The sequence below is a fragment of the Cryptomeria japonica genome, chromosome 5 (genome assembly GCF_030272615.1).
Source record: "Cryptomeria japonica chromosome 5, Sugi_1.0, whole genome shotgun sequence".
NCBI lineage: Eukaryota > Viridiplantae > Streptophyta > Pinopsida > Cupressales > Cupressaceae > Cryptomeria > Cryptomeria japonica.
Window position 1 is genome coordinate 618,866,388 of NC_081409.1, and position 72,089 is coordinate 618,938,476.

A 72,089-nucleotide genomic window follows, 5' to 3' on the forward strand; every position below is an offset into this window, starting at 1 on the left:
GATGGAGGAGTTACTGATGATTCTGATGAGGAACCGACAGACAATGGATGGACTTTTGTTGCTATAATAGAAGATCAACCTGCACCTACTATTCAACTGGTAGAGCAGGCCCTAGTAGCTAAAAGCGAAGATAAGGATGAATGGATCATTGATTCAGGATGTTCACATCAAATGACTGGTGATAAGAGTAAATTCTTAACCTTTCAGAAATACAATGGAGGTCTAGTGAGATTTGGAGATGGTAAAGCTTGTTTGATCAAAGGAAAAGGCACTATATCTTTTGATGGTAAGCACAATACTGATAATGTTTACTATGTAGAAGGTTTGAAGCACAATCTTTTGAGTGTTGGTCAACTAGTTGAAAAAGGATTTCAGTTACAACTCAAGAATGGTAAATGCAAAATCTTAAATAGAATTGGTTTGGAAATTGCAATCGGTAATCAGACTAGAGGTAATATCTTTCATTTGAATAACAATGAGAAAACATGTTTGATTGCACATATTGATAAAAGTTGGTTATGGCATAAGAGACTTTGTCATGTAAACTTTGATTGCATTGTGAAAATCAATACAACTAAGGTGGTAAGAGATTTACCTAAGATTGTTAAACCTCACAATCCGGTATGTAAGGAATGTCAATTTGGAAAGAAAGTTAGAGAATCTTTTAAGAGTATACTAGATAAATCCAATAATGCTCTTGATTTAATTCATACTGATTTATGTGGTCCAGCAAGAACTAGAAATATACAAGGCGATAGATATTTTATGTTAATTATTGATGACTATTCTAGAGTGTGTTGGGTTACTTTTCTCAGGGAGAAATCTGAAGCATTTGGGAAATTCAAATTATTCAAGGTAATGGTAGAGAATGAAACCGGTAAGAAAATAAAATGTTTGAGATCAGATCAAGGAGGTGAATTCATATCTAAGGAATTTAATACATTCTGTGAAGTGAAAGGGATAAGAAAACAGTTATCAACACCTCAGACACCCCAACAGAATGGAGTTGTAGAAAGAAAAAATAGAACTATTTTGGATGCAACTAGAAGCATGATATTAGAAGAAAATCTACCTCATATGTATTGGAGAGAAGTAGTGAATACAATAGTTTATACATTCAATAGAGTTCACATCAAAGGTGAAACTGGTAAGACCCCTCATGAACTATGGTTTGGTAATACTCCTACTCTTAAATATTTCAGAATATTTGGAAGTAAATTCTATATTAGAAGAGATGAGTATATTGGAAAATTTGATCCTAGAAGTGATGAAGGAATATTTCTTGGTTATTCATCTAAGAGAAAGGCATATAGATGTTTTAACAAAAGATTGCAGAAAATTGTTGAAAGTGCAAATGTGAAGATTGATGAACAGTTTAGAGGTAATTCAAGGTCAATGGACTTTGAACCGACAATAAAGATAATAAAAAATGAACCTACTATGAGTACACCAGTACAAAATGTTGATCCAGTTACACCAGTATCATCTGAGGATTCAACAGTCATTGAATAACAGCAAGTAAAAACACCCAGGTATGTAGGATTGAATCACTCCGAAAGTCAGATAATTGGAAATAAATATCAAGGAGTTATGACTAGAGGAAGATTGGCAAATGAAGAGGTATGTCTTATTTCTCAAATTGAACCTACATCTATTAATGAGGCATGTGAAGATAAATATTGGATTAAAGCTATGGAAGATGAATTAGAACAAATTGAACAGAATAACACTTGGTCATTAGTTCCCCGACCTAAAGAAAAAAATATAATTGGAACTAAATGGGTTTTCAAAAATAAACTTAATGAAGATGGCAAGGTAATCAGAAACAAAGCAAGATTAGTGTGTAAGGGATATTCACAGAAAGAAGGAATTGATTACAATGAAACCTTTGCACCGGTAGCTAGAATTGAGGTAGTTAGACTATTATTGGCTTTTACAACTCACAAGAACTATAAAGTATATCAAATGGATGTTAAATGTGCATTTTTTAATGGAGATCTTGAAGAAGAAGTTTATATTGAACAACTTGATGGATTTTCTTTGACAGATGACAAATATATGGTTTGCAGGTTAAGGAAAGATTTATATGGACTAAAGCAAGCTCCTAGAGCTTGGTATGCTAGATTGGACAAATATCTTTTGAAGCTTGGATACACTAAAGGTAATGCTAACAACAATCTATATTACAAAGTGACTAATGATGACATCTTGGTTATTGAAGTTTTTGTTGATGATATAATCTTTGGAGGAGAAGATGGATTGTGTAAAGACTTGTCTAATAAAATGCAACAAGAATTTGAAATGTCTATGATGGGAGAGATAAAATTCTTTTTAGGATTGCAGATTTCATAGACTGATAAAGGTATATTCTTATGTCAATGTAAGTACTTGAAAGAATTACTAAAGAAATTTGGCATGGAGAACTCTAAACCAGTAAACACACCTATGACAACAACTGATAAATTATCTTTGAAGGATGAATCAACACCTGTTAATCCAACTAGATACAAGTCTATGATAGGAGGTTTAGTGTATTTGACACAAACAAGACCTGATATTATGAATGCAGTATGTATCGTTTCAAGATTTCAAAGTAATCTTAAAGAAAATCATGAATCAGTAGTGAAAAGGATTTTCCGATACCTACAAGGCACTACAAATCTTGGCTTATGGTATCCTAGAGATGAAAATTTTGATTTATGTGCATACATAGATGCTAATTGGGCAGGAGATGCAGATGACATAAAAAGCACCATCGGCGGAGAATTTTTTCTTGGTAGAAGATTAATTTCATGGTTGAGCAAGAAATAGAGTTGTACATCACTATCAACAACAAAATCAGAATATGTTGCAGCAACAACTAATTGTACATAGATATTATGGTTCAAGCAAATGTTGAAGGACATAAAGGTAAAATGCAAGGAACCTATAACTATTTACTGTGATAATATGGCAAAAATTGATATATCTAAGAATCTAGTATTTCACTCTAATACTAAGCATGTTTCTATCAAATTCAATTTTCTAAAAGAGAATGTTGAAGAAAAAGAAGTGAAATTGGTTTATGTGAATACTAAAGAGTAGATTGCAGATATTTTCACTAAGCCTTTGCCTAAGGAGACTTTTGAATATCTCAGAGAGAAGCTTGGAGTTCTACCCTCACTAGTACAAACTTAGACAGTTAATGTTTGTCATCAACCAACATAATTAACAGATAAATTTTATTCCATCTTTGATGAGGAGAGCTACTTCTCAGGGGGAGTAGTTGGATAAATTGGTCAATTGGTATTTTGTAATAAGTTCTATGAACTATTTCTATTTGGTTTTGTATTGCTTTGGAATTTGATGTCAAAGGGGGAGAGATATTATGGAAAAAGAAATTATCTTTTGGGAGAGATTATTCCTAGGGGAGAGACATTATGTATTTTGATTCTTGGTTAATGATCTCTTTGGGAGATTGATTGATTTTTGGTTTTTGGCATTTCTATTTTGGCACTTTGATGGTTTTTCCATCTTGTGTTGCCATCAATGCCAAAAGGGGAGATTGTTGCTATTTTGGATGTGTTGCATTGGTTTTATCATTGATGTCAACACTTGTTAACACTTGTCAACACTTATCAGCACTTGGAGATTCCTGATTATGTTCATCGACATGTTCAGTGATTTATGCACAGTCATCGGTATCTGGTTCACCGACACTTGGAATGACTTGTAGATTACTTGGTTATGTCAAATACATTATTTGATCACTTTGTTTTGGCATTTTGGTTATTTATTTATTCAGGTTTGCATATTTGCTGTTACCGGCAAATAGGTCCAGGTTATGTACAGACAAGCATATCTATTCTAGATCAGCATGACACATTATGAAGATGATTTATTATTATTGTAAATGCATTGAGCTGACATGATGCATCGTATAATGATTTATTTGTAAATGATTTTATTGTAATATCTATAGTGAGCCGACCTATTCAATTGGTCTTAGGTTATGGTATAAATGTAAGATCTCATTTGTGAGATTGATATGCGATTGGAAAAGGGATTGTAATAAGGTATATGCAAAAATAAGCAAAGCTATACATGTAGACATCATTTGAAGATTGAAGGAAGGTATTTGAAGAATGCATATCAGAGCTAAACCGCTACTGAATCCAGCATATGAAGATGCTATTTTTTGTAGTACATTATCATTGGATTTAACCATCCAATTGTAGTCAGTGTGACTCCCATTTTTGTGATTGAGCAGTGAGCTCTAGGCAGCTAGCATTTCTGCATATGCAGACTCTATATTGTACACACAAACTATCTGCAGTAGTATCATTTGATTGTTGGTAAGGCTTCCCACTGTGGTTTTTCCCCTTATAGGGTTTCCACATATAAACATTTGTGTTATGTGTTGTGGATGTTATTGTCTTTATGTCTCATTCATTAATCTTTACTGGTACTGCAATTAACTGTTAAAACTGTCAATCGACATAAAGTTTGGTTTATCAACATTAAGCATTAGGTTTTGGTTAAGTTAATTTTGGTTTGAATTTATTGGACAACTGATTCACCCCCCCCTCATATCAGTTGTCTCCAGGACCTAACAATTTGGGCTGATATGCTATCATTTACACATTTCATCGTGAACCGATTGGTCTTTGGCTGACTTGATCAAGTTATTATTGCTTACGGATAGTATAAAGGGAAGTTTGGAGATTCATTTTAGAGGGCAGAGATCAGAGGAAGAAGAGATTGAGCAAAGATGTAGTTATCGGAGAGAATCTAGTCCGGGGGGACTGAAGTCTAGATGGACTAAGGTCTGGATTAGTGCAAAAAAAGTGTAGACTATTACCGGAGGCTTATTCATTGAGTAGAAGATTTGGGATCTTAGATTTGTGTTGTAAGGATTGTTTTCTAATCCTAGGCTATGGTCTCGCATGTGTAGCCGTTGAAGGCATATGTAATTCTTTAAATGGTTTAAATGATTGATTTATCTGGCTATCGGTTAGGTTGCTCTTTATCTATTTACCAGTTAGATTTGGTGTTGTGTTACCGGTTTCCAGTATCTTGCATGGTGTTTTTGTGTTATAGGCTGCAAAGTGGGGATGTCCTTCATTGGATCTCCCTACCTTGACTATGTTGAGTGATATCAAAGCTGGTTTATGAACCTGTTAATCAAAGAAGACCTATTTATGTACTAGTTGGTTGGAAATGAATTTGAGGCAACTTATAGACTTGTTCATATCACCAAATGTGATGCAGTACAAGGCTTGCAAGTAGACAATCAAACCTAGAGCTTGAGTTTGAGGTAGTTAGTGGTTGGAGACTTGAATAGATTGCCGAACTAAGGTAGGCTACAGGGCAGAGCGGTAGATCACCAAGGAGAGGCAACCAAAACCTGTAGTCAGACTACCAAACCTGTAAGGAAGTTGCAAGTACCTACTGATAGATTGTCAAATCAGATCAAGTGATGGGACTCACTTTTCAATTAACCCTGAGAGTCTGATGTAGGAGGACTGAAGTAGTTCAAACCAACATTTGGATTTGTTTCCAGTGAGACATTGACTGTATTGGCTCGGTATTGGTTGTTCTTACCGGTTGGTTTGCATAACTTGCGGATCATTGAGTGATGTTGTTTGGACCATGTCCGATGTTTTCAGAGGACTGCGTGTAGTTTTATGCATTTTGGGATGTTCTTGGTGATTTGGGAAGACATGTTATCATTTACATGTTTCATCATGAAACGGTTGGTCTTTGGCTAAATGATCGAGGCATTATTGCTTAAGGATGGTATAAAGGAAAGTTTGGAGATTCATTTTGGAGGACAAAGATTAGAGGAAGAAGAGATTGAGCGAAGATGTAGTTTTTAGAGAGATTCTGGTCCAAGGGGATTGAAATTTGGATGGACTAAGGTCCGCATCATTGCAAAATAGTATAGATTGTTATCAGAGGCTTATTCATCGAGCAAAAGATCTGTGGATCTTAGATTTGTGTTGTAAGGATTGTTTTGTAATCCTAAGTTGCGGTCCAACATGTGTAGCCACTAAAGGCATATGTAATTCTTTAAATGGTTTTAATGATTTATTTATCTGGCTACTAGTTATATCATGTGTTTCTTCTACTAGTTAGGTTGCTCTTTATCTATTTACCAGTTAGATCTGGTGTTGTGTTACTAGTTGCCGATATCTTGCATGGTGTTTTGTGTTATAGGCTACAAGGCGGGGATTTAGTCCTTCATTGGATCTCCCTACCTTGATTGCATCAAGTGGTATCAAAGCTGGTTTGTGAACTTGTTAATCAAAGAAGACCTAGTTATGTACTGGTTGGTTGGAAAGGAAGTTGAGGCAACTTGTAGACTTGTTCAGATCACTGAATGTGAGGCAGTACAAGTTTTGTAAGAAGACCATCAAACCTAGAGCTTGAGCTTCAGGTAGTTAGTGGTTGGAGACTTGAACAGATTGCCAAACTGAGGTAGGCTATAGGTTGGACTAGTAGATCACTAAGGAGAGGCAACTAGAACCTATAGTCAGATGGTCGAACCCCTGAGGCATTTGCAAGTATCTGCTGACAAATCGTCGAACTAGATCAAGTGATGGGACTCACTTTTCAATTAACCTCGAGAGTCTGATGTAGGAGCATCAGAGTAGTTCAAACCAACATTTGGATTTGTTCCTTGTGAGACTTCGGTGGTATTGGTCCGGTATTGGTATGTTCTTACTAGTTGGTTTCCATAACTTGTGGATTGTTGGGCGATGTTGTTTTGGGATGTGTCAGATGTTTTCGGAGGACCGCATGTAGTTTTTCATGATTTGGGCTAAAATTTTATCATTTACACATTTCATCTTGAACCAATTGGTCTTTGGACAACTTGATCGAGTTATTATCACTTGCAGATGGTATAAAGGGAAGTTTGGAGATTCATTTTGGAGGACAATGATCGGAGGAAGAAGAGATTGAGAAAAGATGTAGTTTTTGGAGATATTTTGGTCTCAAAGGAATGAAGCCTGGATGAAATAAGGTCCAGATCAGTGCAAAACACTGCAGACTATTACTAGAGGCTTATTTGTCGAGCAGAAGATCTGTAGATCTTAGATTTGTGTTGTAAGGATTGTTTTGTAATCCTAGGCTACAGTCGAGCATGTGTAGCCGCTGAAAGCATATGTAATTCTCTAAATGGTTTTAATGATTGATTATCTAGCTACCAGTTATATCATGTGTTGCTTCTACCAGTTAGGTTTCTCTTTATTTATTTATTGATTTTCGGTATCTTGCATGGTGTTTTGTGTTATGGGCTGCAAGGTGGGGATGTCCTTCATTGGATCTCCCTATCTTAATTATGTCACAAGTACTAACTAGTACCAACTTAGTTAAACAAACTTCTCTATCTATCTTAAAAATGTCAACTTCTTAATTTTATCAATTACCTTAGTGGTGATAGTTCTATTAGACAATTCAAATAACCAGAAGACAACTGAGAGGGGCAGTGAATCAGTTGTCACTAGATTACTGGAACCTTAAGTAATCAAAACTTTAATACTGGAACCCAAAATATTAATACTAGAATGCATAAACCAATTATCGAGATAGCACATAAACCAATTAAGCATAAACAACAATCAGAGAATAAATACCATCCACATGACACCAAGATTTGTATGCGGAAAACCCAGTAAAGGGAATAACCATGGTGGGAAGCCTATCCACAATCAGATAATACTTTTGCAGTAAGTATGTGATTACAATTGAGGGGCCTCCACTTGTAGGAAGACCAATAGCCTAGAGCACATTTCTCATCACAAAATAATTCTCACTAACTACATAGAAATCTAGACTACAATTCAGAGGAAAGAATGAACTACAATGATAGCATCTCCTATGCTTGAGTATAGTTTCGACTAAGCTCAATATCGGAGGACTAAATCCTCTTACATAAAACCAACTTGATCACCAATGATCGACCAAATATTCTTTTCAAATGATTATTATATTATTTGCTCCTATTACATTCCATATCCCATTCCCATATCATTCCCACATATGATCTATGATTATATCTTACATCATATATAAAGAAACCATCAACCATAAATAATAAGGTCGGCCACTAGACAATAAAACAATTACATAATTACTAAAACATGTCATCTTGAGACCAAACAAATAATATCCAACCCATAAGACATCCTGGAAACACATCGAGAGGCTCAATCCACCCGTTACATTAAGTTGGTCCATAACCTAGATAATATCAGGACCCAATATAGGTCCACACATGCTAAAGAAATGATCCCAATCAACCAAATATCAAAAATGATCACCATCATCTTCTTTAATCTCTACTACAAGCTGCACCAACACCACTTATGCATATCATCAAATATCTTTATTAAAGCTCTACTAGCGAAACCCTCGACGGAACAATAAACCAAGCTTGCCAGCATACAGGATAGCATCCGATCACCAAGTCAAAACCAACTGATTGAACATGAATTTGAGTAGCATAAATAAGCCAATTCCATAACCCAAACATACTAGATCATACCAGATCATAATGATCCAATCCAACCAAAAATGAAACATCCTACTGGGACCAGAAGGATACCGGTAAAGTATCCAAAACAACTAGTGTTAACATCAATGACAAAACATCAATGCAACACATAATCAATTCCTCCAAATGGCCAACAATCTCCTCCTTTGGCATTAATGGCAACACTAGGTGTGAAAATAATCCAAGTGTCAATGAATGCCAAACAAGTCTCCTCCAATGGAAGACAACCAACAATATCCCACACAAAGATATAGCAATGGAGTTCTAAAACAAAGACCAAACTCCCCCTATGAATGATATCTTCGTAAAGATTTGTTTTTCACATATATCTCTCTCCCTTTGACATCAATGCCCAAAATCTGACAAAAATATCAAAGAAAAAACAAAAACCACTGAATCACAAGGCATACCAGATTGATGCAAAATAGCATCCCCACATCAATCCAAAAAGAATAATATCTCTGCTAATGCATACTGGACTGATGCAAAATAACATCAATTAATTCTCTAGTGGAGGGAAAGAAACCCCTAACCTGTCTCTGAGGTACTCAAATGATTCTTTAGGCAAAGGTTTAGTGAAAATATCTACAATCTTCTCTTTAGTGTTCACATAAACCAATCTAACCTCATTTCCTTACACCTTCTCCTTTAAAAAGTTATACTTGATAGATATGTGCTTTGTCTTAGAGTGAAATACCAGTGTTGGCTTTGCATGAAGATTGCATTGATGAAGTATAGTGTTGTCATTGATGTCAATAGTAACTGGTAATGAAGATGTATTACAACCAATAGTAAAGCAGTGAAGGCAACCAGTAGTATTATTGAAGCAGAGAGAACAACCAGTAACCCTAACCATCTGATAAGCAGAAACCTAATTGATGGAGCTTGTAGAATTGGTTGTGATGATCTATGACTGAATGATGATTAGAGATGAAGATGCTAGGCATGCATGTTGCACATGATGAGTTTCAAAGTGGATTTTGTATGTACAGATAACTGTTTATCTTGGGAATGATCAAATGCATAGAATGAAGTGACAAACACATGATGAGTTACATGATCCAATGTGTGGTGATCCAGAAGTGGTTGAATTTGTCTAGAACAAAGTGTAGTTGATTTCTATGTAATCTAACAGTCAAGATTGAACTGATATGTTTGTAATCTCTATGAGAATTGTAGGTTTTGTGTTGTGTTACCGACCTATTGTATTTTTTTTTAGGTCAATGAGTTGTTTGTAAGTGTGTTGGCAATTTGGTTAAGTGTGGAAGTGATTGTTGCCGAACCAGAAGGTGTGTCTGCAAAATGTTGTGAAGGTAGATAGGAGCAAAAAAGGATCTGAATAAAAAAACCAGTGCTATTACCAGATCAACAAAGAACCTGTTGTTCTCTAACCATTACAATAGTTAAATCCCTTAACTGGGTAAGCTTTGATAGGCTTCTTATTGAAATCCTCTAACTAGGTGATCCATTAGCTTGGATTTGAAATCCTCCACTAAGGTTACCTCTAATAGGGTATTACCTTTAATAGGGTATTGTAGTGAATCCTTTAACCGGGTGGTCCTTAACCGGATCTGTTCTTAATAGGACATTATTGCATAATCTTCTAACAAGACTTGGCTCCTAACAGGGTGAACTTAAGAAGAGTTCAGAATACTTGTGGGTACTCATTCCCACCATGGTTTTTCCCATTTGGGTTTCCACGTGAAAAATCATTGTGTCAAGTGGTGATTGATTTTGTGGATGTGTTTTTGATATGGTTGATATGAATGACTGGTAAATCCACTTAGATATGTGTAAATGATTGGAAATGATTTGAAATGAGCTATTACTAATATTATTGAAGTGGTTTAATATTTTGGTTAAATGGTATTTGAGTTTTAGATCTTCTACATTCTATCATTGATATTTTGGTCAATCGGTAAAGTTTGACAATGCAGTTGTAGTTTTTTATACAGTGACTAAACTAGTTAGTTTAGTGATTGGATTCTGAGTTGAAAGTACCAAATCCTTATAGTTTCATCATATTATCAATTGGTATCAGAGCATTTTAGGTCCTCTTGTGTTTAAGCCTAATAGCTTGAGGAAAAGATCCAGGAGAACATGATGAAGAAATAAGGTACGAAGTTTATTAGGGAAAACTACAGAATTTGGAGTGATAGGATGAAGATCTGTATCAAGAGCTTAGGAAGTCAATATTGGGAACATGTTGTTACTAAGTATAACTTGCCTAGTGGGATTCTAACATATGATCAAAAGAAGGAGCAACAAGAGAAAAATCAAGCATTAGAGGCTATCATCAGTTCCTTGTTTGATTCAGAATATGTTGATGTTCATGGATTGGAGACTACATATGAAGTTTGGAAGAAATTGGAAGATATCTATAGTGGTGATGAGCATGTTAATATTGCCAAAGAAGAGAGTCTTAGAGGAAAATTTGATGATATGTGGATGGCTGAAGGAGAAAACATTCAATAATATGGTCAGAGGATCAAGGAGATAGTCAAAGAAATCAAAAGTGCTAGAGGTATAGTGGAGGATACCAATGTGGTTAGCAAGGTGTTGAGAACCCTTCTACTAGTCTACGCTATCCGAGTTGCAACCATTCAAGAACTCAAATCTATTGATAAAACAATGTTAACTCTTGACTCTATCATTGGCAAATTGACTACATTTGAATTAAATGGTTTTGATGGAAGTGTTAAGAGATCAAAATCTGCATTTAAAGCCTCAGTCTAAACCCCACTAGTAAGGAAAAATAGAGAAGTGAGTTACAGTAATGAGTCAAGATCTAGTAGAGAGGTAGATGATGAAGATAAACTGATTGAGCTTGAAGCATTGTTGGCCAAGCAGTTACCTAGAGGTACCGGTAAGTATAGAGGTAAACTACCATTGAAATGTTTTTCATGTAACCGGATTGGACATATTGCTGCTAACTGTCCAAATGGAGATAATGAGGAAAAATGTGAGAAGTATAGGAAGTATAAAGGAAAAGGTAAAAGAAATTGTCTCATTGTAGTGGATGAAGGAATTGAAGATGAATAATCTGAGGAAGATGCAAATGAGGACATTGTCTTTGTTGCTATTAAAGAAGAGATATCATATCAGAAGGCATTGGTCTCTCACATGGATAGTTTAGATGATTGGCATATAGACAGTGGTTGTTCACACCACATGACTGGTGACTAGAGTAAGTTTCTTACTTTGAGAGAATTTGATGGTGTTGTGAGATTTGTGAATGACTCTCCCTGCATGGTGAAAGGGAAAGGATCCATCTCCCTAAATGATAAGAGTAGTGTAGATAATATCTACTAGGTTGAAGGACTGAAACACAATCTTTTGAGTGTTGCTCAACTCAATGACAAAGGTTACCCACTGGAATTCAAGAATGGAGTGTGCAAGATTTATGGAAGAAAAGGTGAACGGATTGCAACCAACAAACAAACAAGAGGTAACTTATTTCATTTAAACTCTAAATTCAATAGTTGTTTGATTGGGAAAGTAGAAGATAGTTGGCTTTGGCATCAGAGGTTTTGTCATGTGAATTTTGATAACATTGTAAGAGTCAGTAAGTCGAAATCTGTAAGAGGTTTTCCATGGTTGGACAAACCAGTGCATGCTTTGTGCAAGGAATGTCAGTTAGGGAAAATGGCATCCTCAACCTTCAAGAGAAAATCTTTCTCAACTAAACATTTGCTAGATTTGATTCATATTAACCTTTGTGGACCAATGAGGACTCAGAGTATTCAAGGTGATCGGTACTTCATGATATTTACTAATGATTGGTCAAGGATGATGTGGGTCACATTCTTTAAAGACAAGACATAAGCTTTTAGCAAATTTAAGACATTCAAAGCTTTAGTTGAAAATGAAAGTTAAAGAAAGCTTAAGTGCTTAAGAACTGATCAAGGTGGTGAATTTACTTTAGAGGAATTCACTAGATACTATGAAGACAATGGAATCAAGAGGCAACTAACTGCACCAAGGACACCACAATAGAATGGTATTGGAGAAAGGAACAACCAGTTAGTAGTTGAAGCTACTAGGACTATGCTAATTCAAGGAGGTGTAGGTAAGACATTCAAGAGAGAAGTTGTCAGCACATCTGTTTATACAATGAACCAGATACTGGTTAAAAGAGGTAACGACAAAACACCCTAAGAGTACTAGTATGGTAGACCACCAAATGTCAGTTACCTCAAAAATTTTGGTAGCAGATGTTTTATCAAAAGAGGTGATTATATTGGTAAGTTTGATGCAAAGAGTGATGAAGGTATATTTCTTGATTACTCCACCAAGACAAAATATTACAAGTGTTACAAAAACCAGACTAAGAAGATCATTGAAAGTGTAAATATCTGAGTAGATGAGTTTCCTGAAAGTTCAGGTAAAACCGGAAATGAGAAGGAAGAAGAAGAACCTTACACACTATTTTTGGAAGCAGAACTAGTAAAGTCAAGAGTTGGAGAACAAAACAAAAGCCGCAATTCAACCGGAACAAGAAGGTCCAACAGAAGATGAAGAAAGTGAAGAAGAAGAAGAAACTAAAAACTAAGATCATGTTATTCCAAGGTATGTTAGACTCAATCATATCCCCAATTAGATTATTGGAGACAAGAATATAGGTGTGCTAATTAGAACTAGGCTTAGATAGAACTCTTGTATGATCTCCACTATTGAGCCTAGAATTGCAAAAGAAGTATTTGCAGATGAAGACTGGATCAAGGCAATGGAAGAAGAACTTCACCAGATAGAGAAGAACAATACATGGTCACTGGTACCTAGACTGAAGATCAAGAATGTAAGAGGTGCAAAAGGGGTATTCAGAAATAAACTAAATGAAGATGGAGTAGTGGTTAGGAATAAAGCTAGACTGATATGCAAACGACATGCACAAGAAGATGGTAAAGATTATGGTGAGACATTTGCACCAGTTGCAAGATTGGAAGGAGTAAGGACTCTACTTGCATTTGCAGCATACAGAGAATTCAAAGTATATCAAATGGATGTGAAATCATCATTCCTAATTGGAATATTGGAAGAGGAAGTCTACATTGAACAACCAGATGGTTATGCTTTAACTATAGAAAAGGACACGGTGTGCAAATTACACAAGGCATTATATGGATTGAAGCAAGAACTAAGAGCATGGTATGGAATATTTCACTCTCACTTAGTGAAGATAAGTTTTCAAAGAACCAATGAAGACAATAATATATATCTCAAGACAAAAGGAGATAAGATATTGGTAAGTGAGGTATTTATGGATAATATCATTTTTGGAGGAAATTATGATATGTATCATAATTTTGCTATTGAAATGAAGAGTGAATTGGAGATGTCACTGGTAGGTGAGATAAAAAATTTCATAGGTTTGCAATCCAACAAATGAAGGAAGGTATTTTTATCACACAATCCAAATATATGAAAGAAGTGTTGAAAACGTTTGGAATGGAAGACTGTAAACTAGTTGGAACACCAATGGTTACAGGCTGTAAATTGTCCAAGGAAGATGATTCTGCATCAATTGATGAAAAAGAGTACAGATCCATGATAGGTAAGCTACATTATGTTGCCCACAGTAGATCGGGCATTGCTCATGCAATAGGATTGGTTGCCAGACTTTAGAAAAGTCCAAAGGAGACACACATGGTTGCAACCAAAAGAATTTTCAGATATATGAAAGGCACAATTAATTATGGATTATGGTATCCATATGCAGGAGACTTTGACTTAAAGGTCTATATAGATGTAGATTGGGTAGGCAATGTTGATGATAGGAAGAGTACAACTGGAGGAGTATTTTTTATTGGAGGCAGACTAGTGTCTTGGAGCAGCAAGAAACAAAGTTGTATCTCTTAGTCAACAATAGAAGTTGAAAATGTTGCAGCATATATATGAATTATACCCAAGAAATTTGGATGAAACACATTTTGGAAGGTTTCAAGTTGAAGATGTCAGAATGTAAAGCGGAAAAATCAAACCCTAGTCGTTCTCCCCTCCCCAACTCCAAGGAGAGAGAAGGGAGAGTCACTAGGGTTGATGGTTTTCACTTAGGGGAGACTTTACATTCAAAAGAGGGGTTGAAACCCACAAGATCCAATCCCACACAATGCAGGATTGGATTCTAAATGAGTTTCAAGGGTTGTGTCATCAAGGATACCCTCTTTTGTAAAGAATGTAGATAGAATGATTGAACTAAGAATGCATGTAAAGTAGGAAAGATTCGCTTATGAACAAAGATAGGGATACGGGATGAAGCTGTGGACCTGGAATTAGCAGTAAAATGTCGAGACGGTGCTGTTCTACAAATTTGAGCAAAATTTGACAGGATGATGGCGCCCGGCGTGCACATGGTTCTCCGAAAAATCCACGAAATGAAGGGGGATCTATTCGTCTCTGCACAAGGATTCCAGATCTTCAATTACAGCCATGTACCTGCAACCTACACACAGAAAAGAGAGGATGATTGGGGGGTTAGGGATGAGGGGTTTGCCTTTAGGTCAAACCCCAGTTTTGGAATTAACCAAGAAATGATAATGTTGTAAATGTAAATGTTTGTAATGTAAACAAGTACTGATACCTTGTTGTAAGAATGTTTGTATTCTTACATGCAAAGGTGTAATGTATGTTGTATGTGATCTCCTCTTCAATGGTTGAATCCTTGTCTTGAATGCAACACCTAGCCTTGAATGGAGACTTAGAATGCTCAATTGCTTGAAGGAATGCTTGAATGTTTGAATATCGCTTTCACGTCTTGCTCGCATATGTTTTCCTCTTTCTTACCTCCTCAAATGGGAGGGGAAATGTAGTTTATATACTTGTCAATTAGGGCTGATAGACTGATTTTCCTGACCTTAGGCCGACCAGGAAACATTATTTCCCGAATTGCAAACTTAAAGACCCGATGCCCAATAGAGAACGGGCCCAAAATAGGGCCAGGGACCAGGGCGCTGGGCGCCATGGTCTTGGGGGACTAGGGCGCTAGGCGCCCTAGTCTAGAAGGACCAGGGTGCTGGGTGCCATGGTCCCACCTCCCGGGATAGTAGGGTGCAAGGAGGGATCAGGCCAAGGTGCGGAAAATGTAGTTTTTGGTGTTGTAAATAGGTTTCAGGGTCTCCATTCAGGTTCAACGTTGTGTCCCCATCGTGAAGACCCAAATGCAGTCGAAATTGCAAGTGTCACAATTTTAGTACGCTACATTTAGCCCCCACTTTAGCGGGAGTATAAGCGTACGCTCATACTTTCGGTAAAGTACAAGGAAACAACATTGAAAAAATTTCACCACATCAAGGAGGCAAGATACACCAAGCCCCCAGTGGACTAAGGATCTTACGAATTTGATTGACAAAGTAAAAGGGAAGATCATGAGGGAGAACCATGACTGTCAGTAGTAAGGTTCCCTCACTATGAGCCATGCAAGAAAGATATCAAAAATTTTCAAGGCAAAGCTAAATTTGTCAAGAAATTTTCAAGTATCTTGAAAAGGTATGAACGGGATGTATGCCCCCCTACGTTAAAGCGATCGCACACGCCTCACTAGGGGTGATTTCTTTAACGTAGTGATACATATAAGAAATGAGAAAGGAGCATGTTATCACAAGGATTTAGCCCCCAAGTGTGAGATAAGCCCAAGGATAATAGACACAAAACACAAAGCACAAGGTGAATTCGCTTTCCTTGGGGTCAGTATGCTGTATGATAATTCATGTATATCATATGTATGTATGCATAATTGTTCTTCATTCCCCAATCAAGGAAGGTCACCTAGAAGAAGGGAACACATGTGTCTTTTGAGTCAACATGAGAGAGACCAAAAGAGATCTCAATGTTTTGCATCGTCCTCAAGTAGACAACACTAAGGACAACAAATAGAAGAATGAGAATAACACATAGAAGAAGTAACAAAAGAGATCAAGAGAGGAGGAGAGAGTCTGCTATGCTAATGAACTAGTCTAGCATGTCATCTACCCCCTGATCTTGCTGATCAATATTTTGGGAAGGTACGAAACACGCTAGAGGAGGAACATCCAACATAGCAGATGGAGCTATCACAAGATCCAAACAAGGGCTATGTTCATGTTCTGAGCCACGTTGTTCTTGTCTAGGAGCTAGGATAAGTGCTTTAGAAAATTCGTTAGATAAATGGTTATCAACATCAACATATTCATATTCACTATCAGAATGAAGAGGAGTAACATCAATAACATTTTCATCTATATCATCATCAAGATTTATAAAAATAGGATCTTTAACTTGCATAGGATCAAGACCATCATGCATCTTATGTTTAGTAGATTTCGGCTCAATCGTCAGCTGAGGAGAAAATAGAATAATACTGGCTGAAGGTGTTTTTGGGGATTGCAAAGTTTGAGAAGCAGCTGCCTGAGCTCTAAGATGATGCTTTCGTCGGCATTCACGTGCAGAAAGATTCCGTCTAGTCTTAGTAGGAAGTTGAGAAGATTGAGGAGGAGGAATGTTCTCATCCTTATCACTTGGGTGTTTAGGTTGTGGTCTCTTAGGTTGAACAATAGGAGAAGAGGAAGGTCTCTTCTCTCCATAAGAGGAAGGAGGAGGAATTGCTCCATATAAGGGAGGAATATTTGGTTTAGGAAGGAGACCAAGTCCATCATGATGAGGAGGGATAGGTCTACTTTTAGGAAGTTTATTAGATATAGGCATAGTCACATTCATAGGAATGGGTTGGGAATCTTCTTGAGGAAAGACATTAGTTTTATCTTTCAAAGGAAGAACTTCCTTCTCAAGAATGATAGGAATGTCAAGTTTGGGTGTTCTAGGTTCACTTAGAGATAGGATCATATCTTTTTTCCACTTTTGATAAGATTTGAAAAGATGATCACTTCGTGGAGGAAGAGATTGGAATTGTTTAGGCCAAAAGTAATCAATAGGAATGCTAGAAGTTCTTTCAGCTGGTTTAAAGAGACTATGATTGACAATAACAACTTCACCATTATGGGGAAATTTCAAACACTTGTGAATAGGAGAAGCAATAGCTTTCATGGAAGATAGCCAAGGATAGCCTAGCTTCACACGAAATTGTTCGGATGATGGAATAATAGCAAAGCCCACATCAAGGGATTTGTTATGGACCTCAATAGGTAATGTAATAGAACCAATTGCAGGAGAAGAAAATGCATCAAATAGTTTCACAACCACATTTGTTTCATCATAGATCACTTGATTCAATTGCAAAGTAAAAAGAAATTCTTCAGTAATGATATTAACCATACAAGAAGGATCAATAAGCACTCCACGGCAAGGTGTATTCTTGACTTTTGCAACTATATATAAAGGACCATCAGGTGCCCTGATAGTTTCACTAGAATCAAAGGTGATGGAAGGTTCTTTAGGGATTTTCTACTACTCTACAAAGTTAATCACATTCGGAGTCATAGACACAAGATCATCAGGTGAGACAGAGGAATCATTGGTATCAATCGCATTAGAGGTATGAGAAGGTAATGGATCAGTAAAAATCTGAATATTTTGGTTAGGAGGAGCTACAGATGTGTTGCCTTTATCATTCACGCCAGAAACAGAAATAGTATTATTATTGTGAGGCCTCACCTCGACTCAGTTTGACATTCAGTGGATTTTATATTTTAGACTACTATGGATACTTTGTTTTGATGCATTTTGAGATTTAGAACTTTTATGTTTTCAGGATATTGGATAACATTGCTATGAATTGATGTTTTACTTACATGCTTTATGAGATAGAACACTACATGATTATTAGAAAGAATGATATTGCATTGATAGATGTCGTTAATGAATTTGCAGGACTTTACTTTGAATATAGAACTATGATGTATGTTTAGTTTATGTGAATTGGGATGAAAATTGCTTATGCGAATTTGCTTGACAAAAGTTGTATTCAATCTGTGCAGATGGAAATTGTATGCAAGTAATGATGTGCATTGTTATATTATTGAATTATATTTTATATGAATATTTGGGAGTACTAATGTGTAAATTGAGATGCGCAGGAAATTTACCATGTGACCATGGAAAATTACGGAGAATCAAACCTAGACTTATGTATGTTCGTAAAGCCAGGGTTTGTCTATTTGGAGAGACAACACCCCGTTTGTGTTGTATTTTATTCGTAACTGTATATGCTGCATGAGTGTTAAGTGTTAATTAAATTTTAATGTGTAAAAACCTCAAGAGACAACTTCATGTTTTATTTTTGTAAAAGTGTTTTAATTGTGTCACTTGACACGTGTGTATTTAAATTTAATTATTTTGTCTCTTGGAGGGAAAGTGTTTAATTATAGTTCTTTAATAAATTAATGTGTTGTCATAAATACTTTGGGAATATAATATTTGGAGTGGTCAACTTATGTTTGACCCGAAAATAAACTTCAGAGGGGTTTAAAATGGGTTAAATGAACACCTAGGGGTAGTTTATTAGGGTTTCCTGAAGCCCATAAGGTATACCTAGGGGTTAGGGGTAATTTTAGGCAAGTTTCTACTTTATTATGATCTTTTTAACGCTTTAAAAATTGGTTTTTTTGAGTTGAGCGAAAATTGAAAATTGAAGTGAAAATCAAATCCAGATTTTCCCTCTTGGAAGGAAAGTCTTTTTGGCATTTTTGCTTTCTTCCTTCTTTTTGTTGATTTTTCTTAGAATCCTGTGAGAACTTAGTGAGTGAGCTTCTTAAGGAAGATTTTTGGGGAATAGCTGGTTAATCACCCACTCTCCATTTTTGGAGACAGAAGAAAATTTGGAAGAAAAATAATGTTATGGGATAAAGAAATTGATTAAGGAAAATAAAGAATTGTGGATTGGGCAGCTCTTCTTCAGATATCATTATAACCTTTGGGCAGATTAAGGTTGGTTTCATTTTTATTTTTAATGACCTGTTTTTGTTTAATTCTGAAAGTTGTTGAATAAGAAAATCTGTATTCTTGAAAATGAAAGTTTGAAAATCTTTTGGTTTTGTTTTATGAATGAATGTGTTTTGGGAGTTTTCTCAAGATCTCTCTTTCTCTTGGGAGAGAAGAGGATCTTGAGGGTGGTAGCAGTGACAGCCCTCGAGTGAGAGACTCTCTTTAGAGAGCGATCACAAGGGATCTTTGTGTGACCCTTGCTGCATGGCCTGTTTGTGCAATGGGGGTCATAAGGAGGGTTATAAGGCTAGAATGCCTTTGGGGGGCATAAGGATTATGGGGTTGAGATTTGATATTTTATTTGTGCCATGAGGTGGCTTCTTGTTATTTCATACTTGCAGAATTCTCCTCAGGGTATTTGGTCCACTACCACCCTTGAAAATGTTCACCACCAGAGTGTGGTGCTGTGAAAGCCAGGTTGGGAATGTGTCTGGAATATTTGTATGCTTTGTGTTTCTTTGTGTTTTCCTGTTTGTACCCATCTAGGAATTGGTTCTCCGAGCTCGGGGGTGGCTACCAGTTAGCCTAGGCTGGGAGGTGAGCACTCCGTGGTCAGTTTTGTGTTTTCTATTATGCAGGAAATTCGGAAGAAAGAGGATAGGATTCATGAAAGATATTCAGAAGATTGTATTTGAAGAAATTTGAATTCAGTTGCAGATGTATGTTTAAAGTTGTTGTAAATGAATGCCTCAAATTCAAGAGAAAGGAGAAGCAAGTTGAAATTTGTAATAGTAGACTTGAAATCTTAATGTTGTGACTGTTTAGAGAAATCATTCTGTAAATTTGGTAGAATATTTTAGAGATGTATTAAAGGAAGAAAAGCTTGTTATTTCTACTTCTGGTTTATAAAAAAAAGGGGTTTAAATTGTGTTGCATGCAAAAAGCTTCTTGTATTATGGAAAGAAATAAAAGATTTGTTTTTCATTTTGACTTTAATTATATTTCACTTGTGGCAAATAAAAGATTATTGTTGTTGAAAGATTTCTATGTATTTTTTTATAAAAAAAAAAAGGTTGTTTTAAGTGAATATTCTATTTTAAAAAAAAGAATATATAAATGGATTTCTTTATTTCCAGAAAAAGTATAATGTAGCTTTATAAAATACCTTGAATTGTATTTTTGTTAACATTGATTTAAAAGCTAGCTTTATAAATGAATATATATATATATATATATATATATATATATATATATATATATATATATATATATATATATATATATATATATATATATATATATATATATATATATATATATATATATATTTCTATTTTTTTTTATTAAACTTAATGTTATCTTTTTTCTTTATTATATTAGTTTAGAATTCTGTATGTAAAATTCTCTTCAAAAAAAACCTTATATAAATTTATATTGAAATAAATTTCATTTTTATTTTTACTATGCTTATTTAAGTTATTTATAAATATATATATATATATATAAATATATATATATTTATATATATATATATATACATATAAATATTATTATGTATTTTATTTTAAAAAAAAAATCTAAAACGAAGTTTAGGGGTCCCCGCGGGCTCCTCTGTGCATACGCACAGTGGACGTCTGCGCGGCGCCCACTGTGTGCACGCACAGTGGAGCCGCTTGCGGCTTCCACTGTGTGGGCACACAGTGGACGGCCGCGGCCGCCACTGTGTGGCCACACAGTGGTGCCGCCAGCGGCGCCCACTGTGTGGGCACACAGTGGAGCCGCGGCGCCCACTGTGCGCTCACACAGTGGCGCGCACGCGGCCGGATCCGTTTTTCTCCCCCGTGACCTACATTAAAATATTAATGGAATTCATGGTCGCCAAGGGCTTCGGCCCGGCCATGAAGTTTAACAGTTTAAAAAAAATATAATAATATAAAGGGTTTAAAACCCTAACCGAGTGGAGGTTAGGGCAGGTTAATGTTAATTAAAATAATAATTAAATTATTTACCAGTTTAGTTAAATATACATATATATATGTTTCCATAAATACATATGGAAATTATATATATATGTACATAAATGTATGAATTTGAGCATTTTTGTATAAGTAATTAAATTTTAAATATATAAATATATGCATAATCAATTAGGTATATATGTATATATTTATTTAATCCTGATTTTAACTTTGGTTAAATTATAAAGAGAAATATAAAAGGATTAAAAAGACTATATAGTCTTAATGGAGGATAAATTAAAATATCTCTCCTAATACTTTTAGTATGATTAATTTAATCAAACTATTAATTAAATATCTTTCGGAGATAAAATTTAAACCAGTAGGTTATTCCGCGATTAGAATATAACTGATTGTCGATGCTTCGTTCGTTTCAGAATGAGCTCGAATTTATTGATGGAATTTTCTCTAGCGCTTGTCGCAAGAGTGTGCTTTTAAATTAAATTAATATCCTTTTAAAAAAAAAAAATTGTTCCGTTTTTGCCCTAAATTTTGGGCATGACAATTATCAATCAAATCTTGAATTTTACCCTTTAAAGCAAAACATTTTTCAGTATCATGCCCAGGATGACGATGAAATTTACAAAAAGATTTGTTATCAAAATAGGGTGAATTAATCTTTGCAGGATCTATTTGCCTTATAGGAGGAAGAGTAAGCACATTTTGTTCCAATAACTTATTCATAATACTATGCAATGATTCATTCAAAGGAGTAAACTTTCTTTCTTTCTTGAAAAACTTAAAAATAGGAGGCACACCTGATGCTGCATTCACATTGTTGTTGATGATGTTTTCATTGAATTTAATGGACTCTCTGTTCGGTTTAAACTTCCCAAATGGTTGTTGACTACTATCACCCTTATCACTTGGAGCCATAGGATTTGCTTGTTCCATTTGACTCACAGTCAGTTGATAATTGTGAAGAGTTGCGCACAACTGTTGGAAAGAAGTAAACTCAAAAAACAGAAGTTTTTCTCTAATATCTTTTTGTAAATTAGAAGTAAAGATTCTTTGAATATCATTGTCAGGTACTGGAAAAGAAATTTGAGCATACAAATGCTTATATCTACCAATGAAATCAGTCACTTTTTCTTTAACACCTTGTTTACAATGCATTAAATCAATCAAAGTAACTTTAGGACTTATATTGTTTTGAAATTGTTGAATAAAAGCATTTGCAAGTTGTTCGAAAGAAGTAATAGAATAAGAAGGCAACGAGCAATACCATTGTAGGGCTTTATCTCTTAATGTTCTAGTAAATAGTTTTGTAAGCAACCTTTGGTCATAAGCAAAATCAGTACATATTATTTGAAAGGTCTTAACATGTGTTAGAGGATCACCCTTACCATTATAAAGCTCCAATTGCGGGATTTCAACATGTTTAGGGGGGATAGCTCGAACAATGTCAAGAGAAAGTGGGCTCGCAACATCAAATGTGGGCACACTAGACTTAGATTGATTCATAGAGGCAATTTGTTGCTGTAAAGAAGAGACAATTTGTGCAAGATTGTTAATGGTCGCTTCAGTCAAAGAGTTCATATTAGACATGTTAGATTGTGATGGAGGTATTATGTTATTGAAAGAAAGTAGAGAGTAAGGTGGTGGGAAACTATGATAGTTAGTCATAGGAGATGATTGGAAAGGAGGAACACTACAAGGAGGAATGGAAGGGTTAAATGAATTGCCCCCTTGTGTCATGTTCATTTGTGGAGATGTAATAGGGACACTCATTGAAGGAATGAATGAAGAAGTCGGATTGAATGAAGGAAGAGGGTTGATTGAAGAAGAGGGATTGCCCCCATGACTGGTGATCATAGGTGGAATGTCTTGTATTGAAGTAGTCATTATGTTTGATGTAAAAGTAGGTATACTAGCAATAGGAGTTGTCAAAGGAATAGAATGATTAACTTGAGTAGGAGGTTGTGTATAACCTAAAGTTTTGGCACAACTCTTCATAGGCATCACGTTCGAATCCACAATGTGTGCAATACCACACAAAATATCAATTCCATTCTTATCACTTTGAACTATACGTTTTAGACCCTCAATTAATGAAAGAGCTTGACTATCGGGGTATTCTTGAGACATCCATTGTCGAAAATCATCAAATTGGTTATCCAATTTCAAAATTTGTTCTACAAAAACCTCATGGAGAGCTTCTTCATCATTAAGAGGATTAGAGGAATTACCCATGTCCTCGTTAAAAAGGCCATTCAAATTAGGTTCCATCTCCTCGGTAATTACACCTTGGAAAGACTTAATTCTAAGGCTTTGTCTAACGAGAATAGTGTAAGTAGGACTTATTGTTGTAAAACTCATGCACTAAAGAGAGAGAGAAGATTTTGAATTTTAGAGATAGCAAATTTCAATAAAATCAGCCAATCTCCTAGATTTAAGCTGTTAAATGCAATCAGGACAATCTCTCGAAATTTCAGAAAAAATGTCAGGGACCGTGGCGAACGGAGTGCACACGGTCCTTGCAACTTTTTTCAAAATTTTCAGGGATGAAAGTTATGATGATTTTAAAGCTAATCTGAAAAAATTGAGTGATTTTACAATCTGTAGATAAGCCAAATTAAAGTTGCAATCTCAAAATTGAACTCTACCAAGATTGTTGAAAAATATAAAATTCGAATTTTGAAAAAGAGAGGGAAACTAAAATTTTGAATTTTATGATTTTAGAGGGAATACTGAAAGCAATGCAGGCTTTGAAATTTAAAAGTTGACTCAATTTCACGCAAAATTCAATTTTGAAAGTGGAAATCAAGGTTGTTGCAATAAAACACTTAATTTCAAAAGTCACAAATTGCCAAAAATTTGAATAAAGCACTGAAATTTCGAATGAATACCAACACACTTTTCAGATTTAGGACTGTAAGAAACACAATTTTGATATGAATTTAAATTTCAATGATTTTTGAATGATTATAAGCCTTTATCCGAGCAATCACTAGACCAACTTTGACTTTAATTTTGAAAGTGTTAAAATTGATAAAATCAGCCAAAATTCTGGATTTTAGCAAAAAAATACAGTAACATCTGGCTCCCGAAATTTCGGAAAAAATGTCAGGGATGATGGCGCTCGGGGTGCACACGGTCCTCGCAACTTTTTTCCAAATTTTCAGGGATGAAAGATATTGTGATTTTATTGCGGAATCCAAAGTTACAGCTGATTTGGAGGTGTTTTGATTAGTGAAATTATCAGTCAAAGGTTGAATCAAGAAGGTCTTAAAAATTAGGGTTTTGACATTTAACCACTTAATTTTCAGAATTAAAGCACAAATATGAATTGACAATTTGTAATAGAAGGGTAGATCTGAAACAAGCATTAACAATTAAACATTCCACAAGCTTAATTACTAAAAAGAAAATTTTAGGGTTTTTATGCAATTAGCCTCTAAAATTTGCAAAAGATCAAACATGGAAATATAATTAGGAAAGCAAAATTTTCAGATCTAACCTTGAATAATCAGAATGAGGATGTTCACGTCGGGTTCACCAAAATGTAAAGCGGAAAAATCAAACCCTAGTCGTTCTCCCCTCCCCAACTCCAAGGAGAGAGAAGGGAGAGTCACTAGGGTTGATGGTTTTCACTTAGGGGAGAATTTACATTCAAAAGAGGGGTTGAAACCCACAAGATCCAATCCCACACAATGCAAGATTGGATTCTAAATGAGTTTCAAGGGTTGTGTCATCAAGGATACCCTCTTTTGTAAAGAATGTAGATAGAATGATTGAACTAAGAATGCATGTAAAGTAGGAAAGATTCGCTTATGAACAGAGATAGGGATACGGGATGAAGCTGCGGACCTGGAATTAGCAGTAAAATGTCGAGACGGTGCTGTTCTACAAATTTGAGCTAAAGTTGACGGGACGATGGCGCTCGGCGTGCACACGGTCCTCCAAAAAATTCGCGAAACGAAGGGGGATCTGTTCGTCTCTGCACAAGGATTCCAGATCTTCAATTATAGCCGCGTACCTCCAACCTACACACAGAAAAGAGAGGACGATTGGGGGGTTAGGGATGAGGGGTTTGCCTTTAGGTCAAACCTCGGTTTTGGAATTAACCAAGAAATGATAATGTTGTAAATGTAAATGTTTGTAATGTAAACAAGTACTGATACCTTGTTGTAAGAATGTTTGTATTCTTACATGCGAAGGTGTAATGTATGTAGTATGTTGTATGTTGTATGTGATCTCCTCTTCAATGGTTGAATCCTTGTCTTGAATGCAACACCTAGCCTTGAATGGAGACTTAGAATGCTCAATTGCTTGAAGGAATGCTTGAATGTTTGAATATTGCTTTCGCGTCTTGCTCGCATATGTTTTCCTCTTTCTTACCTCCTTAAATGGGAGGGGAAATGTAGTTTATATACTTGTCAATTAGGGCTGATAGACTGATTTTCTTGACCTTAGGCCGACCAGGAAACATTATTTCCCGAATTGCAAACTTAAAGACTCGATGCCCAAAAGAGATCGGGCCCAAAATAGGGCCAGGGACCAGGGCGCTGGGCGCCATGGTCCCACCTCCCGGGACAGCAAGGTGCAAGGAGGGATTAGGCCAAGGTGCGGAAAATGCAGTTTTTGGTGTTGTAAACAGGTTTTGGGGTCTCCATTCAGGTTCAACATTGCGCCGCCATCGTGAAGACCCAAATGCAGTCGAAATTGCAAGTGTCGCAATTTTAGGACGCTACACAGAATTGGTAAGAATTTTCAGTGATAACACAAGTTCTATAAATATTTCTAAGAACTCGATGTTGCATGCTAGAACAAAGCATATAGTGCTGAAGTATCATTTCCTGAGAGAGAAAGTGCAAAGTAAAGATGTGTCACTAGAGCATGTATCTACTAAGAAACAACTAACATATATTTTTACTAAAACTCTACCTAAGGCTACATTTGAGTCTCATAGAGGTAAGTTAGGGGTTGTAACCCTAGATGAAGTCAATTAAGAAGATGTGAAAGACATCAATCCTGGAGCCTATTGAAAATATTGAAAAGGATTGGTGTAGAGTAGAGCTACTCCATAGGGGGATAAACTAATTGCAAATTGGTGTAGCATGGATGAGAACAAGAATGGTTTACCTTCACTTTGGTATTGTTATCAAAGGGGGAGAAGAAGTGTATATGATTGATAGCCAGTTACCAGATGAAGACATAGAGATACAATTGACATTGCATGAAGATTACATTGATGAAGTATAGTGTTGTCATTGATGTCAATAGTAACTAGTAATGAAGATGTATTGTAATCAATAATAAAGTAGTGAAGGCAACTATTAGTATTATTGAAGCAGAGAGATCAACTGGTAACCCTAACTAGTTGATAAGAAGAACCCTAACTGACGGAGCTTGGAGAATCGGTTGTGATCATCTATGACCGAATCATGATCGAAGATGAAGATGACACACACTCATGTTGCATGATGAGTTTCAAAGTGGATTTGCTGCATAGAGATAACCGTTAATGTTGGGAATGATCAAATGCATAGCATGAAGTGAAAAAAGTGTAATTAGTTACATGATCCAATGTGTGGTGATCCAGGAACAGTTGAAGTTGTCTAGAACAATGTGTAGTTGATTGCTATGTAATATAATAGTCAAGATTGAATTGATATGCTGGTAATCTCTATGAGAATTATAGGTTTTGCGTTGTGTTACTAACCTATTGTATTTGTTTTTAAGGTTGATGATTTGTTTGTAAGTGTGTTGGCAATTTGGTTAAGTGTGGAAGTGATTGTTGCCAAACCAGAAGGTGTGTCTAAAAAATGTTGTGAAGGCAGATAGAAGTAGAAAAGGATCTGATTAAGCAAGGAAGTGCTATTACCAGATCAATAAATAACTTGTTGTTCTCTAACCATTAAAATAGTTAAATCCCTTAACCGAGTAAGCTTTAACAAGCTTTTTGTTGAAATCCTCTAACGAGGTGATCCATTAGCTTGGATTTGAAATCCTATACCAAGGTTACCTCTAACAGGGTATTACCTTTAATAGGGTATTGTAGTCAATACCTTAACCAAGTGGTCCTTAACTGGATCTGTTCTTAACAGGACAATATTGTATAAGCTTCTAACAAGGCTTGGCTCCTAACATGGCAAACTTTAAAAGAGTTTAGAATACTTGTGGGTATTCATCCCCACTGTGGTTTTTCCCATTTGGCTTTCCACGTGAAAAAACATTGTGTCAAGTGGTGAATGATTTTGTGGATGTGTTTTTTATATGGTTGATATGAATGACTGGTAAATCCACATCTTGGCATTATAACAAACAACAAGAGATTGTTGGCATTTCAATAAGGATATTGAGAAGGTTGTTGATGATTATGGATATAACTGATTGAGGATGATTACTATCTTAATATTATTATTTTGTCATTGATGTCAAGAAATTGATTTTCTAATTCAGTATGATGTTGCCATATCTTGAGAAGTATGATTTGATGAGTATAAAGATGTCGGTAAAAGACACAGAAAAATAATATGATGAATAAGGGGAGAAATAAGTTATTCAATGGGCAACTATTACCGAGTTAGACAATGATGAGATCATGATGTTTAGATTGTTTTGATATCATACATATGTTATAAATTGTAAGGTTAATACTATACTATGTTACCGAGCAAAGAACCTAGTCAGTAAACCCCAAAGAACCTAGTCGGTAAACCCTAAGGAACCTAGTCGGTAAACCCTAAGGTTATCGCTATCGGTTAATGAAGGTGAAATATCTACCGAGTGAAGTTTAGTATTTACCGAGTTGCAACTAGGTAATAATAGAATGCATTGAATGAATAAAAGCATTATTTAATGAAGGAAGCTGATGAGCTGGCTATGATTAAATGATTGGTATGCCATGAATGAAGTTTGTTAAAGAATCTATGGCAAAGGAAAATTGGCAAGAAGATCTATAGCTCAGATTGAACCGCAATACCCTAGCACAAGTTCCAAGAAATGTATGCAAGTTCCAAGGCGGGGTAACACGTTTTCAGATCGGCGAATACATTGAACCTGGACAAAGTTTGAAGATTTGATGGCTATGATTGATCATGGGAAATGTGATCAAGGAGATTAAGTGGTTAGCTATTGTGTATAAAGAAGGAACTGTTGATAAACAATGTATGCAGCCAAGTGTATGCATAGGGATGCTACATAGTGATTACCGAGCACTGAAGCTTGAAGACCTATTTTGAATAATAGAGTATAGAGCCCAGCAAATGGACAAGATTAGTTCTATGTCTATATTGTATTGAGCAAATAAGAATCTGCTTTAACATTTTAGATGTGAAGTTGCAGATAGATTTTTATTACGGTTATTTTGTGAAGTCACTGAAAATATCTTAACCGAATGGACTTAATAGTCTTATTTGTAAAACCCTCTAGCAAGGTGACATTCTAATTGAGTGTTTGAAATCTTTTAACAAGGTCACTTCTAATAAGGTGAAGATCCTAATAGATCTGAGGGAAAACCCTTAACCGGGTCACATCTAGCAATGTGTTTGTAATCTTTAACAGGATTTTCTTTTAACCAAGCATACTCTAGAAGAGTATATTTCTTAGTGGGTCCAAAATCTCATAATGGTTTTTCCCTATTTGGGTTTCCACGTTAAATCTAATGTAATGAGTGTTGTGATGTTTATATGCCTTTGAGTTTGCATTTTTAGTAGTTTTGGTTAAATTACTGAAATATATGTTACCAAGGTTGAATTTGATGTTTTTATGGAAGATTAAGTTTGTATGATTCACCCCCCCCTCTCATCTTATTAGCCTGGCATCTGTCCTTACATTAAGTATCAAAACTATCAATTGGTATTAGAGCTTTGGACTCCAAAAAAAAAAGTTTAAAGGTACTTGAGGCAAAGATCCAAAGATGTATAAGAGGGATGCACCAAAGATGAACAAGTCAAGTTTCTCTACATGGCAGAAAAGGATGAAGTTGCACCTATCAGGAGTTGGATAATATGCTGTATATTATCTGGAGAATGATTTCATCACACCGAGCACCTATCCATTGAAAATGGAAGAGATAAAGGCAAAGCAAGAACATATCCAAGCAATGATTGAAATAACATTTGCATTGACCGACTCAGAGTTTAACGATCTAGAAGGCTGCAATGATGCAAAGGCTATGTGAGACAAGCTCATAATAGTGTATGGAGGAGATGAACATGTTCAAAGAGAAAAAGTGGACTTGAATCTATGAGGATGAATGAAGGTGAGAACATAACCCAGTACAGTACAAGACTAAAGGAGATTGTTAGTCAAATCAAAGGAGCAGGTGGAACCATTGAAGAAAATGACATAATAAGTAAGTTGTTAAGAACCCTTCTACTAGCTTATGCAATCCAAGTCTCTGCAATCAATGAATTGAGGTCAGTACCAAATATGCCAGTTTCTTTAGATGCTACTATTGGTAAGCTACATGCATTTGAGTTATGTAATTTTGATAACAGTGGGTCTTCGGTAAATAAAGTTGAATCTGCATTTAGTTCTTTTCATCTTGATGAATCTAATGATTACAATGAAAGAAAGTATAAGTACTCTGAAGGAGATCATAGTGGAGCAAAGGAAAGATTTCACAAGAACATGGAGGAAGTACACAAACTATATGAGGAAATCAGAAAGCAAGAAGAGTTTGAAGCACTATTAGCCAAAAGATTACCGAGAGGCAAAGGTAAGTATAAAGGAAAACTACCTTTGAAATGTTTCAATTGTGATAAGATAGGACATATGGCTTCTAACTATCCTGATAAAGATTCTACTGAAAAGAGAGATTACCGAGATGACAGACAGAAAGATAATCATTACAGAGGACACTGAGACTTCAGAAGAAGAAAGACATGCTTAATAGCCGATGATGAATCCAATGATGATAAAGCAGATGAAACAGATACAGAGGAAGTAGCTTATGTGGCTATCAAAGATGGATCGGATGAAGAAAGGTATGAAGAAAAATCCCTAATATCTCGCATAAATACTAATGACTCTTGGATCATAGATAGTGAATGCTCACAACACATGACAAGTGATAAACACAAGTTTGTTATGTTAGAAGACTATGATGGAGGCTATGTAAGATTTGGTAATGATGCACCATGTCCGGTAAAAGGTAAAGGATCTATAACACTCCTTGACAATGTAAGATGCAATGATGTTTATTGGGTTGAAGGTTTGAAATACAATTTGTTGAGTGTAGCATAGCTAAACAACATAGGTTACCAAATAGAATTTCAGAAAGGAATTGTCAACGTTTATGACAAGCATGGAAAGTTAGTTGCTACCGGGACACAAAAAAAAGGTAATACATTTCACCTTGACTCAACTTAGAATAAATGTCTATATGCAAAGATAGATGATACTTGGTTATGGCATAAAAGGTTTTTTCATGTAAATTTTGATAATCTGATCAAAATAAGCAAGAAGCACTAAGTAAGAGGTCTACCGAGTCTTGAAAAACCTGAGAATGCTATGTGTCAAGGATGCCAGATGGGAAAAATGACAAGATCAAGCTTTACAAGTAAGTCTTACACTTCTAAGGGAATTTTAGATCTTGTGCACACTCATCTTTGTGGTCCTATGAAAGTTCAAAGTTATTATGGTGATAAATATTTCATATTATTTGTGGATGATTACTCAAGGATGATGTCAGTTATGTTTTTAAAAGAAATATCAGAAGATTTTCATATGTATAAATTGTACAAGGCAAGAGTTGAAAATGAAATAGGAAGACAACTGAAATGTCTTAGATCAGATAGAGGAGGAGAGTTCACATATGATGAGTTCAACTTATTCTACAATAATCATGGTATTAAAAGACAAGTCTTTGCACTGAGAAATCCATAGCAAAACGGAATAGCTGAGAGAAGAAACAAATCTATTGTGGATTGTGCCAGAACCCTGATGATTGAAAAGAAAGTGCCACAAACATTTTGGAGAGAAGCAATAAGCACAACCGTTTATACCCTGAACCGAGTACAACTGAAAAAAAGGAACTTTAAAGACACCATATGAAATCTGGTATGACAAGAAACCTAATGTAAGTTATTTTAAAATCTTTGGAAGTAGATGCTATGTACACAAAGATGATAGAAATGGCAAGTTTGATCAGAAAAGTGAAGAAGGAACGTTTCTTGGTTATTCTTCTAGAAGTAAAGAATTTAAATGTCTGATCAAATCATCTAACAAAATAGTAGAAAGTGAAAATGTGAAAATTGATGAATTTACAGAAAGAAATGATGAATTTGTCTATGTTCAACTGACAAGTCTTACCAAGAGAACTATTGAAGAAAATGAAGAGAATATCTAGTTACTGAGTGATGAAGAAGATCATACAGAGCCTACCGAGCCTGTATTAGCCAAGTATGTCAGAAGACATCATGCATCAAGTCAGATTATAGGAGATAAGGATGATCCAGTGATGACAAGGAACAAACTGAGATAGAACACATGTCTGATATCTGAATTTGAACCGAGAATAGTGAAAGAGGCATTTAACAGTGTAGATTGGATAAATGCTATGATAGAAGAGATTGATCAAATCAAGAAGAATGGCACATGGACACTGATCCCAAGACTGAAGGACAAAAATGTAATCGGTACAAAGTGGATTTTCAGAAACAAGTTGAATGAAAAAAGAGAGGCCATTCGCAATAAAGCTAGACTAGTTTGCAAAGGTTATGCTCAAGAAGAAGGAATTGATTATGGTGAAACTTTGCACCTATGGCTAGACTTGAAGGAGTAAGAACATTGTTGGCATATGCTACTTACAAGAATTTCAAGGTATATCAAATGGATGTCAAATCTGCATTTTTGAATGGTATATTAGAAGAAGAAGTTTTTATTGAACAACCTGAAGGATTTGTTGAAAACAAGAATGAAGATCAGGTATGTAAATTGAACAAAGCTTTATATGGTTTGAAACAAGCACCTAGAGTATGGTATGAAATATTGCACTCTTATTTAATCAAGAATGGTTTTATAAGAACAAGTGAAAACAACAATATGTACATGAAGAATGATGAAAATGGAATACTGATCTCAGCCATATTTGTTGATGATATTATCTTTTGTGGAAATGACTCTCTATGTAAGAACTTTGGAAATGAAATGAGCAAAGAATTTGAGATGTCATTAATCAGTGAGATAAAGTATTTTATAGGTTTACAGATACTGCAGATGAAAAATGAGATTTTCATTACTCAATCCAAATACATAAAGGAAATTTGAAGAAATTTGGAATGGAGGATTCAAAACTAGTAAGTACTCCTATGACTACCAACTGCAAATTATCAAAGAATGATGAATCTGCATCCATTGATGAGACACTTTACCGATCCACGATTGGAAAGTTGCAATATGTTGTTCACAACAGACCAGACATAACACATGCAGTAGGTATAGTTGCAAGATTCTTTGCAGATCCTAAGGAAACACACATGACAACAATTAAGAGAATTTTTAGATACTTGAAAGGCACTGAGGATTATGGCTTATTATATCAGAAAGGAAATGACTTTGATTTAAAAGTTTATACTGATGTTGATTGGGCAGGCAACATTGATGACAGGAAAAGCACAAGTGGAGGAGCTTTCTTTTTAGGAGAAAGACTAGTGAGTTGGCTTAGCAAGAAACAAGGATGTGTTTCACAGTCAACAGCAGAAGCTAAATACGTTGCTACAACATTGAATTGTACCAACATAGCATGGATCAAACAACTGTTGGAAGGTATAAATGAGAAAGTTATCGAGCTAGTAACTATATTCTGTGACAATACTAGTGCCATTACCATTTCAAAGAATCTTGTTATGCACTCTAAGACAAAGTACATCTCTATCAAATATCATTATCTTAGAGAAGAAGCTCAAGAGAATAAAGTGGTGTTGGCATATGTTAGTACAAAGGAACAAATAGCAGATATCTTCACCAAGCCACTGTCAAGGGACACTTTTGAGTATCTCAGAAGTAAGTTAGGGGTCCTACCCCTATCTTCTACTCACTGACCGAGTTCGGTGAAGGCATCAATTCAATGACTCTACAGAATATCTTTAGGAGTTGATGATGATTTACACACTTTAGGAGGTTATCTAAAGATGTGCAGGAAACAAATACAGGGAACAAGAATTGAAGACAAAATGCTCTGACCGAGACTAAGTTGATACATAACAACAGGAATTCACTTCATACAGGAAGAAATTATGTTTTAGTTCTTCACTTTTTGGCATTGTTGTCAAAGGGGGAGAAGACTAAAGAAAAACAAGACTGAAGAGAAAAGAAGAGAAGACAAATGTATGGAGGAGAATTCTGATGATAGAAGGAGAGAATTTCAGCATTTCAGAATCTTATAGGAATCTGAATCAATTAGGTCAAATCAATTGGTTTTGCCATCAATGCCAAAGGGGGAGATTGTTGGCATTATAACAAACAAGGAGAAATTGTTGGCATTTCAATAAGGATATTGAGAAGGTTGTTGATGATTATGGATATAATTGATTAAGGATGATTACTATCTTAATATTATTATTTTGTCATTGATGTCAAGAAATTGATTTTCTAATTCAGTATGATGTCGCCATATCTCGAGAAGTATGATTTGACAAGTATAAAGATGTCGGTAAAAGACATAGAAAGAATATGATGAATAAGGGGAGAAATAAATGATTCAATGGGCAACTATTACCGAGTTAGACAATGATGAGATCATGATGTTTAGATTGTTTTGATATCATACATATGTTATTAATTGTAAGGGTGATACTATACTATGTTACCGAGCAAAGAACCTAGTCGGTAAACCCTAAGGAAAATAGTCAGTAAACCCTAAGGTTATTGCTATTGGTTAATGAAGGCGAATTGTCTACTGAGTGAAGTTTAGTATTTACCAAGTTTCAACTAGGTAATAATAGAATGCATTGAATGAATAAAAGCATTATTTAATGAATGAAGCTGATGAGCTGGCTATGATTAAATGATTGGTATGCCGTGAATGAAGTCTGTTAAAGAATCTATGGCAAAAGAAAATTGATAGGAAGATCTACAGCTCAGATTGAACCACAATACCCTAGCACAAGTTCCAAGAAATGTATGCAAGTTCCAAGGTGGGGTAACACATTTTTAGATCGACGAATACATTTAACCTAGACAAAGTTTGAAGATCTGATGGCTATGATTGATCTGTTAGGTCCTAGAGACAACTGAGAGGGGGGGGGGGGTGAATCAGTTGTAAAATAAATTCAAACCAAAAACCAATTAACCAACTTGATGCTTAATATCGGTAAACTAGTTAAGTATGCCAGTAGACAGTGTTAACAGTAAATTGCTATACTGGTAAAGATTAATGCATGAAACATAAACATAAAGTCATCCACAACACATAACACCAATATTTGAATGTGGAAACCCTATAAGGGGAAAACCATGATGGGAAACCTTACCCACAATCATATGATACTACTATAGATAGTAAGTGTACATAAATGGGGTCTGCACATGCAGAAAGGCCAATAGCCTAGATCTCACTGCTTAATCACAAAATGGGAGTCACACTAACTACAGTTGGATGGTTAAATCCAATAAGAATGTACTGCACAAAATAGCGTCTTCATATGCTGGATTCAGTACCGGTGTAATGCTGATATGCTTATACAAAAACCTAGCTTCACCTTCAAATGATGTCTTCATGTATACCATAACCTAAGACCAATTTTAGTAGGTCAGCTCTACAAGATATTACAATAAACATTTTACATACAATATAATATCTGATGTAATTAACTAATTAAACCTATCGGCTTAATGCATTTCCATCAATAATAAATCATCTATATAGCGTGCCATGCTAATCTGGAAAAGATAAACCTGCCAGTGTAACCCTAGGTAACCCTGGACCTATTTGCCGGTAAAAGAAAATATGCAAATATGAATATACCAATGATTAATTCTTCAAAACAAAGTGTCCACATGATGTCTTCAACATTACCAAGTGTCTTCCATATCATTCCAGATACCGGTGAACATTATATCCTACCGGTGAACCATATACCAGTAACTATGCAATAGTTACTTGCTTGCCGGTGAATGTTGTTGGATCTCCAAAGTGCTTGTTTTTCAGTAGGTGTTGACATCAATGAAAAAACCATACCAAAATACCAACAACCTCCCCCTTTGGCATTGATGGCAACACAAGATGGAAAAACCATCAAAGTGCCAAAATAGAAATGCCAAAATAGAAATGCCAAATACCAAAAACCAACAATCTTAATTTCTCCCCCTGGGAGCAACATGTGTTTATCCAAAGATTTATTTTCAATACCAAGCTCTCCTCAAAAGATAATGTGTTTTTCCATAGATATCTCTCCCCGTTTGACATCAAATGGCAAAGTTATACAAAATACCAACTACTCCCCCTGAGAAGTAGCTTCCTCATCAAAGACCGGATTAAAAGATTTGTCTTTTAATTCTGCTGGTTGATGACAATCATCAACTGTCTAAGTCTCTACCGGTGGTGGTATGACTCCAAGTTGATCTCTAAAATATTCAAAATTCTCCTTAGGCAAAAGTTTTGTGAAAATATTTGCAAGTTGTTCTTTAGTATTCACATAAACTAGTTTTATCTCTTTTTCTTCAACTTTTTCCCTTAGAAAATTTAGTTTGATAGAAACATGTTTTGTTTTGGAATGTAATACCGGATTTTTAGATATATCAATTGCTATAGTGTTATCACAATATATAGTAATGGGTTCCTTGCATTTTAGCTATATGTCTTTCAACATTTGCTTAAGCCATAGTACCAGTGTACAGTTACTTGCTACTGCAACATATTTTGATTCTACTATTGATAAAGATGTACAACTCTATTTCTTACTCAACCAAGAAACTAATCTCTTTCCAAGAAAGAATGCTCCTCTAGTGGTGCTTTTTCTATCATCATCATCTCCTGCCCAATTTGCATCTGTGTATGCACATTTATCAAAATTTTCATCTCTAGGATACCATAATCCAAGATTTGTTGTGCCTTGTAAGTACTGGAAAATCCTTTTTACTGTTGATTCATGATTTTCCCTAGGATTACTTTGAAATCTAGAAACAATACATACTGCATTCATAATATCAGGCCTAGTTTGTGTCAAATATAGTAAACCTCCTATCATAGATTTGTATCTAGTTGGATTAACAGGTGTAGATTCACCCCTTTGAGATAATTTGACATTTGTAGTCATAGGTGTGCTTACCAGTTTAGAGTTCTCCATCCCAAATTTATTTAGTAATTCTTTCAAGTACTTGGATTGACTCAAAAATATACCTTTATCAATCTGTGAAATTTGCAATCCTAAAAAGAATTTTATTTCTCCAATCATAGACATTTCAAATTCTTGCTGCATTTTAATAGAAAATTCCTTACATAATCCATCTTCTCCTCCAAAGATTATATCATCAACAAATACTTCAATAATCAAGATGTCATCATTAGTTATTTTGTAATATAAATTTCTATTTGCATTTCCTTTAGTAAAACCAATCTTTAAAATATACTTATCCAACCTTGCATACCAAGCTCTTGGGGCTTGTTTTAATCCATACAAAGCTTTTCTTAACCTGCAAACCATATCATTGTCATTTGTCAAGGAAAATCCATCAGGTTGTTCAATATATACTTCCTCTTCAAGATCTTCATTCAAAAATGCACATTTAATATCCATTTGATAAACTTTGTAGTCCTTGTGAGCTATAAAAGCCAAGAATAATCTAACTGCCTCAATTCTGGCTACTGGTGCAAAGGTTTCATTGTAATCAACTCCTTCTCTCTGAGAATATCCCTTACACACTAGTCTTTCTTTATTTCTAACAACCTTACCATCTTCATTAAGTTTATTTCTAAATACCCATTTGGTTCCACTAACATTTTTATCTTTAGGCCGGGGAACTAATGTCCAAGTATTATTTTTCTCAGTTTGTCCTAATTCTTCTTCCATAGCTTTAATCAAAAATTTATCTTCACATGCCTCATTGATAGATGATGGTTCAATTTGAGAATAAGACATACCTCTTCATTTTCCAATCTTCCTCTTGTCATAACTCCTTAAAATTTGTTTCCAATTATCTAATCTTCAGAATGATTCAATCTTACATACCAGGGTGTCTTAGTTTGTTATTGTTCTTCAATTACTAAGGAATCCTCTGATGATACTGGGGTAAATGGATCTTCATTCTGTACCGGTGGATTCAGTGTAGATTCATATTTTATAATTTCTGTTGCCGGTTCAGAGTCTATATACCTTGAAGTTCCTCTGAATTGTTCATCAATCTTTACATTTGTACTCTCAACAATTTTCTGCAATCTCTTATTAAAACATCTATATGCCTTGCTCTTAGATGAATAACCAAGAAATATTCCTTCATCACTTCTAGGATCAAATTTGCTAATATACTCATCTCTTCTAATAGAGCATTTACTTACAAAAATTCTGAAATACTTAAGAGTAGGAGTATTACAAAACCATAGTTCATGAGGGGTCTTACTGATTTCACCTTTGATGTGAACTTTGTTGAATGTATAGACAACAGTACTAATTTCCTCTCTCCAATACACGTGGTAGATTTACTTCTGATAACATACTTCTTGCTGCATCCAAGATAGTTTTGTTTTTCCTTTCAACAACTCCATTCTATTGTGGTGTCTGAGGTGCTGATAACTGTCTTCTGATTCCATTCACTTCATAGAATGTATTAAAGTCCTTAGATGTGAATTCTCCTCCTTGATCTGATCTTAAACATTTGATTTTGTTACCGGTTTCATTTTCAACCATTGCTTTGAATAGTTTGAACTTCCCAAGTGCTTCTAATTTTTCTCTAACAAAAGTAACCCAACACATTCTACAATAATCATCAATAATTAGCATGAAATATCTATCACCTTGTAAGCTTTTAGTTCTAGCTGGACCACATAAATCAGTGTGAATTAAATCAAGAGCATTATTGAATTTTTCTAGAATACTTTTGAAACTAGCTCTAACTTGTTTTCCAAATTGACATTCCTTACAAATTGTATTATGAGGTTTCAGAACTTTAGGTAGATCTCTAACTGCCTTAGAAGTACTGATTTTTACCATGCAATCAAAGTTTACATGACATAGTCTCTTATGCCATAACCAACTTTCATCTATATGTGCAATTAAGCATGTCTTTTCACAATTATTCAAATGAAAGATATTACCTCTAGTCTGATTAGTAGTTGCAATTTCCAAACCAGTTCTATTCATGATTTTGCATTTTCTATTTTTAAATTGTAACAGAAATCCTTTCTCAACTAATTGACCAACACTTAAAAGATTATTCTTTAATCCTTCAACATAGTAGACATTGTCAGTGTTATGCTTACCATCAAGAGATATTGAACCCTTACCTTTGATTGAAAAGGCTTTGTCATCTTCAAATCTTACTAAACCTCCATTGTATTCTTAAAAGTTCAAGAATTTACCTTTGTCTCCAGTCATGTGATGTGAGCATCCTGAGTCAATGATCCATTCATCCTTTGCTTCAACTTTAGCTGCTAGGGCTTGTTCTATCGGTTGAGTAGTGGGTATCGGTTGATCCTTTGTTATAGCAACAAAAACCCATCCATTGTCTATCATATCCTCATCAGAATCATCAGTCACACCTTCATCAACAATGTAACAAGATTTGTCTTTGTTCTTCTTAAATATGTATCTCTGATATTCAGGATTAGGCTTGTATGTTCTTCTAGCTTCTTCTCTTAGTCTAGCATGTCTATCAGGGCATCTCAAAGCCATATGACCAATCTTATTGCAGTTAAAATATTTAAATGGTGCTTTACCTTCATACTTACTTCCAACATGACCTTTTGGCATTTTTCTTGCAAATAGTGCTTCAAGTTCATCAAGCTCTTCATTCTCCTTCCTAGTTTCTTCAAGTTCTCTTGCATAAAAGGCTTTCCAGTCTGATTTGTCAAATGATGAAGAAGATGATTTTGATGTTTTAAAGGCCAAATTAGTTTTTATAGTAGCAACAAGACCAAATTCCTCAATTTCAAAGCCTAAAAGTTTTCCAATCAATGTATCCCTAGTTACTGATATATTAGGCATTGTTCTTAACTCATTTATAGCAGTAACCTTCATTTTATATGCCGGTCGCAATCCTCTTAAGATTTTTGAAATAATTTCATCCTCACTCAGAGTTCCTCCACAACATTTAATACCCAAAACAATTTCATTTACTCTTTCCATAAAAGCAAAAATCCTTTCATCTTCTTCCATTTTCAGATGTTCATACCTGACTCGGAAGCTTTCAAGTTTTGCAATCTTGATTGTGGAATCTCCTTCATTTAGTGTTTCCAAATGATCCCAAATAGCTTTAGCAGTAGACCTATCTGATAATCCCATGATTTGTTGATCTGATAATGCACTTAGAAGTGCTTCTCTTGCTTTGCAATCATTTTCTTCATCTTTAGCTAAGGTAGTTGGAGCAGTCTGACCAGCTACAGCAGTAGTATAACCATTTTTTGTAACTTCCCAGATGTCTTTACCAATGCAATTTAGATGTGTCTCCATCCTGATCTTCCATATCCCATAGTTGGTTCCATCAAGTTTAGGACTGTCCTTCCTAAAATAATTAGTAGACATTGGATCTCCTCAAGTTGTTAAACTTCTGCAAAAGAGGACTAGGCTCTGATACCAATTGTTAGGTCCCATAAACAACTGAGAGAGGGGGGGGGGGGTGAATCAGTTGTAAAATAAATTCAAACCAAAAACCAATTAACCAACTTAATGCTTAATATTGGTAAAGTAGTTAAGTATGCTGGTAGATAGTGTTAACAGTAAATTGCTATACTGATAAAGGTTAATGCATGAAACATAAACATAAAGTCATCCACAACACATAACACCAATATTTGTACGTGGAAACCCTGTAAGGGGAAAAACCACGGTGGGAAACCTTACCCACAATTAGATGATACTACTGCAGATAGTAAGTGTACATAAATGGGGTCTGCACATGCAGAAAGGCCAACAGCCTAGAGCTCACTGCTCAATCACAAAATGGGAGTCACACTAACTACAGTTGGATGGTTAAATCCAATAAGAATGTACTGCACAAAATAGCATCTTCATATGCTAGATTCAGTATCGGTGTAATGCTGATATGCTTATACAAAAACCTAGCTTCACCTTCAAATGATGTCTTCATGTATACCTCTGCTGAATCTTGCATATACCTTCACTCAATTCTTTTTTGCATTCCATGCTTGATCTTACAAATAAGATCTTACATTTATACCATAACCTAAGACCAATTTTAGTAGGTTGGCTCTACAAGATATTACAATAAACATTTTACATACAATATAATATCCAATGTAATTAATAGATTAAACATGTCAGCTTAATGCATTTCCATCAATAATAAATCATCTCCATAGCATGCCATGCTGATCTGGAAAAGATGAACCTGCCGGTGTAACCCTAGGTAACCCTAGACCTATTTGTCGGTAAAAGCAAATATGCAAATATGAATATACCAATGATTAATTCTTCAAAAAATAGTGTCCACATGATCTCTTCGACATTACCAAGTGTCTTGCATATCATTCCAGATACCGGTGAACATTATATCCTGTCGGTGAACCATATACCAGTAACTGTGCAATCATTACTTGCTTGTTGGTGAATGTTGTTGGATCTCCAAAGTGCTTGTTTTTCAGTGGTGTTGACATCAATGACAAAACCATGCCAAAATACCAACATGATAATGGGAAATATGATCAAGGAGATTAAGTGGTTAGCTATTGTTTATAAATAAGGAACTGTTGATAAACAATGTATGCGGGCAAGTGTATGCCCAAGGATGCTACATAGTGAATATCGAGCACTGAAGCTTGAAGACCTATTTTGAATAACAGAGTATAGAGCCCAATAGATGGACAAGATTAGTTTTATGTCTATATTGTATTGAGCAAATAAGAATCTGCTTTAACATTTTAGATGTGAAGTTGTAGATAGATTTTTATTACTGTTATTTTGTGAAGTGACAGAAAATCTCTTAACCGAGTGGACTTAACAGTCTTATTTGTAAAACCCTCTAGCAAGGTGACATTATGATTGAGTGTTTGAAATCCTTTAACAAGGTCACTTCTAACAAGGTGAAGATCCTAACAGATCTGAGGGAAATCCCTTAACCGGGTCACATCTAGCAATGTGTTTGTAATCTTTAACAGGATTTTCTTTTAACCGAGCATACTCTAGAAGAGTATATTTCTTAGTGGGTCCGAAATCCCACAGTGGTTTCCCTATTTGGGTTTCCACATTAAATCTGGTGTTATGAGTGTTATGATGTTTATATGCCTTTGAGTTTGCATGTTTAGCAGTTTTGGTTATATTACTGAAATATATGCTACCGAGGTTGAATCTGATGTTTTTATGGAAGATTAAGTTTGTATGATTCACCCCCCCCCTCTCATCTTATTAGCTTGGCATATATACTTACATTAAGTATCAGAACTATCACCACTTATATGTTTAGATGACTGGAAATGATCTGAAATGAGCTAATACTGATATTAGTGAAGTTGTTAATGTTTTAGTTAAATGGTATTTGAGTTTCAGATCTGTTGCATTGTATCATTGATGTTTTGGTCAACAGGTAAAGTTTGACAGTGCAATTGCAGTTTTTTATACAGTGACTAAACCAGTTAGTTTAGTGATTGGATTCTGAGTTGAAAGTTTGTTTGGTGAAAGTTTAGTTTATTTTCTATCTACTTATTCACCCCCCCTCTTAGTAGTTGACCGGATTCTTATAGCTTCATCATATTATCAACCGGATTCTTTGATATGTCAATAGCAGCAGAGTTATTACAGTGAATAATGACTGGTCCCATGCAATGCATTTTGATGTCCTTCGACATTTTCTTCATCCATAGAACTAATGTATAGTTAGTAGCAACAACAACATACTTAGCTTCAGCAGTAGATAAAGAAGTACATGATTGTTTCTTGCTGATCCATGAAACCAACTTCTTTCAAAGAAAGAAAGCTCCACTAGAAGTACTTTTCTGATCATCAGCATCACCTGCCCAATCTGCATTTGTATATGTAGATAAAGTAAAGTCATCATCCTTAGGGTACCACAAACCATATTCATATGTACCTTGCAAATATCAAAAAATCCTTTTCACCGCACTCTCATGATTTTCTCTAGGATCACTTTGATATCTTGATGCAATACAAACATCATTCCTTATGTTAGGCCTAGTGTGAGGCAAATATAGCAAACCTCTAATCATAGACTTGTATCTTGTAGGATTTACCTGTGTAGAAACATCTTTCCTTGTCATTTTCTCACTTGTAATCATAGGAGTACTTACCGGTTTAGAGTCTACCATACCAAATTTCTTCAGCAATTCCCTAGCATACTCAATTTGACAGATGAAAATACCTTTATCAGTCCGAGTAATCTGCAAACCTAAGAAAATTTTTATTTCCCCAATCATAGACATTTCAAATTCTTTCTCCATAATTTTTAGAAAATTCCATGGACAACTTATCTTCACCTCTAAAAATGATGTCATCAACAAAAACTTCAATAATTAGTATATCATCATCAATGACCTTATAATATAGATTACTGTCAGAATTACCGTTAGTGAAACCAAACTTCAAAATATATTTATCCAACCTTGCATACCAGGCTCTAGGTGCCTATTTCAATCCATATAAAGATTTCCTTAACCTACAAACCATGTTTTTATCATCTAAAATGAAAAAACCAACAGGTTGCTTAATATAAACTTCCTCATCAAGATCCCCATTCAAAAATGCACACTTAACATCCATTTGATAGACCTTGTAGTTTTTATGTGCAACATAGGCAAGAAATAATCTTATAGCCTCAATCCTAGCTATAGGTGCTAAATTTTCACCATAATCAATTCCTTCCTTATGAGAATATCCTTTACAGACCAATCTAGATTTATTCCTTACAACTTGTCCATCTTCATTCGATTTATTCCTAAAAACCCATTTAGTTCCAATAACATTCCTATTTTTAGGTCAGGGAACTAAAGTCCACATGTTATTCTTCTCTATCTGATCTAATTCTTCTTCCATAGCTTTCATCCAACATTCATCTTTACATGCTTGAAATACTGATACCGGTTCAACTTGAGAGATTAAACATACCTCATTAGTTTCCAGTATTCTTCTTGTCATCACTCCATTGTTCTTATCCCCAATGATATGATCTTTTGAATGATTCAATCTCACATACCTAGGAGTCTTCTGACTCTTTGTTCCTCTTCCCGATTCTTCAGTTACTATTGAATGTTTTGATACTACCGGAGTAACTGGTTCAACATTATGTTCCGGTAAAGATGTTACCTATTCAGTTATTATCATTTCCACTATCGATTCTTGCTTAGAAGCTCTTATTTGACTTCTATTCAGCTCATCCATCTTGACATTAGCACTCTCCACAATTCTCTGCAATCTTTTGTTATAACATCTATATGCCTTGCTTTCCTTAGAATAACCAAGAAATATCCCTTCATCACATCTAGGATCAAATTTGCCAATGATATCATCTTTCCTAATATAACATTTACTACCAAAGATTCTGAAATACTTAGATGTAGGTGTATTTCCAAACCATAATTCATAAAGTATCTTACCGGTTTCTCCTTTGATATGTACTCTGTTGAATGTATAAAGTGATATGCTCACTACTTCTCTCTAGTAGATATGAGGTAGATTATCTTCCATCATCATTGTTCTAGCAACATCCAAGATAGTTTTGTTCTTCCTTTCCACGACTCCATTTTGCTAAGGTGTTCGGGGAGCAGAAAATTGTCTCCTTATACCATGCTTCTCACAAAAGTTATTAAACTCACCGGATGTGAATTCTCCACCATGATCTGACCTTAAACATTTAATCTTCAATCTTGTCTCTGTTTCAACTTTAGCTTTAAAGATTTTAAAATTTTCAAAAGCCTCAAATTTCTCCCTTAGAAAACTAACCCACCTCATTCTAGAATAATCATCAATGGTTAGCATGAAATATCTATCACCTTTAAAACTTTTAACTCTAGAAGGGCCACACAAATTAGTATGAATAAGATAAAGAACATCATTAGATTTATCTTTTATACACTTAAAAGAGGTTCTGATTTGTTTTCCCATTTGACATTCTTTACATACCGAATTATAGGGCTTCACAATCTTAGGTATAACTCTAACTTCCTTAGTTGAATTGATCTTTACAATGCAATCAAAATTCACATGACATAGCCTTTTATGCCATAGCCAACTCTCATCAATTTGTGCAATCAAATATGTCTTCTCACCAAAATTCAAATGAAATATATTACCTTTTGTCTGAGTACGGTTGCAATCTCCAATCCAGATGTATTAATGATTTTTCATTTTTCATCCTTGAATTGTAATTCAAATCCCTTGTCCACCAATTATCCCACACTCAAAATATTATGCCTTAAACCTTCAAAAATAATAAACATTATCAGTATTGTGTTTATCATGCAATGATATAATTCCTTTTCCCTTGATCATACATGCTTTGTCATCTCCAAATCTAACCAGACCGCCATCAAATTCTTAAAAAGATACAAACTTCCTTTTATCTCGAGTCATGTGATGTGAACATCCACTTTCAATAACTCATTCATCCTTACGTTCAATTTTAGCAGCAAGTGCCTTTTCTTCAGGTACACTCTCTTCTAGTGTTAGAACATCTTCCTTGATAGCCAGGAACACCCATTCCTTTCCATTTCCAGAACTACTAGTAGAGTCTTGTGTCGGTTCATCATCAAAATCAGTCACACCTTCCTCATCTGCTATGTAGTGTAATTTATCTTTGTTTTTCCTGTACTTATACTTGTTCTGATATCCAAGGTTAGGATTAAAAGATCTTCTATATCTTTCTTCAAATCTTGAATTCCTTTCAAGACATCTAGATGAAAAATGACCTATCTTATTACATGCAAAACATTTAAAAGGTTCTTTTCCTTCATACTTACTTCCTATCGGTCCTTTAGGTACTCTTCTAGCAAATAGGGCTTCAAGTTGCTCAAATTCATCATCTTCTCTCTTCATATCATCCAATTCCTTTGCATACAAAGCTTTCCAATCTTGCTTGCTAGTTGATGGTGTAGATGCATGAAAAGAAGGTTCAGACTTCACAACTCTAGAAGGTCCAAATTCTTCATTTTATAAGCTAGAGGTAAAGATCTCAAAACTTTAGAAACTATTTCATCTTCACTCAGATTTCCACCACAACATTGAATTCCCATAACAATCTCATTTACCATTTCCATGAATATATTAATCCTTTCATCTTCTTCCATCTTTAGGTTTTCATATCTCATCCAGTAACCATCAAGTTTAGCAATCTTCATATTAGGGTCACCTTCATTAAGAGTCTCCAACTTGTCTCATATAGCCTCTATGGATGATTTGTTAGCTAATCCCATTATTTGTTGATCAGAAAGTGAACACAAGAGGGCTTCTCTTTCTCTACAATCATTCTCAAGCTCCTTATCCAGGTTTGATGGAGGAGGATTTCTAGATGTCGGATTATAAGGGGTTACACCATTCTCTGTTATTTCCCAAATTTCCTTACAGAGACATCTAAGATGAGTTTCCATCTGAATCTTCCATACTCTATAATTTGTTCCATCAATCCTAGGAATATCTCTCTGAAAGATAGCTCCAGATGAACTAGATGAACTTGAACTGTTAGTCTCCATAGGATCTTCCTCAAGCGGTTAATCTTCTGCAGAGAGGACTAGAGCTCTGATACCAATTGTTAGACAATTCAAATAACCAAAAGACAACTGAGAGGGGTCGATGAATTAGTTGTCACCAGATTACCAAAACCTTAAGAAATTAAAAATATAATACTGAAACCTAAAAGATTAATACCAAAATGCATAAACCAATTAAGCATAAACAACAATCAGAGTGTTGGTATTATGGATGTGTTGCATTAGTTTTGTCATTTATGTCAACACTTATCCTTCTGCAGATCTATGATTATGTTGAATCGATACATTGTGTTCATCGACAAGTTCAGTGACTTACGCACAATCACTGGTATATTGTCCACCGACAGGTTATATTGTTCACCGGCACTGAGAATGAATTGTTGTCATCTGGAGATCACTTGATTATGTCGAAGACATGGTTTGGATAATTGGTTTTGGTATTTTGGTTAATGGTCTAATCAGGTTGACATATTTGTTGTTACTAGAAGATTGGTCTAGGTTATGGATTGTTGGCATTATGTGAACCGGTATGAGGACATGATGACATTGTATGTTGTCATTGATGTCAATATGCTGAAGAATAGAGAACTGGTATGTTACCAAGAACCAGTATATGTGAGAACCGGTATAACATTGTGAACTAGTATATGTGCCAAAGTGAAGTGGTGTGTTTGTTCAAGGTGAACCGGCATGTTGATATGGGAACCGGTACATGGAAGCTTTGTATGACTACTGGTTGGTAGTCTCAACTTCAGGGTTTCCAGTTGAAGTGCTTCAAGCCTGTGTGGCTCAACCAGTGACTTTGTGTGATGAGTTAGCATTGTAACAGAGAATAGATCATGTTGCCACGTCATCCTTGTGCGCGTGAAGGATCTTGCATGAAGGAGATTGTTCCTATCTTCCTCGAGAATGTGCAAAGTCTATAAATGGTGAAAACGTGTGATGGGTTATCAGCCACCATGAAAGCAGTGGAAAACAAACGATGGAGAATATCTTGATATTGGTTCAAGACTGTTGAATTTAATGCAATGTGCTCAATGGTCAGGATTGAACCATTTGAATTGCTTAACCTAACAGGATTAGGGTTTAGGGTTTATGCTACCGACCTATCTGTTTCCTATAAGGTCGATGTTGTGTTTCTTTCTGAGGTTTTTGGCAAAAGTTGTGTATGTGTATCCAAGTGAAGGGATACATGATTCTTGCCAGACCAGAGGAGAGAAGTGATACCTGCAAAGTGTAAGTGCAGCAGGTGAAGAGGAGCTAAAGCGGTTTTGCATTGGCATTGAGTGCTATTACCAAATCATTGTAATACCTATTGATCTCTAACCACTTCAACAGTTGGGAAATCCCTTAACAGGGTAGCTTTAACCGGCTTACTTTAAACCCTTTAACAAGGTGACTCAAAACCATTGAGTTCTTGAAATCCTCTAACAAGGTAACCTTTAACAGGGTTTAACCCTTAACTGGGTATTCGAGCCATCCCTTAACTAGGTGATCCCTAATAGGATTGGTTCCTAACAGAACCTATTGTATTAGTCTTTAATCGGACAAGGCTCCTAACAAAGCGGACTTCTAAAGAGTTCAAAAACAACTTGTGGGTATTCATCCCCATTGTGGTTTTTTCCAGTTGGGTTTCCCCGTGAAAAATCTATGTGTCATGTGTGGTGTTATTCATGTGATGGTTTAAGTAATTTGTGTCTGAAGGTAAATCATGTTGATCTAGTTGTTTATATATTTTTGATGATAGATTACCTGTTCATGCACTAGGGTGAAATGGAAATGAAGTATTAGATTGTATGAAAAGATAAGTGTCAACCAGTTTATAATTGTCTCAGTTATTCTGGGTTTTGCCAGTTGTACTCTATTTAAGACCAGTGTTACTGTTTGTCTACCAAAGCACAGTGTCTACTAACAAACTAATTTTAGGAATGTGTTTTTGTCTATACTGATTCACCCCCACCTCTCAGTACCGGTTTGGTACTATCCATTCATCATTGAGTTATCAATTGGTATCAGAGTGTCCTCCAAGTCCTCTGTGCTATAAGCTTAACCGCTTGAGGAAAAGATCCCAGTCTAATGATGAAGAGGGAAGGTCCAAAGTTCAACAAAGATAATTTTAGTATATGGAAAGACAAAATGAAGATATACATCAGAAGCATAGGTGCTCAACACTGGAGCTATGTTGAGAATGCTTATATTGCCGCTATTGGTACTCTCATCGATGACCAAAAGAGAGAGATGCAGGAGAATGGGCAAGTCATGGAAACTCTAATTAGTAGTTTATCTGACATTGAGTTTGTTGATGTCTAAGATAAAGTAAATCCCAAAGAAGTATGGGATACTCTTGAAAATATCTATGGCGGTGATGAGCATGTAAAACAAGCTAAGGAAGAAAGCCTTAGAGGGAAGTTTGAAGACATGTGGATGGTTGAAGGTGAGACCATTCAACAGTATGGAATAAGAATCAAAACTATTGTTGGAGATATCAAGAGTGCAGGTGGTAAAATGGAAGATTCCACTATGGTAAGAAAATTTTTGAGATCCTTATTACCGGTCTATGCAATAAGGGTTGCTACTATTCAGGAGTTGAGATCAATAGACAAGACTAAGGTATCCCTAAAATCGATCATTGCAAAGTTGACAACCTATGAGCTAAATAGTTTTGATGGAAGTGTTCAAAAAACTGAATCAACTTTTAAAGCTTCTATTGTACCATCCAGAAAAGGAAAAGAAGCAAGCACTAGTAGTGAACCAAGACAGAGTAGAGAAATGGATGATGAGGAGATTCTAATGGTATTTGAAGCTCTTCTTGCCAGGAAACTTCCTAAAGGAATCGGTAAATACAGAGGTAAGCTCCCTTTGAAATGCTTTTCTTGTAACCAGATAGGACATATTGCTATAAACTGTCCTAATGGTGACAACAAGGACAAACCAGAAAGGTTCAAGAAGTTCAAAGGAGGAAACTGGAGAAACTATTTTGTGGAAGTTGATGAAGGTGTCATAGATGAGGAATCAAAAGATGAAGAAAATGAAGATATTGTGTTTGTTGCTGTTAAGGAAGATGTGTCAGACAAGAAGGCTCTTGTCTCCCGCTTTGATAATTCCAATGAGTGTATTATTGACAATGGCTATTCTCACCATATGACTGGTGATCAAAGCAAGTTTATATCCTTGGAAGAGTATGATGGTGGTGTGGTTCACTTTGGTAATGATGCACCATGTATGGTCAAAGGCAGAGGGTCCATCTCTCTGAATGGAAAGAGTAGTGCTAACAATGTGTATTGGGTTGATGGTCTTAGACACAACCTTCTGAGTGTTGTCTAGCTGAATGATAGAGGACCAACTTTGGAATTCAAGAATGGAGTGTGCAGAATCAAAGGAAAGAATAGTGAATTGGTGGCCACCGACATGCAAACCAAAGGTAACCTATTTCAGCTGAATGCAAAATATCAATACATGTCTTATGGCCAAGTTCAATGACAGTTAGATATGGCATAGGAGACTCTTCCATGTAAACTTTGATAACATTGTGAAGGCCAGTAAGATCAAGGTAGTTAGAGGGTTGTCAGTGCTGAGCAAACTAGAAAACACCTTGTATAGAGAGTGCCAACTGGGGAAAATGTCTTCCTCAACCTTTAAAGGTAAACCTTTCACTACTGACAATTTACTTGATCTTGTGCATACTGATTTGTGTGGTCCTATGAAAACTAGGAGTGTGCAGGGAGATAGGTATTTTATGATTCTTACAGATGATTGCTCAAGAATGATGTGGGTCACATTCTTGAAGGACAAGTCTGAAGCCTTTGGAAAGTTCAAAGCTTTTAGAGCATTAGTGGAGAAGGAAAGTGGTAAAAGGATCAAGTGCCTTAGAACTGATCAAGGAGGGGAATTCACTTCTAGTGAATTCAACAAATATTGTGAAGAACATGGCATCAAGAGACAACTATCTACCCCCCAAACTCCATAGCAGAATGGCCTAGCAGAGAGGAATAATCGGACTTTGGTTGAACCAGCAAGAACAATGCTAATTCAAAGAAAGGTTGCTCACACCTTTTGGAGAGAAGCAGTGAGCATTGTAGTCTACACAATGAAATCGGTACTCATTAAGAAAGGTAAGGATAAAACTCCTTATGAGTATTGGACCGGTAAGACAACTGTGGTTAGCTAATTTAGAGTGTTTGGTAGCAAATGTTACATCAAGAGGAGCGAACACCAAAGCAAATTTGATGCAAAATGTGATGAGGGAATACTTCTAGGGTATTCCACCAAGAGCAAAGCTCTCAAGTGTTTCAATAATAGGACTCAGAGAATTATGGAAAGCATCAATGTAAGAGTTGATGAAATCTCTGAGAAAATTGAGGAAACCGACAGTGAGCAAGTGGTAAATGAACCGATTGTAACCTTCTGGGAACTGGTTGCCAGTCAACCAAGTACTAGTAATAGTGTTCCTACACTAGTAGATGTAGATGCTGATATTGATGGAGATGAGGATGAAGAAGAAAAGAAAGAGGAATCTATTTTCCTTGGTATGTCAAACTGAATCATGATCCTAAGTAGATCATAGGAGATAAGGATGCATGAATCCTTACAAGAAGAAAGGTCAAAGAAAACTCATGTATGATCTCTGAATTTGAGCCTAAATCATTCAAAGAGGCATATAAAGATGAAGACTAGATCAAGGCAATGGAAGAGGAACTTGACTAGATAGAGAGAAATGGTACATGGTCTTTGGTACCCAGAGCGGAGCATAAAAATGTCATTGGTACCAAATGGGTTTTTAGAAATAAGCTAAATGAGGATGGCACAATGATTAGAAACAAAGCCAAACTGGTGTGTAAAGGATATGCCCAAGAAGAAGGAGAAGACTATGGAGAAACCTTTGCTCCTATAGCCAGATTGCACTCGAACATGTTTCCAGTAAGGAGTAGTTAGCGGACGTATTCACCAAGCCTCTCCCAAAGGCTACATTTATGTACTTAAGAGGTGAATTAGGGGTGTTGCCCCTTCAGGAGGTAAACTAAAGGTATATGCTCCACATCAGACAAGTATTGCATAGTCAAATTTTTCTTCAGGATTGATGTGTTGAAGGATGCTACTCCTCAGGGGGAGCAGCATAATGGAACAGGGAATCTTGTACCTCCACTTTGGCATTGTTGTTAAAGGGGGAGAAGAAGTGAAGTAGAGAAGATATCTACAGAAATTGGGGGAGAAGATGTGAAGCGGAGATATATCTCTATATATTGCCATCAATGCCAAAGGGGGAGATTGTTGGCATTATGTGAATCGGTATGAGGACATGATGATATTGTATGTTGTCATTGATGTCAATATGCTGAAGAAGAGAGAACCGGTATGTTACCAAGAATCGGTATATGTGAGAACCGGTATAACATTGTGAACTGGTATATGTGCCAAAGTGAAGCAGTGTGTTTGTTCAAGGTAAACCAACATGTTGGTATGGGAACTGGTACATGGAAGCTTTGTATGACTACTGGTTGGTAGTCTCAACTTCAGGGTTTCTAGTTGAAGTGCTTCAAGCCTGTGTGACTCAACCAGTGACTTTGTGTGATGAGTTAGCATTGTAACAAAGAATAGATCATGTTGCCACATCAGCCTTGTGCACGTGAAGGATCTTGCATGAAGGAGATTGTTCCTATCTTCCTCGGGAATGTGCGAAGTCTATAAACGATGAAAACATGTGATGGGTTATCAGCCGTCATGAAAGTGGTGGAAAACAAACAATGGAGAACATCTTGAGATTGGTTCAAGACTGTTACATTTAATGCAATGTGCTCAATGGTCAGGATTGAACCATTTGAATTGCTTAACCTAACAGGTTTAGGGTTTAGGTTTTATGCTACCGACCTATCTATTTCCTATAAGGTTGATGTTGTGTTTCTTTCTGAGGTTGTTGGAAAAAGTTGTGTGTGTGTATCCAAGTGAAGGGATACACGATTCTTGCTAGACCAAAGGAGAGAAGTGATACCTGCAGAGTGTAAGTGCAGAAGGTGAAGAGGAGCTAAAGCGGATCTGCATTAGCATTGAGTGTTGTTACCAGATCATTGTAATACCTATTGATCTTTAACCACTTCAGCATTTGGGAAATCCCTCAATAGGGTATCTTTAACCGGCTTACTATAAATCCTTTAACAGGGTGACTCAAAACCATTGAGTTCTTGAAATCCTCTAACAAGGTAACCTTTAATAGGGTTTAACCCTTAACCAAGTATTCTAGCCATCCCTTAATCGGGTGATCCCTAACAAGATCGGTTCCTAACAGAACCTGTTGTATCAGTCTTTAACCGGACAAGGCTCCTAACAGAGTGGACTTCTAAAGAGTTCAAAAATAGCTTGTGGGTATTCATCCCCACCATGGTTTTTCCCAGTTGGGTTTCCACGTGAAAAATTTGTGTGTCATGTGTGGTGTTATTCATGTGATGGTTTAAGTGATTTGTGTCTTAAGGTAAATCATGTTGATCTAGCTATTTATTATTTTTGATGATAGATTACTTGTTCATGCACTAGGGTGAAATGGAAATGAAGTATTAGATTGTATGAAAAGATAAGTCTCAACCGGTTTATCCTTGTCTCAGTTATTCTAGGTTTTTCTAATTGTACTCTATTTAAGACTAGTGTTACTATTTGTCTGCCAAAGTACAGTGTCTGCTGACAAACCAGTTTTAGGAATGTGTTTTTGTTTGTACTTATTCACCCCCCCCCTCTTAGTACCCGTTTGGTACTATCTGTTCATCATTGAGTTATCATGGACTGGTATGCATTATCTATTCCAGATCAACACGATAGATTATGAAGATGATTTATTCATTGGATATGGTTATAAATGTAATTAGCCGACATGATGCATCACATCTAGACTTGTTTTTAATTGATTTTATTATAATATACTTAGTGAGCCGACCTACACATTTGATCTTAGGTTTTTTATATATGTAAGGTCTCAATTTATGAGATACAAGATATGTTATATGGTATGTAAGGTTATGGTATTGTAACATGGTTTGTGTGAATATTGAAGATCATATGAGCAGACCATATAGAAGGTTCAAGGAAGGTTTGAAGGTGATTATCAGAGCTTAACTAGTACTGAATCCAGCATTGGAGATGCTACTTTGAGTAGTACATTATTCTAGGATTCAACCATCCTACTGTAGTTATTGTGACTCCCATTTGAGCAGTGTGCTCTGTTGGCATATGGACACTCCAATGAGACATTGTGTGTGATGGAAGGTTTTGTCATTGATGGAAACCTTGCAATCCTATGGCACCAGCAAGACATTCTATAGGCAAAGCATTATTCAAGCAAGACATTCTACTAGCATCAGCAAGATCACTCTACACCGACATCGGCACAGAAGAAAAGATGTATACCAGCACAGAGGTGGACAGGATTTTTGATATGTAATATTTTGTTTATTATTGAAAGCCGACTTGGAAAATTGTAAAATGACTCTTGTATATAAAAGAGATCATTGTAGACATTTATAAGACATGAATAGGAAGCATTAAGAAATTTATTAGGTAGATTTAATGTGCGAATTATAGGTCAAGGGTATATGTAAAGAACAGAGCAAGAACTGATACTAAATCTAGCATTGAAGATGCTATTGTAAAGCAATACAGAATATTGGATTTGTATAATCCTCATTGTAAGTTAGTGTGACTTCTTATTGAGTAGTGTGCTCTAGGCAGTTGGCCTTCCTACATGTGCAGGCCCCTATTGTAAGTAATATTCTCTTATTGGCCAGCAAGTGAATATTGTGGGTCACAAATCCCACCAAGGTTTTTCCCACACTGGGTTTTCTCGTTAAACATCTTGTGTTATGGTGCTCTTTTCATGTGGATGCTTTTGATTCTATTAATTACATTAATTCTTGCATACCGGTATACTTTTACTTTATGTTCTGCGTGTTATGTATTAAGAAAACTTCATTACCGGTCAGATACTGATTCACCCCCCCCTCTCAGTATCTGTGGGAACCCTAATAATTGGTATCAGAGCCTGGTCCTCTATTTTTAGAAGCCTAATAGCTTGAGGAAGATCTTGACACTGGTAAAGATGGAAAATCGGATGAAGCAACTTGAAGGAGCTCTTACTGACTATGATGCAGAGAAGTTGAAAAATATCAAATTAGAAGATGATTTAAAAGCAGCTCAAGACATTATTCAGGCACTTCAAGAAAATCTTACTATTACAAGAAATAAGAGAAGAGAACTTTGTGAAAAATTGCAAAATGAGAATAATGAAAAGGAATCACTTAATGATATGATAAGCAAATTGAAACAAGAGATCATGACAACAAAAAATGAAATGCAGGATATGACTATGAGATTTTGCAAAGAGATTGAGGACAAAAAGAAGAATGAAGAAGAATTGACCAGAAGACTAAGTGATGCAGTAAATGAGAACACAAGACTTAGCTATGAAAATGACATGTTAAAGATAGATCTGATGCATACTCAGAATGACTCAAATGAACTAATGAGACAAAAAGAAATCTTGGAAAGGGAATTGGAAATTGCAAATCAACACAAAGAAAAATTCAAGAAAAGCTCAGAAGAACTTGGTACCTTATTGAGGAATCAAAAACCCAAAGGTGACACTTCTGGAATTGGATTTGAAGTTGGAGAAAGCTCTGGTACTACAAATACTCAGGATCATAGCAAATCAGTAAGACCTCCTAATACTTACAAATTCAATGGAAAATGCTTTAATTGTAATAAATATGGTCATAGGGCAAACAAATGTAGATCTAGGAATTATCAGAATATCAATCCTCCCACCAGTCAATGCTCCAAATGAAATAAAATTGGTCATAACTTTGAAAACTACAGAATGAATGTAAGATGTTATGTTTGTGGAAGATTTGGACATTTATCAAATCGATGCAGAACACAAACTGGCATAGGTTATGGGAAAGCTATTCAGAAAAATAATGTAACTTGTTATGCATGTAACAAGACTGGTCATATTGCTAAATTTTGTAGAAGTAAAGGTACATTGGTAGACAACAAAAGTACTAGCTTGAAAGGTAAAGAAAAGGTTGAAGAGGTTAAGCAAGAATTCTCAAAGCAATGGATTAGAAAAGGTGATCTAAATATTGGGAATACTACTCCACCGGTAGAACCAACAAATGCTCCACTGGCAGGACAATGTGATGCTCCACCGGCATGACAGAGGAGTGCTCCACCGGCAGGAAGTTCTCAATCTAATTGAAGAAAGTTATCTTGAGGGTTTGGCAATCTAATGACATGTGCTATTACTCCCTCGGTTAGAGAAAAGAAGTTGAAAATCACTCATTACCGGCAAATAAAGTTAAACTAATACATTACCGGCAAGCAATTAATGTGGTAGGTAGTGGAAAAGACTTTATAAAATAAGGTTTTGGCTCCATTTCACTTCATCGAGCATTCAAAAATTTGAAGAGCATGAAATCTCCAGAGCTAAGGCATTTCGAGCAAAGAGGCAAAGCATTTCAGCAATCAATCCATCCAAAGGTAGAAAAAGGTATTTATCATCATGGCATCCTCCTCTACACCTGAATTCATAGCAAACCCTATAGTAGTCGAGGTTATAAAACACCCTAGGCCCATATTTCAGCTAGTTCCTGAGGTAGCTAAGAAAGATGACAATACAGATGCTTTCTCCCAAATTCCAAAAGGTGTTGTTTATGCAGAAGATCCTAGAATGTATATTCATTGCAACATAGAGGAATTAGGAGATGAAGAAATTAAAAACATGTATAAGACTGTTATATGTGACAATTCTGAAAATGTAAAACCTGAATGTAAAGTTGTTGAAACCCTAGGATTCACTGAAATCCTCTGCATTCTTGAATTTCCCAAGTGATTAGGATAGTTTTAAGCAGGGTACATGGTTCATTCTTTTGGCTTGATTCAGTTCACAAAATTACAAAGGAAGCTGTGAAAGCAGTAACAAGGTTACCTTCCACTGGCAGCTGAGAGCATGGATACAGAGGATGGCAATACTAATCCTGAAGTCCTATATACTGTGAATGTTGATACTCAGAAGATCAACATAGTGGTAGATAAGGATACAATAGATAAATTATATATAGCCAAAGAGCCTCCAGTAACAAGAAATATAGAACAACTGGCAGTGGATATAGGGAAAAAGGTGGAATCTGAAACACAAACAAAGAAACCGATAGAGCTAAAGGCTCCAGAACAGATGCCACTGGTAAGAAATGAAGTAGAAAAACCAGTGCTTAAGGAAATGCACACACAAACTAACCTGCCAGAGGTCAATGCAAGCATGGTCACTTCCACCGGTACTCAGTTTGTTGGGTCACCATCAAAGTCAACAAATGTGACTGAGGTATTACTTGAATCTATCAAGAAAATAACTGATTATAGCTCACAAGCTTACAAAGCAATAGATGATTCAATCCCATTTTTGAAATCAATAGCTCCTAATTTTAATATAGACAATAAAGATTCTTTAGGACAATTGAATACACTATGTAAATATATTTCTGGAAATTTTGAGCAAATAAAGGTAGAATTTGTAAAGGAAATTGTAGAAAAAGAGAAGTAGAAATTCTTTGAGGAAGGAATAAAGAAGTGTAACAGAGAGTTTGACACACTTCTACCAGAACTGTGTAATTTGTTAAAAGAGTGCAAAAACTTGTATAAAGATACATGTAAAACAAATTTTTTGACTGTAGATATTGACAAGAAAATAAGAAAGGCACAGGATGAGATAAATAAACTTGCAGAATTTTTTGTCAACTCACCTGATTCATTATCAGTTTTTGAAGAGAAGATAGCAAATCTTGAGGAAGAATTGCTCAAATTGGAAAGAGAGAAAGAGAAAATAATAAACAAGGCAAAACTTTTGAGATCTAAACTAAGTCCAAGATTGGACTATTTAGCATCTCTGCAGAAGGAAATTTCAGAGGCATTAACACAGGGAAGCAAAACACCAGCAGAGCATTTGCAGTATCTCACTGGTACAGTAAATAGAACTGAGACCACAATAAAAGACAGTAAGAAGTTTATGGATGATATAAACTTAATTTTGGGAGATCTTCTTTAGATAATAACTACCCAACTACAAGGTTGAGGTTGTGGACTGGTATAACTACTAACTCTACTAACCTTTGTCATTGATGCCAAAGGGGGAGTAGTAGGATGAGAAAATTCAAAAACACAGGGATCATATGCTTAGGGGGAGTCACTCACATTTTTGGTAAACATTTTTGGTCTACACATTTTTGGATATCTTTTTGAAATTTCTCATGAGTGTTGCCATCAATGTCAAAGGGGGAGATTGTTGGCATATGGACACTCCAATGAGACATTGTGTGTGATTGAAGGTTTTGTCATTGATGGCAACCTTGTAATCCTATGGCACCGGCAAGACATTCTACCGGCAAAGCATTATTCAAGCAAGACATTCTACCAGCATCAGCAAGATCACTCTACACCGGCACCGGCACAGAAGAAAATATGTATACTGGCACAAAGGCCGACAGGATTTTTTATATGTAATATTTTGTTTATTATTGAAAGCCGGCTTGGCAAATTGTAAAATGACTCTTGTATATAAAAGAGATCATTGTAGACATTTGTAAGACATGAATAGGCAACATTAAGAAATTTATTAGGCAGACTTAATGTGCGAATTATAGGTCAAGGGTATATGTAAAGAACAGAGCAAGAACCGATACTGAATCTGGCATTGAAGATGCTATTGTAAAGCAGTATAGAATATTGGATTTGTATAATCCTCATTATAAGTCAGTGTGACTTCTTATTGAGCAGTGTGCTCTAGGTAGTTGGCCTTCTTGCATGTGCAGGCCCCTATTGTAAGTAATATTCTCTTATTGGCCAGTAAGTGAATATTGTGGGTCACAAATCCCACCAAGGTTTTTCCCACACCGGGTTTCCTCATTAAACATCTTGTGTTATGGTGCTCTTTTCATGTGGATGCTTTTGATTCTATTAATTACATTAATTCTTGCATACCGGTATACTGTTACTTTATGTTCTGCATGTTTTGTATTAAGAAAACTTCATTACCAGTCAGATACTGATTCACCCCCCCCTCTCAGTATTTGTGGGAACCTTAACATGTTCTAGGCGGTTGGCCTTTCTGCATGTGCAGAACCCATTTTTATACACATACTATCTGCAGTAGTATCATCTGATTGTAGGTAAGGTTTCCCACCATGGTTTCCCCCTTATAGGGTTTCCACATACAAATCTCTGTGTTATGTGTTGTGGATGTTGTTTCTCTTTCTGTTTCATGCATTAAGTTTCACCGGTATTGATATTAACTGTTAATCTGTATACCGACATTAAGTTTGGTTTACTGGTATTATGTATCAAGTTTGATTAAGTTATAATTGGGTTGAAATTCATTGACAGCTGATTCACCCCCCCTCTCAGTTGCCTTTTGGGTCCTAACAATTGGTATAAGAGAAAGTCCACTTTTTGTAGAAAGCCTAACAACTTGAGGAGATCCTATGGCAACAAACATTTTCAAGAAGGATAGTCTGAAACTTGATGGAACTAATTATGGCATATGGAAGATCAGAATGGAGACACATCTGAATTGCATTGGAAGAGACATATGGGAAGTTACAAATAATAGCTATGTTGGTCCTACACCAAATCAACCTAATCCACCAACATTGGTTAAAGATCAAGAGAATGATTGCAAAGCAAGAGAAGCACTTTTGAGCACATTATCAGATCAACAAATGATGGGATTATCAGACTGATCTATTGCTAAAGCTATTTGGGATAAATTGGAGACATTGAATGAAGGAGATACCACTGTCAAAATTGTAAAACTGGAACGTTTCCATGTCAGGTATGAAAATTTGAAAATGGAAGAAGATGAAAGAATTTATGCTTTTATGGAAAGAGTTAATGAAATTGTTTTAGAAATACAATGTTGTGGAGGATCCTTAAGTGAAGATGAAATTGTTTCTAAAATTTTAGGAGAATTGCCATCGGCATACAAAATGAAATTAACTACTATTAATGAGTTGAGAACAATGCCTAATACATCAGTATCTAGAGATACTTTGGCTGGAAAACTTTCAGCATTTGAGCTTGAGGAATTTGGTCCTGTTGCTACAATTAAAATAGATTTAGCCTTCAGAGCATTATCATCTACAACATCATCATCATCATCATCTGACAAATCTGATTGGAAAGCACTTTATGCAAGAGAAATTGAAGATATCAAAAGGGAAAATGAAGAACTGGAAGAACTTGAAGCACTATTTGCAAAGAAAATACCTAAAGGTCCAGTTGGAAGTAAGTATGAAAGTAAAGAACTGTTTAAATGTTTTAACTGCAATAAAGTTGGTCATATGGAATCTAGATGTCCTGACAGACATGAAAGATTGAGAGAGGAAGCAAAAAGAACATATAAGCCTAACCCTCAATATCAGAGATACAGATTCAAGAAGAACAAAGATAAATCATGTTACTATGCTGATGAAGGAGTTACTGATGATTCTGATTAAGAACCGGTAGACAATGGATGGGATTTTGTTGCAATAATGGAAGATCAACTGACACCTATTGTTCCATTGGTAGAGCAGGCCCTACCAGCTAAACTTAAAGAAAAAGATGAATGGGTCATATATTTTGGATGTTCACATCATATGACTAGTGATAAAAAAGTAAATTCTTATCTTTTTATGAATATAACAGAGGTCTAGTAAGATTTGGTGATGATAAAGCTTGTTTGATCAAAAGAAAAGGCACTATATCTTTGGATGGTAAGCACAATACTGACAATGTTTATTATGTTGAAGGTTTGAAGCATAATATTTTGAGTGTTGGACAATTAGTTGAAAATGGATTTTAGTTACAGTTCAAGAATGGTAAATACAAAATCATGAACAAAACTGGTTTGGAGATTGCAACTGGTAATGAGACTAAAGGTAATATCTTTCATTTGAACAACAATGATAAGACATGCTTGGTTGCACATATTGATGAAAGTTGGTTATGGCATAAGAGACTTTGTCATGTAAATTTTGATTGCATTGTAAAGATCAGTTCAACTAAAGTAGTAAGGGGTTTACCTAAGATTGTGAAACCCCATAATGCATTATGTAAGGAATGTCAAATGGGAAAGCAAGTTAGAATAACTTTTAAGAGTATTTATGAGAAATCCAATAATGTTCTTGATTTAATTCATACTAACTTGTGTGGTTTGGCAAAACAAGAAGTCTATAGGGAGATAGATACTTTATGCTAATTATTGATGATTATTCTAGAATGTGTTGGGTTAATTTTCTCAGGGAGAAATCAAAAGCCTTTGGAAAATTCAAGTTAGACAAGGCAATGGTAGAGAATGAAACCGGTAAGAAAATCAAATGTTTAAGATCTGATCAAGGAGGTGAATTTGCATCTAAGTAATTTAATACATTCTATGAAGTAAATGGAATCGAAAGACAACTATCACCACCCCGGATACTTCAGCAAAATGGAATTGTGGAAAGGAAAACATAACTATTTTGGAAGCAGCTAGAAGCATGATATTGGAAGAAAATTTATCTCATGTGTACTAGAGAGAAGCAGTGAATACAACAGTTTACACTTTCAACAGAGTTGACATCAAAGGTGAAACCGGTAAGGCCCCTTATGAACTATGGTTTGGTAATACTCCCACTCTTAAATACTTCAGAATATTTGGAAACAAATGTTATATTAGGAGAGATGAGTATATTGGTAAATTTGATCCTAGAAGTGATGAAGGAATATTTCTTGGTTATTCATCTAAGAGCAAGGCATATAGATGTTTTAATTAAAGATTGTAGAAGATCATTGAAAGTGCTAATGTAAAGATAGATGAACAATTTAGAGGAAATTCAAGGTCTGTAGGTTCTAAACCAATAGTTGAGATGATCATAAATGAACCTATATAGATTACACTAGTACAGAATGTGGATCCAGTCACACCGACATCATTAGATAATTCCACAGTGACTGAAGAATAGTAGCATGTCAATAAACCCAGGCATGTAAGACCGAATCGCTCAAAAAATCAGATAATTGGGAACAAGTATCAAGGTGTTATGACAAGAGGAAGACTAGAAAATGAAGAGGTATGTTTAATTTCTCAAATTGAACCAACATCTGTTATTGAGGCATGTGAAGATAAATTTTGGATAAAAGCTATGGAAGATGAACTAGAACAAATTGAAAAGAACAATACATGGAGATTAGTTCCTCGACCTAAAGACAAAAATGTAATTGGAACTAAATGGGTATTCAGAAATAAACTTAATGAAGATGGTAAGGTAATAGGGAATAATGCAAGATTAGTGTACAAAGGATATTCACTAGAAAGAGGAAATTGTTTATAATGAAACCTTTGCACCGATAGCTAGAATTGAGGTAGTCTGATTATTTCTTGCGTTTGCAGCTCATAAGAACTACAAAGTATATCAAATGGATGTAAAATGTGCACTTCTGAATGGTGATCTTGAAGAGGAAGTTTACATTGAACATCCTGATGGATTTTCATTGACAAATGATAAAGATATGGTTTCTAGATTAAGGAAAGCTTTATATGGATTGAAGCAAGCTCCTCGAGTTTGGTATGCTAGATTGGACAAATATCTTTTGAAGCTTGGTTACACTAAAGGTAATGCTGAAAACAACTTATATTTCAAAGTGACTAATCATGACATCTTGGTTATTGAATTTTTTGTTGATGATATCTTTTTTGGAGGAGAAGATGGATTGTGTAAAGACTTTTCTAACAAGATGCAAGAAGAATTTGAAATATCTATGACTGGGGAGATTAAATTATTATTAGAATTGCAGATTTCATAGACTGATAAAGGTATATTCATATGTCAAACAAAGTACTTGAATGAACTAGTGAGAAATTTGGTATGGAAAACTCTAAATGGGTAAGTACTCCTATGACTACAACTGATAAATTGACATTAAAGGATGATTCAACTCCTGTTAATCCGACAAGGTACAAATCTATGATTGGAGGTTTACAATATTTGACACAAACAAGACCTGATATAATGAATGCAGTATGTATTATTTTAATATTTCAGAGTAATCCTAAAGAAAATCATGAATCAGTAGTAAAAAGGATTTTCTGGTATCTACAAGGCACAACAAATCTTGGTTTATGGTATCCTAAAGATGAAAATTTTGATTTATGTGAATACACCGATGCAAATTGGGCAGGAGATGTAGATGACATAAAGAGAACCACTAGCAGAGCATTCTTTCTTTGTAGCAGATTGATTTCATGGTTGAGAAAGAAGCAGAGTTCTACATCATTATCAATAACAAAATCAAAATATGTTCTAGCAGCAACTAATTGTACTCGGGTATTATGGATTAAGGAAATGTTGAAGGACATAAAGGTAAAATGCAAATAACCTATACTCATTTTTTCTAATAATTCAATAGCAATTGATATATCAAAGAATTTGGTATTTCACTCTAAGACTAAACATGTTTCTAATACCACCAAAAAATGGGAGGAGCGGGAGGAACGGGAGGAGTGGGAGCTCAAATTTCAAATTTCCATCAAGGTGGGAACCCTAGTTCCAATGGTGAGAGCGGCTAGATCAATGGTGCTGGTCCTATTGACGATAAGGACAAGCCCCCAGACCTCCTAGTTCTGGTTGCTGACTCACAGTCTGATGGTACTCTATTTGCCGTGACAACGGATTCTTCTGGGCATCTGGGGGTAGGGTCCAATGGGGGGCCTATGCCACTAGTTGACTTTGTGGATAATGGGAGGGAGGGGAAAAAATGGTCTTCCCTTTTTGGATCTAGACCAACTGGTAAATCCTCCATTCCTCCTGTTAAGAACATTTCTGACCCTTCTGGTGGTAAGTTTGCTATCTCCATCCTTGACCAGATTCTGGACCATAATATCAATAGTATGTCGAACTCCTTTGTAGGGAAATTTATGGGTCCATGCCCAAACATTGAAGTTGTTAGGGCCTTTGTTAATTGAAAATGGGCACTTAAAGGAAATATAGAGGTCTTGGCTCACCCAAAGGTCTTCTATCTTTCTCTTTTTTGCATGAAGAAGATAAGGTTAAGATCTTATGCGGGAGTCCCTGGATGGTGGGAAAGACAGCCCTAGTTCTAAGAAAATGGCATCCAAAATTAAATATGAATGATTCTATTCTGGTGCAGGTTCCAATTTGGATAAAACTCCTAGGATTGCCTCTCGAGTATTGGGTAGAAAGCATCTTCTCTGGAATAGCAAGTTCTTTTGGTGAGCTGCTCTCTATTGACCCAGTCACTGCTTCAAAAAGAAGATTAACCCATGCAAGGTTCTGTGTTGGAGTAGCCCCTGAGGCAGATATGCTGGAACAGATTGATCTAGTTTCAAAACTGGGAACCTGGAAGCAACATATAGAATATGAAAGTATTCCTTTTGCTTGTTTCCATTGTAAAAAGGTAGGTCATTGGTTAAAATCTTGCCCGAAAAAGCAAAAGGTGGAGCCTAATCAGTTAAAACCTCAGATTGAAAGCCAGAATATGCCAGAGAAAAGGGTGTGGCAAGTTAAAAACATAGAAAATAAGGAAAAAAATTCAAATCGTTTTTCTCCTTTGGGGGAACAAAAGGAAGCCTCAAACTCTATCTTTAGTCCCATGGTTCAAGAGGCAGATAGGAATGAAACAACCAAAGCTAGCCCCATAAAAATTATGCAGAAAAGGGATTTGAACGATTAGAATGATCCTCCAAAAGAAAAAGATGAAGTGGTGGATGACACATATGAAAATAAGGCAGTAGAAGCTAGAGACTATCAACTGGAGGAAGGTGAGATCCTAGATCCACAAGTTGAAAGGACAGACTCTTCTGTAGCCATACCTAGTTTTGAAATACAAGCCCAAAAGTGTGCAATTTTGGGATTGAGTCTTTCGGATTTGGATCAGCATTCAAGAACAACAAACATTATTTCAACTAAGTCCAGAACTCCTAAATGGGGTAATGAAGATGAAATTTCCAAAATCCTAACCAATCTAGAAGTGGCTCCTATGTCAGAAATGGAATGGAAGGAACCTAAACATAGGAGTAAGAAAGCAGCAACACCCTCGACATCCTTGATTAGGAAATCTAGCAAAATAGCTCAAGTTGATGTGGGATACGTCTCCCCTTCCCCAGGGCAACCCTCTAATCACAAAGTTAGAGACATGGAGGCCAGCAAGAACATAGCAGATGGAACTCAGAAAACTCTCAAGGAGCTAGGAATTGGTAAGTAACTATGAAGATAATCTCTTGGAACTTAAGGTGTCTAAACAATCCCCATAAACATGATATTATTAGGAATATGATAAGAGATAGCAATCCTGACATTTTTCTTATTCAAGAAACCAAAATGAGTAGAGAAAAAGTTGAATCTTTGAAGTTTTTCAAAAATGGTAAAATTAGTGGGGGAAGTTCTGAGGGTGCTTCTGGAGGCATTGCTACCATTTGGATTCTTAACACTATTAAAGGCCAGGTCATTATTCAGGAAGGTAATTTTTCTTGTATTAAATTTGAGCATCTTAAAGATGGTTTTTCATGGGTTCTCACAAACATTTATGCTCCTAATACCTTAAAGGCTAGAAACTCTTTTTGGAAAAGGATAAAATAGGCTAGGGAAAGTTTCAAAAATCTAAGTTGGATGGTTATGGGGGATTTCAATACACCCTTAAAAGAGGAGGAAAAATTTGGAGGCAGCCCGCCTCAGCTGGAAAGTAGGATGGCCCTCATGGATTTTATTTATTCTCTAGCTCTTAATGATTTGGAGATACAAGGTTGTAATTTCACATGGACAAATAGAAGAAATGGTAATGACCTTATTCAAGTGCACCTTGACCGAACTCTTATTTTTGATGATTGGTACAGTCAGTATTTCTGTTCTTTATCTACACATATTCGGGTTGGTTCCGATCACTTTCCAATCACTTTTAATGCTGATTTGATCAACAAAAGAAAAAACTATCCCTTTAGATTTGAAAAAATGTGGACTCTTCACCTTGATATTAAAAAATATATTCAAAAATGGTGGAGTATCCAAGTTGAGGGAATGACAATGTTCAAAGTGGTTAAGAAGCTCAAAAGTGTGAAGGACAACATCTGAATTTGGAATAAGAACAACTTTGGGAATATATTTGAGGCTAAGAGTAAAATTCAGGAAAACCTTAAAGAAATACAGGACCAGATCCAGAAGGATGGTTTCAGTACTATTTCTATTGTTGAGGAGAATGAGATTCTTAAGAAATACCATGATATTATTACTAAAGAGGAAATGTTCTGGAAGCAGAGATCGAGATGCATGTGGCTCAAGGAAGGAGACAAGAATACAAGATTTTTCCATATCTCAACCATCAAACATAAAGCTGCCAACAGGATGAACAAGTTAGTTGTGGACAGTGGGGAGTTGGTCAAGGAAGATGAAATAAGGAATGAAGCTAAGAGGTATTTCTCAGACCTCCTTTCAAGGGATCAAAGTCTGGATGCTGAAGCTCAGTCCTCTTTTCTTCAGAACATTCCTCGTCTCATTGATGCCCAAAATAATGTATTTCTCTCTTCCATTCCTTCCACCTTAGAAATTAAAAATGTTGTTTTCTCTATTGATGGAAACAAAGCTCCTGGTCCTGATGGCTTCCCAATGCTCTTTTTTCAAGAGTTTTGGGACATTATCAGGACTGATGTTGCTAATGGGGTTAAGGAATTCTTTGGGGCTAGAAAACTCTTGAAGGAAATAAATGGTACTTTTATTGCTCTTATCCCCAAGATTCAAGGTGTTGATTCTCTGGACAAGTTCAGACCTATTAGCCTCTGTAATTCCTTTTACAAGATCATATCTAAGGTCCTGACCTCTAGACTCTTGTCTATTCTCCCGGCTTTAATTAAACACCAGCAGAATGGGTTTGTTCCTGGAAGAAAAATTCTTGATTCCATTATTATTGTTCATGAGAATATTCACTCTCTTGTTAAAGCAAAGAAGTAGGGTCTCATCCTAAAGCTCAATCTCTCCAAAGCCTATGATAGGGTAGACTGGTCTCTTCTTCAGAAAGTCCTCACTTCCTTTGGGTTTGCCCCAAGAGTTGTGGATCTTTTCTCCCAACTTACCACTACTGCGTCCTTTGCTATTCTTGTCAGTGGTTCTCCTTCAACCTTTTTCCAAGCTTCGAGGGGTCTTAGGTAAGGAGATCCTATCTCCCCCATCCTTTTCATTATTATGGCAGAATGCTTTGGATTGACCATGGAAAATTTCATGTAGATAGGATCCTTTAAGGGTCTCCAACCTTCTTCTGCTAACCTTATTTGTTCACACTAGCAGTTTGTTGATGATACAATAATTATGGGGGAATCAAGCATCTCAGAAGCTAAAGTTCTGAAGAATACCTTGTGTAAATATGCTTCTGCAATGGGGTAGCTTATTAAATGGGCCAAAAGTGATGTCTTTTTCATTAACACCTCGAAGAGAAGACAACAAAGGATCAGCAGAATTCTAGAGTGTAAGATTGTTGACCTTCCTACTACCTACCTTGGTCTCCCCATGGGGATTGCCCCTCCTGACTCCTATTGGAGTTCGCTGGTTGATAAATTTCACAAAAAACTTGCAAGTTGGAAAGGGGCTCTCTTAAGTCAAGCTGGTAAGCTCCTTCTTAAGGCTACTCTTCAAAGTATCCCCATTTATGCTCTTAGCTTATTCAAAATTCCAATCAAGTATGCTGAAGCTATTGAGAAAATTCAAAGAAGATTCCTATGCTCTGGGGTTGAGGAAAAGCAAAGAATGTCCTTGGTGGCATGGGATTAGGTTTGCAAGCCAAAAAGAAAAGGTGGTCTGGGGCTTAGGAGGATTCGCACTTTAAATGAAGCTCTCTTGTCAAAACAAGTTTGGAGATGGTTTAACTCTGATTCTGAATGGTACAAAATTTGGAGAAGTAAGTATTCTCTTCTGTCCTCTTCTCTATCTTCTTTTCTTAATTTGGATCTCAGTATAAATGGATCTCATATCTGGAACCATGTTTCTAAATGTAAAGATGTGATTGCTAAAGGTGTGACATGGAAACTTGGAAATGGTAGAAAAGTTAGATTTTGGGAGGATCCCTAGCTTTTTGACAAACCCCTAATGGATTTCTATGAGTGGGCTTCCCATGCCCCCTCTTGTATTGGCTCTTTTGGTACCTTAGTGGCAGATTACTGGGATGGGAACAACTAGCAGAACATTTATAGTATTCATCCCAGTCTCTCCAAGCTCAAAACCCAATTGTCTGCTATTTGGCTGAATAATGAAGAGGATTCCCTAATCTGGAGATATAACCCCAAAGGTACCTTTACTATATCTTCGATGTATTGTATCCTCTCCCCCTCCCCTCCTATGAATCCTTTCTGGTCTAAAGCTTGGTTAAAAGGGCTCACTCCTAAAATCAATATGTTCTTCTGGACTATTCTCCAGAATAAGATCCTTACTATTGACAACCTTAAATGCAGATATTTTGCCCTTCCAAATAGGTGTGTGCTATGCTTTCAAGAGGAAGAGTCAGTGGAACATCTTGCCCTCCACTATTCTTTCTCAACCTCTGTTTAGGAAAGCTTCCTCAAGAGCTTTAGTCTAGCTTGGGTGTTTCCCAGTAACATCAGAGATTTGTTCTCTTCCTGGCAAATTCATTGGACCAACTCTTTTCTAAGGTGTATGTGGAAACTCTCTCTTCCTCACATTTTGTGGGGTCTTTGGAAGGAAAGAAACAACTGAATTTTCAGAGATGTGTCCTTAAATCAAGACATTGTTTTTCAGAAAATTCAAAGGGCTATTCAGGAAAATATGGGAACTATGGAGGTCTCTTGTTACTCAAACAACTCTTTGAAGTTAAATATCTTAAGAGCCTGGAATATGAAGATCACTGATGGTCATAATATTAGCTACAATAAAAGGCTTGAAGTTAAATGGCAAACCCCTCCCCATGGTTGGCTTAAAATCAATTTTGATGGAGCAGCCAAAGGAAATCCAGGTCCTTCAAGCTGTGGAGCTATTCTCAGAGATGACAAAGGCATTTGCAAAGGTATGATTGCTATCCCTATTGGCATTCAAACCAATCATAAGGCAGAAGCTATGGTAGCCCTTCAAGGCATTATTCTAGCCAAAAAATGGAACTGTACCCATCTCTGGATCGAAGGGGATTCCAATAATATTATTAAGTGTCTCAATGGGACCTCTAAGCCCTCTTGGTTGATTCACAATATAATTTTTTCTGCCATTGACATTATCAGAACCTTCAAAAAATGCCACATATCCCATATATATCAGGAGGCCAACTGTTCTGCTGATTGGACTGCAAACATGGCAGTGAAGAATGAGACAATTACCATGTGGATAGGTGAGAGTGGTCTTCCCAGAGATGTAAGACAAATCATAATAAATGAAAGATATCAAAGTACCCCAAAGAATCTTGATTGACAGGGCAATTATGATATGTATTGAAGTAAGCACTTCGAGTTACTTTGATAATGAGGGAATTACTCATTATAACATCAAAGCTAGCAAAACATGCATTATAACCAATCAAATCACTAATGCTATGCATGCTTTCTGGGTTTTTGTTTTAACTTCAAAAAGCTTTCTGTTTCACCAGCTCTGTAACCTAAACTTGACTGTGAGAAATGACACCATGGCTGGAAATAGGAGAAGATATGAGACACGAAGTTGCAAGGAGTGGAAACAGAAAGAAGAGGTGTGGGAAATTTTGCAGAAGGGTGGTCTTTCGAGCTTCATTGAGAGACTCCATGGCCATGATGGAAAGATAACCAGCTTCTTCTGCAAAAATTGGAAGGACATGCTTAAAATGGGTGACCAACTGGTGGAAATTGACGAAGAGTTAATAGCTAAAGCTACGGGACTCAAAAGGGAGGGCTGCAACTTCTACAGAGATAGGAAGGTCAGCAGGGAAGCCATTGAAAGGTACCCGGTTACAAAGAAAGAGAAGAAAAGACTGGTAAAGTTGAGTAAAACCTATTACCCGCCTAGGGCTTTTGCAAAACCCTAGCAGAAAATTCTCTTTGTTTTAATGAGGTATATAACTCTAGATGGCAGGTTGACAAAAGTATATGGATATCACTTTGTCCTCTTAAATCATTTTAGGCATAATGATAAGGTGAATTTCCCTTACTTCTTTCTTTTTTCTATGAATGCATCCCTAAAAGCATATAAAGAAAATCCTCGGGGTGACACTGCAATGCACCAGGGACTTATGGTCCTCATTTATGATCATTTAAAGGCTAGTAAAATCAACCGAATGCAGCTCTTTGTGGATTCAGAAGAAGAAATGTTTGATTTTGATTTCTCAGAGGAGGAGGATTCAGATAATGATTCCTCGACTAATAATGAGGAAAGCTCTAACGAATCAGAGTATGAGAGGAGTAAGAAGAGGAAATCAAGACCCTCTTCTTCTAAGAGCAAAAAACCCCAAAGAAAACCCTTGATTAGTATTTCTTTGGAAGAAGAGGACTCTGATTTCCCTGAGGAGAAGAAGAACCCTAAGGGAGTGCTAAAGGAAAAAAGTAAGAACCAAGCCCAACCCAGGAAGAAGTAAAAGAAAACAGAGGAGACTAGCAAAGATCCGGAGGAGATCGGCAAGGAACTGGAAGAGGACAAGCAAACAAGAACCCTGGAAGCTGAACAAAGCCTAGAGATGAACAAATAACCCCTAGTAAATTTACTCCTTCTCCTGGTCCTCACCCCGAGGCCTTGAAGGGTTTTATGAAAACCATTGAATGGCTTATTGATGGGAATAAGAATACTGCGGATGAATACAAAAAACTCTGCAACAGAGTCATGATCCTGGAGACCATTAACATTGGAGAGGGGAACACTATGGCCAATTATATCAAAGATCTAAAGAACAGAATTGCCAAAGCAGAAGACATCAGAGATTCCTTTAATCCCTGGTTTGAGAAAATTGAAAAGGAGATACAGGATAGAAAAACCCCAGAGGAAACTAGCGAAAAAACACTCTCGGATATAGTTGCCAAAGTGGACAAGATAGAGGAGTGCCTCAAGAACATTGTGGAGCAGAGTCTCAGCATTCTAAAAATCTTAGCCAACAACACCCATACCCTCATCAGCAAGCTTGATGATGAAAAGGAAACCTAGGAAATTGACCTGGTTGCAAAAGGAACCGAGGAAGCCCAAGGTCCCAAAACCTGCACCCATGGAAAGAGGAAGGAAAAGAAAGTGAATAAGGACCTGGAGGAGCTAAAAATAGTTGGGGTGACCTATGATGAGCTAGTGACTAAGGCAGAGGATCTGCTGAAGAAAATTACTATGTAGTGTCTCCTTGGGTTCTTTGTTGTTTTTTGTTGTTTAGCTGTTTTTTTTGTTTGCTGGTTTTTTGACTAGTCGCTTTGTATTTGGACTCTATTTTCTCAGCTTTCTATTTAACTATGTTGTAATGGTTTTAGGTCCTTAAAACCTATTTTTCAATCAATCAGAACATGTTTCTATCAAATACAATTTTCTGAAAGAGAATGTTGAAGAAAAAGATGTAACATTGGTTTATGTGAATACTAAAGAGCAAATTGTAGATATCTTTACTAAGCCTTTGCCTAAGGAAACTTTTGAATATCTCAGAGAGCATCTTGGGGTAATACCCTCACTAGTAGAGACTTACACAGTTGAATATTGGCATCAAACCAGCAGAACCTAATAGAGAAATTCTTTTCCTCGCTTTGATGGAGGATAGCTACTTCACAGGGGGGTAGTTGGCTATATTAATTGGTTGTATGTTCTGGTATTTTTATTGCTTTGGAATTTTATCTAAAAGGGGGAGAGATATCTATGGAAAAACTTTGTATTTAGAAAACATTATCCTAGGGGGAGAGATTATTCATTGGGGAAGAGATATTTACTCTCTATAATTTTGGTTTTGATTTCTAGTATTGATCTCTTCTGGAGATTGTTGATTTTTGGTTTTTGGCATTCTGTTTTGGCACTTAAATGTTTTTCCATCTAGTGTTGCCATCAATGCCAAAGGGGGAGATTGTTGGTATTATAGATGTGCTGCATTAGTTTTGTCATTGATGTCAACACTTATCCTTCTAGAGATCTATAGTTTGTTGGTATTTTTGTATGGTTTTGTCATTGATGTCAACACCTACTTTGAAGATCTAGCAACATTCACTGGCAAGCAAGTAAACTATGAAACAGCTACTGGTATATGGTTCATCGGTAGGATATATTGTTCACCAGTACCTGGAATGATATGGAAGACACTTGGTAATGTCAAAGACATTGTGTGGACACTTTGTTTTGAAGAATTAATCATTGGTATATTCATATTTGCATATTTGCTTTTACCGGCAAATAGGTCCAGGTTATCTAGGGTTACATCGGTAGGCTTATCTTTTCTAGATCAACATGGCACACTATGGAGATGATTTATTATTGTTGTAAATGCATTAAGCTAACATGTTCAATCGGTTATTAGATCAGATATTATATTGTATGGAAAATGTTTTATTGTAATATCTTGTAGAGCCGACCTACTAAAATTGGTCTTAGGGTATGGTATAAATGTAAGATCTTATTTGTAAGATCAGGTGTGGAAGGTGAAAAAGAATTAAGTGAAGATATATGCAAGATCAAGAAGGGATATACACAAAGACATCATTTGAAGGTGGAGTTAGGTTTTTGTAGAAGCATATCAGCATTACACTGGTACTGAATCTAGCATATGAAGATGCTATTTTGTGCAGTAGATTCTTATTGGATTTAACCATCCAACTGTAGTCAGTGTGACTCCGATTTTGTGATTGAGCAGTGAGCTCTAGGCTGTTGGCCTTTTTGCATGTGCAGACCCCATTTATGTACACTTACTATCTGCAGTAGTATCATCTGATTGTGGG